General features: G+C 32.6%; 6 protein-coding genes and 1 non-coding gene across 8 annotated transcripts; 3 read left to right on the top strand and 4 right to left on the bottom strand.

The window, feature by feature from the left end:
• Positions 1 to 4,107: 4,107 nt before the first annotated feature.
• On the top strand, positions 4,108 to 6,096 carry LOC115961281. Its single transcript, XM_031080286.1, has 3 exons — positions 4,108 to 4,199; positions 4,284 to 5,598; positions 6,043 to 6,096. Exons 1-3 carry the CDS (start codon positions 4,108 to 4,110, stop codon positions 6,094 to 6,096), a joined length of 1,461 nt encoding a protein of 486 aa, XP_030936146.1.
• Positions 6,097 to 12,969: 6,873 nt separating this feature from the next.
• On the top strand, positions 12,970 to 22,919 carry LOC115958985 (probable transcriptional regulator SLK2). Of its 2 annotated transcripts, none has more exons than XM_031077268.1 (10): positions 12,970 to 13,096; positions 14,167 to 15,072; positions 16,876 to 17,007; positions 17,320 to 17,368; positions 18,690 to 18,904; positions 18,998 to 19,066; positions 20,023 to 20,123; positions 21,011 to 21,104; positions 21,182 to 21,251; positions 21,726 to 22,919. In XM_031077268.1, the coding sequence occupies exons 2-10, from the start codon at positions 14,281 to 14,283 to the stop codon at positions 22,640 to 22,642; spliced, it is 2,439 nt and encodes an 812-aa protein (XP_030933128.1). In that variant the 5' UTR covers positions 12,970 to 13,096; positions 14,167 to 14,280; the 3' UTR covers positions 22,643 to 22,919. The 2 variants fall into 2 exon arrangements, with proteins under 2 accessions (XP_030933128.1, XP_030933127.1); XM_031077267.1 differs by having other exon boundaries at positions 13,753 to 15,072.
• Positions 15,455 to 15,573, top strand: LOC115962338. The gene has a single exon (XR_004085386.1). It is a non-coding gene; the product is annotated as a 5S ribosomal RNA (ribosomal RNA).
• Positions 22,920 to 24,859: 1,940 nt separating the features above from the next.
• LOC115960540 (F-box protein At4g00755-like) lies at positions 24,860 to 29,017 on the bottom strand. The gene is made up of 6 exons (XM_031079474.1): positions 28,907 to 29,017; positions 28,222 to 28,394; positions 26,466 to 26,879; positions 26,159 to 26,337; positions 25,616 to 25,734; positions 24,860 to 25,501 (listed from the first exon to the last, which is right to left on the bottom strand). Exons 2-6 carry the CDS (start codon positions 28,355 to 28,357, stop codon positions 25,252 to 25,254), a joined length of 1,098 nt encoding a protein of 365 aa, XP_030935334.1. The 5' UTR covers positions 28,358 to 28,394; positions 28,907 to 29,017; the 3' UTR covers positions 24,860 to 25,251.
• A 3,965-nt stretch (positions 29,018 to 32,982) lies between these two features.
• Positions 32,983 to 37,007, bottom strand: LOC115959476 (F-box protein PP2-A13). Its single transcript, XM_031077892.1, has 3 exons — positions 36,277 to 37,007; positions 35,683 to 35,801; positions 32,983 to 33,649 (listed from the first exon to the last, which is right to left on the bottom strand). The coding sequence occupies exons 1-3, from the start codon at positions 36,595 to 36,597 to the stop codon at positions 33,229 to 33,231; spliced, it is 861 nt and encodes a 286-aa protein (XP_030933752.1). The 5' UTR covers positions 36,598 to 37,007; the 3' UTR covers positions 32,983 to 33,228.
• Positions 37,008 to 45,152: 8,145 nt separating this feature from the next.
• On the bottom strand, positions 45,153 to 48,014 carry LOC115961280. The gene is made up of 5 exons (XM_031080285.1): positions 47,973 to 48,014; positions 47,138 to 47,258; positions 45,839 to 45,885; positions 45,550 to 45,717; positions 45,153 to 45,311 (listed from the first exon to the last, which is right to left on the bottom strand). The coding sequence occupies exons 1-5, from the start codon at positions 48,006 to 48,008 to the stop codon at positions 45,153 to 45,155; spliced, it is 531 nt and encodes a 176-aa protein (XP_030936145.1). The 5' UTR covers positions 48,009 to 48,014.
• Positions 48,015 to 48,604: 590 nt separating this feature from the next.
• On the bottom strand, positions 48,605 to 53,157 carry LOC115960027 (DNA-directed RNA polymerases II, IV and V subunit 6A-like). The gene is made up of 6 exons (XM_031078725.1): positions 52,983 to 53,157; positions 50,224 to 50,257; positions 49,947 to 50,119; positions 49,803 to 49,854; positions 49,210 to 49,277; positions 48,605 to 48,956 (listed from the first exon to the last, which is right to left on the bottom strand). The coding sequence occupies exons 1-6, from the start codon at positions 53,015 to 53,017 to the stop codon at positions 48,887 to 48,889; spliced, it is 432 nt and encodes a 143-aa protein (XP_030934585.1). The 5' UTR covers positions 53,018 to 53,157; the 3' UTR covers positions 48,605 to 48,886.
• Between the last annotated feature and the right edge of the window lie 1,766 nt (positions 53,158 to 54,923).

Raw genomic sequence — 54,923 nt, 5'->3', positions numbered from 1 at the left:
CCCATCAAAATAAACCGTCGAATTAAAGTAGTCTCGTAAATAGTGATTATTCAAAGCGCGTTTTGAATACCCCAAGCGATAAGAATGCATCAAGCGCGAAATTAAAAACTGTCTCGTAGACCGGTGCACCTCTTGGGCATATGAAGCGCCGCCAGCATGTTCAATAGGCCGAATGGATTGGGCCGTAGGAAGAAGTTTGGCATCACCAAAACCCCCCTGTCCAGCCCAGAGGTTGGACAGCCGGGTTTTGAGGGGCTAATGTGGGGCGCAAATGATTTATGGGCCAGGCCCCTCTACCCAGGGAGAGTCCAAAGGCCCAGGCCGAGGAGGATTATGGCCCAAGTTCAACGAAATAGCCTTTGGGTACCGCCGAGGGTAGTTCAGTCCTCGGCAGACCCACAGTACCTCCAAAGGGAAGGGTAAAAACGGTATAGGACTGGAACATGGAAGAAAGATCTAAAATATCCAGGGAAAGCTGCTGTTATTGCCATTTAATGTTCTGAACCCGACAGAGCCGCATTCTTTGGCTTTTACAACCATCCCCAACGACTTTGAGTATGGACTGATGGGACAAGTATCAATCTTGGAAAGTTTAACCCTACGCGTGGACGAAGGACAGTGGACGCGAGCTAGTATAAAAGGAAGAGTAAGTAATCTATAGAGGGGATTGGGAAAAATGGCCAGAAACCAGAGCCTCCCAGCCCACCTCCAGGAGAAAGACTCCAGGGGTGTAGGAAAGCTTAAGTTCATACGAACACCGCGAAAAACCCACCGCCTATCGAACAAGGCCTAGCCTTTCAAACCCACGCTCTACAAATGATATTGTTAGGGGCCTTTTCACGTGCGAACCCGACACTGTTACGGTCCGTCACGAATCGCGTCCTTACAGGTTCTTTATTTAACAACCATGCCATTGAAAAAATTATTTATGGGGCTTAATCCGAAGGTTCGGGGATGAGTTCAATAAGTCTTTTTGTGTGTGTAGGTTATTACCAATGGTATTACCTCTTAAAAATCCATGCGGTGCGTATATTAAAAGCTCTCAAGTAGTAAGGGGAGGGATTTGTGTTTGATTGGCATCATCCTATAAATCTAGCTTTTAGCTTTTATGTACAGTTTTTTAAAATCTCAAAATTTTCGGTATTTTTTTAAATTTTTTTCAAAATTTTTCAAGGTATAAGTATATTTTAGCACACTTTTAGCAAAAAACTAAAAAACTGTTCCCAAACACTTGACTGCATTGACCAATAAATATTATAATTTCTATTAATAATTAAGTTCAAAATTACGAAGTATTTAATAGTAAGTATAAAACATAACAAACAGAATAAATTATCATCAACAAGATTAAAGTAGTAAAGTTATGTACAATTTCTTAGATGCATTACGTTAAATTCTTTAATTAAATTCAAACAAATATTCAGGGACAAAGGTAGGACTTGATGTTTTTGGGAATGGCTTTGGTACTAGCTATGTGTGGCGGTTCTGACCTCCGGCTCTGCTACTACTTAATTGCTAAGTTTGTGTGTGTGTGTGTGTGTGTGTGTGATGCGTGCGTTTGTTGCTGGGTAAGGAAAAATTGGTACATTGAGCTTAATTTGGGTGAAATTAGTTGATTGGGCTTTTTTTCTTTTTTTTCTTTTTTAATTTTGCTATTGGGCTAATTTTTTGGAGCTTGTGTATTTTGTTTTAAATTTTAGATCTATAGATTTTTTTATGGTCTTCAAAATGAGAAAAATGCTAGAATTAAAAACTTTTTTACAAATTGCTAATGTGGTGACTGGTTATTGGTAAGTAAAAAACTGGTATAAGTGGCGGGTCTAAATGCAAACTAATAAGAATTTGCTAGCTACTTCAACAGTTTGTAAAAATGTTATAAAAAAATTTGTGGTTATAGCATTACTCTTAAAATAATCCATAATATTGTTAAGGGGAGTGGCAAAGTGTAATTTTTTAGAGAAAAATTGTTAAAATTAGTACCTATGTATATAATAATTAAAAAAAAAAATTAGGGGTGGCGTTGCCCCCCCGACTCAGGATTGGTTTTGTCCTTGCATATAGTTATATTGAATTTAATTGTTCTTAACAAAAATAATACTTATGTGTTTTATTGATCATTACAACCATTTGTTTGAATTTAAATAGAGAACTTCATCGACTGCGCATAAAAAATTGTATCAAAATCTTACCTTAAATTATAATTATTTATGATAATCTATAATATATCTCTCTATATATATATATTTTTTAAAGGATTGGGGTCGGGGGGAAGGGGTGGAGGAAGAAGTATGGACTGTAGTTTTTTCTCACCCCCGAGGGACATGTTTTACTTGTCTTATTTATGTCTCATCCCTTCCTGAGAGTGTGGGTATATATAAATTAAATTAATTATGTTATATAATTTAATTTATTTATATTGATCTTATTTATAATTTATTTTTATACGTATTTTATATTTATTATAAACATACTCTGTTTGAAATTTAATTACTTAAATCCTATCAATTAATGCGTAATATTTTGATACTCCTTAGACTTTGAACTTAAAACGCTAAAGTGGAAAAGGCAAGAGTTTTTAAATTATAATTTTTTAGTGTTTGGTTACTTTAGCCCAATAAAATTCATCATGATATCTTTCTCAAAAAAAAAAAAAAAATCATCATGATGTATGAATTCTAGTTGACTTAAACCAAGAAGTAATAATTTAGTGCTCTTAGCATTTCTAAAATTTAAAGAGAGCAGGGAGGTAGATAAGTCAAATATTTCATTAACTATCATGCTATTTGATGGAGATCAAGGCACCGCTTCGAAAGATCTCGTTCAAGTACCAATTGGGCCGGTTACAAGAGCACGAGCAAAGAAGTTCAAAGATGTACTCAACGGACTCATCCAAGAGTTATGGGCTCAAGCAAACTCGTGGAGGCCCATTGAGCATGATCCACGTGGGCAACAAAAAATCGTCACCTTGATTCAAGTTCTAGAAGGATCCGATCAAGGCTAAGAATTGGCATGAAATATTTTGGGTCTATGTAAAAAATGTTATTCTAGGTTTAGGTGATTTATTTCCTTGTTTTTAGGTGCATTTAATACTTTTTAGGTCAAACTTTATTCCTAATATGGTTAGGTATCAATTAGGAGTTATTTTAAAATATATTTTCTTGTTTGTCAAGTTTTAAGAAGCCCTTAAATAGTCATCTAAGTCTGTAACGTTTTTCAGATATTATTGATAAAACTTGTGAGGTTTATTCTCTTTGATTCTTTGAAGAACTACTCGAACTTATCGGGAATTCCCGTGGCGTTCATCTCGACTTATCAAACGGAGTTTCCACCACCGTTTGTGGCGTCTTCCTTATACCGAGGTTCTTGTTTGTCATAAACAACAGGTCGAGGTCTCCCATTTGAATCTGTCCATAGAACGATTTTGGGTTCCCTTTCGTTGTTGGGTCTCGTTATTCTTGACGGGGTTCACATCATTTGGTATCAGAGCAAGGTTTCTAGTTCAGGTTTGCCTATCATTTACCATATTTATCTCTTCTTAGCCGAATTTCCTTTACCCTATCTGTTTAATCTTTGTTTGTCTTGTTGATGTCTAAACTATTGGTCTGGTCTCACATCTCTTAGTTATTTCGAAATCTTATTTCATTATTCTCAAAAGCTAGTTGCTGATCATAAAAAATTTAAAAAAAAAAAAAAAAAAAAAAGAGAGAGAGACTCGAAGAAGAAGACAGAAAGGAATCCAAAAAAAAAAAAAAAAAAAATTCACTATTCTGTGCTTCCAAAATTCCAAACTGTCATATTCCTTCTAATTCTAATCTGAAAATTTTCATATTCCTTACGTTCAAATCTGAGATTCCTTGATTAGTTCTTGGTGAATTGTTGCTGGAAATTTTGAGTTGTTTGTTTAGTTTCAAAAGAACTGAAAGTGAATTATCGAGTGAAAAAAGGCAAGAGTGGTGAGAACATTAGAGGGTAAAAGCCATACTATTTTGAGTGAAATACGATTGGAGAGTGATCCACATTCTTGAGTGTAAACACGTAAGGGAGTGATTCATGAGATTCCTTTTTTTTTTTTTTTTTTTTTCTTCTAACCTTTGTTTTGCAGCAATCATGTCTCACAATAGTGGTAAGAGCATTGCCAAAGATGATACAAAATTGGCTGACCCAAAAGCGTTTTTGGAGGCCATGATGAGTGAGATGAGGCGTGTGATGAAGATGGAGATGACACAAGTTCACGAACAGATAGATCAAATGGAGAATGGACGTGAGGAGTAACCACAAAACAGTCGTAATTTGCATAGAAGGGAAAGAGTTCCACCGAGGGAGGAGGATGAAGAGCGTTATGGGTCTGGTTTTGATGAAGAAGAAGATCGGGATTCCATTGTTAGCAATAGGAGACCTCGAGGAAGATTTAGAGAAGCTAGGAATCGCAAAGATAACAACTTGGGTGATATTAAGATGAAGATTCCGTCCTTTCAAGGTAGGTCTGATCCTGAGGCATATCTTGAGTGGGAGAAGAAGATGGAGTTCGTGTTTGATTGCCATAATTACTCCGAGACAAAGAAGGTAAAATTAACCGTGATTGAATTTTCTGAATATGCTATTACTTGGTGGGATCAGTTTGTGATAAACAGGAGGCGGAATAGAGAACACCCAATAGACATATGGGAGGAGATGAAAGTAGTGATGAGAAAGCGATTCGTTCCAAGTTACTACTACCGAGAGTTGTACAAAAAGTTACAAGGTCTTAGACAAGGGAGTCGAAGCGTAGAGGATTACTACAACGAGATGGAGATTGCTATGATCCGCGCTAATGTAGAGGAGGATCGGGAGGCTACAATGGCTAGATTTTTGCTTGACTTAGACCGGGAGATCCATGATAAGGTAGAGATGCAGCATTATGTGGAATTGGAAGATATGGTGCATATGGCTATCAAAGTGGAACAACAACTCAAGAGAGGGAATGGGACACGTGCAGGCCATAACTATAGTTCTACCTCTTGGAAATCGAGTCATGCTAAGCCGCTGGACAAGTCACAAATGCCCAAACCCGAGCCCAAGTTCGCGACCACCAGCCACGTTCCTCAAGGTAAAACCGAAGCCTCTACCTCTAGGAATCGTGATATTAAATGTTTTAGATGTCAAGGCAGGGGCCACATAGCAAGTCAATGTCCAAACAAGCAAGTCATGGTGTTGCAAGCCAATGGTGAAATTGTGACCGATGATGAAGATTCCGACACCGACGACATGCCGCCATTAGAGGATGTTTCCGAGGAGGAGTATTTAGTCTTTGGCGCATTGACATTGGTGGCGAGGAGAGCATTGAGCTTGCAAGCAAAAGGAGTTGATAAAATACAGCGGGAGAATATCTTTCACACTAGGTGCTACGTTAAAGACAAGGTATGTAGTGTGATTATTGATGGTGGTAGTTGTACTAATGTTGCAAGCACAATTATGGTGGAGAAATTGGGATTGCCCATGGTAAAGCACCCTAGACCGTACAAGTTGCAATGGCTAAATGATAATGGTGAGATCAGGGTGAACAAGAAAGTGTTAGTTGCATTTCGAATCGGTAAATACAAAGATGAAGTGTTGTGTGATGTAGTACCGATGCAAGCGGGACACTTATTGCTAGGGCGTCCATGACAGTTCGATAGGCAAGTGAAGCATGATGGCTTTACGAACAAGTACTCTTTTGTACTTAATCAACGATCAATCACTCTTGTACCATTGACACCGCAGTAAGTATACGAGGATCAAGTAAGATTACAAAAGGAGAGTGATCAAAAGAAAGAGAGTGAGCAAAAGAAAAAGAGTGAAAATCAGAGAGAGGCCGAGAAAAATGAGGGAGAAAAAGAAAATCAAAGTTTGGCCCTTAAGAGAAAATTAGAGAGAAAACAAAAGAATTTCTATGCAAAAGTGAGCGAGATCAAGCGAGCAATGTTTGCAAATAAGCCGATGATTGTACTTTTGTACAAAGAGGCACTTTTAAACACTAACGAACTTGACCTTGCTTTGCCTAGTTCTATTGTTTCTCTTTTGCAGGAGTACGAGGGTGTCTTCCCCGAGGAAACACCACATGAGTTACCTCCAAACTGAGGGATTGAATATCAAATTAATTTTGTTCCCGGTGCAACCATTCCAAACCGACCAGCTTATAGGAGCAATACCAAGGAGACAAAGGAGCTTCAACGACAGGTAAGTGAATTGTTGGAGAAAGGGCACGTGAGGGAGAGCATGAGCCCATGTGCAGTTCCGGTCTTACTTGTACCTAAGAAGGATGGGACGTGGAGAATGTGCGTTGATTGCCGAGCCATCAACAACATAACGATAAAGTATTGTCATCCTATCCCACGCTTAGATGATATGTTAGATGAGTTGCATGGTTCTCGCATATTTTCTAAGATTGATTTAAAAAGTGGTTATCATCAAATTAGGATAAAAGAAGGAGATAAATGGAAAACCACCTTTAAAACAAAATATGGTTTGTATGAATGGTTAGTTATGCCTTTTGGTTTGACTAATGCTCCGAGCACCTTTATGAGACTTATAAATCATGTTTTGCGTGCATTTATAGGCAGATTTGTTGTTGTCTATTTTGATGATATACTCATTTATAGCAAAAACATAGACGACCATGTAGTACATTTGAAATCCGTTTTAGATGCGCTAAGGAAAGAAAGGTTGTTTACTAATTTAAAGAAATGCACTTTTTTCACCGATAAGCTTGTATTTTTGGGATTTGTTGTTAGTGCACAAGGTATACAGGTTGATGAAGAGAAGGTACGTGCAATCCAAGATTGGCCGAGTCCCACAAGTATAGGTAATGTTCGTAGTTTTCATGGACTTGCTAGTTTCTACCGGCGGTTTGTGAAGGACTTCAATAGCTTAGCCGCACCGCTTAAGTGATCAAGAAGAATGTTGGATTTCGGTGGGGAGAAGAACAAGAGAAGACATTTCAATTAATCAAAAAGAAAGCTGACTTTGTGAAGCAGATTCATGAGAAAGCAAGACTCAACATTGAGCGAAGAACAGAGCAATATGCCACACAAGCCAACAAGGGATGTCGCAAACTGGTTTTTGAACCTGGAGATTGGGTTTGGTTGCATATGAGAAAAGAAAGATTCCCGGCGAAAAGATATTCCAAATTGCTCCCAAGAGGAGATGGTCCCTTCCAAGTCCTCGAGCGTATCAATGACAACGCTTACAAGTTAGATTTACCTGGTAAGTATGATGTAAATACCACTTTTAATGTTACTGATTTGAGTCCTTTTGATGTAGGTGATGATTTAAGGGCAAATCCTTTTCAAGAGGAGGGGAATGATGGAAATCAAGACACCGCTTCAAAGGATTTCGTTCAAGTACCAATTGGGCCGGTTACAAGAGCACGAGCAAAGAAGTTCAAGGATGTACTCAACGGACTCATCCAAGAGTTATGGGCTCAAGCAAACTTGTGGAGGCCCATTGAGCATGATCCATGTGGGCAACAAAAAATTGTCACCTTGATTCGAGTTCTAGAAGGATCCGATCAAGGCTAAGAATTGGCATGAAATATTTTAGGTCTATGTAAAAAATGTTATTCTAGGTTTAGGTGATTTATTTCCTTGTTTTTAGGTGCATTTAATACTTTTTAGGTCAAACTTTATTCCTAATATGATTAGGTATCAATTAGGAGTTATTTTAGAATATATTTTCTTGTCTGTCAACTTTAAGGAGCCCTTAAATAGTCATCTAAGTCTGTAAACGTTTTTCAGATATTATTAATAAAACTTGTGAGGTTTATTCTCTTTGGTTCTTTGAAGAACTACTCGAATTTATCGGGAATTCCCGTGGCGTTCATCTCGACTTATCAAACGGAGTTTCCACCACCGTTTGTGGCGTCTTTCTTATACCGAGGTTCTTGTTTGTCATAAACAACGGGTCTAGGTCTCCCATTTGAATCTGTCCATAAAACGATCTTGGGTTCCCTTTTGTTGTTGGGTCTCATTATTCTTGATGGGGTTTACATCACTATTAGTTAATTATGATTTGAGGAACCAATATCATTTAATGTTGTTTCTCCCAAAAAAAAATATATATATATATATATATATCGTTTGACGTAAGTTGTCAATGACTCTAATCTCTAATATATCATAATTAATAGTGTTTAAATATATATATATATATATATATATCTTTAAGACTATAAATTATACTTGTTTTTCAATGGAAAACTTGTTAAACAAAAAGATTCGTTTTCTTTATAAAAAAATTAAAAAAAAAAAAGATTCATTTTCTCGTTGCAATTCTCTGCCTATGGAGACAGTTTTTTTGTTATCAATGATAATTTTTATAATTCCAAATACTATTATATAAAAAACTTTAATTCATGAAATCATACTCAAATGGAAAATTATTTTATATTTTGAGTATTTGGGGTCAAAAGGAAAATAGGTCCTAAATTCGGATGATGCATAAAAATTGAGTAAAGGAATAGAATATTATTTTAGAAAAGAGTCAAATAGTTGATGAGAATTTTATTTAAGATGGTTTGTTGAGTATATGTGACAATCGTTTTTTTTTTTTTTTTTTTTTTTTTTTTTTTTTTTTTTTTCAAAAAAAAAAAACGTTTTTTGTTCATTTTATTGGGATTATTTTTCCTTGATCACATAAAACATATAAAACATTTTTCACTAACTTGCATTTTACAATTTACATGGTATCAAATTATTAAAAAAAAAATGAATTTTTTTTTTTGGATGAGAAAAAATTGAAAAGTTAGGCAGTCATGTCAAGTAATTATATTCGAACTCTTATTAATTATTTAGTCATTTTAAGTAACCAATAATAGCGGAGATCCATCCTAACAATTACTATTATCATGTCTTCGTAAAAATAAATCTTTATAAAACTCATCCGTATATTTAAATTGATAAATTTGACTTCTTCTTTTGATATAAAATTTGACTTCTTCTTTATTTTAGATTTACATTACTCAAAGGAAAAAATCGAATGACCTATTCCATTTTATACCTAGAGCTGGTATTTATTTAGGTTAGGTAGATATAATGATAAACAAACTAGGCAACATATGATTCACATATATTCAATTCCATTTCCAAAAAAAAAAAAATTATCATCAACAAGATTAAAGTAGAAAAGTTATGTATAGTTCTTAGATTTCATCAAAAAAGAAAAAGAAAAAAAGAAAGTATAGTTCTTAGATGCATTAGGTTAGAGGGTGTTTGGTAGGGGTATTTAAACAACAATTTTTAATGTTTAAACATCCTTACACATATTTTCACAACACTTTTTAATCAACATGTATTTTCATAATACTTAAAACAATGTTATTAGAAATCTCTAACTAAATGGGCTCTAAGGTTCTTTAATTAAATTCAAATTCATAGTCCATTCTCCAAAAAAAATAAAAAAAAATAAAAATTCATAGTTTTATTGAATTTAATTGTTCTACCAAAAAAAAGAAAAAACATTTTTTGTATTTGATTGGTTAATATAACCATATGTTAAAATTTAGATGGAAAACTTTGTCAACTACACGTAAGAAATTGTATTTAAATCTTAGATTAAATTATAAAGAAATGTGATGTCCATAACATTTTCATAACAAATAATTGTTATAGGGTAAACAAGTAATATAAGTGGTGAATCCAAATTAGAACCAATAACAATTTACTACCTATAATTTGTTGTAAAAATATTATGGACGTAACATTTCACTAAATCATAATTATTTGTGATAATCAATAAGATATATATATATGAGAGATACTACGTCTACAACATTTTTACAACAAATCACAGGTGGTCAGTTGCTATTGGTTCAAATTTCAAACTAATGCTAAAACTACTTTTTTACCCCAACAATAACAACTTGTTACTTAAAATTTGTTGTAAAAATTGTTGTAAAAATGTTATAAACATATTATTTCTATAAATATATATATATATATATATATATATATATATTTATTTATTTATTAGGATTGGGGGAGGGAAAGAGGAGGAAGTATGGACCACAGATTTATTTCACCGTTGAGAGACGTGTTTGACTTGTCCTTTCAAGTCTCATCCCTTCTTGAGTGTGTGTATGTATATATGTACACTCAAATTATTTATAATATATAATTTATTTTATTTATATTGGTCTTATTTATAATTTTTTTTAAATTATATTTTATATTTACTAGCATGTAATTCATGTAAATGCATAGATGCATTTTAAATTTAGCAAAATTTTTATTATAAAAATATAAATAATTAGTCAAATTATTTTTTAAAAAGTAAACGTAATTAGTCACAAATTAAAATTTTTACCTAAATTTAATACTATTTATGATCATTTTTTTAATAATTTTTAGTAAGATAGCACATGTGGTGATTTTCATTGATTATATGTGATTGTGTTTTTTTTTTTTTTTAAATTATAATTCATTAGTATTAGATTCTTAGTAGTTTGCACTCATTAACTCACTTGGCACAAAAATTAAAAAATTTAAGTGGATAATTATGGTATGATTCCCACATAAATTTAGACACATGACACAAAATTGGATTGTAATTTCAAATTTTAATTGAACTTTCTTTGAATTTTACCTATTAATATATATAAATATATATATATATATATATATATAGTAATATTTTAATACTCCTTAGACTTTGAACTTAAAATGCTGAATTGGAAAAGGCGAGAGTTTTTAAATTAGAATTTGTTCAGTGTTTGGTTACTTTAGCCTAATAAAATTCATTGATGAATTTTTATCAACTTAAATCAAGAAGTAATAATTTAGTCCTCTTTGCATCTCTAAAATCCATAATGGGAGGTAGATAAATCAAATCATAAACTACCATGCTATTAGTTAATTATGTTTTGAGGAACCAACATCGTTTACATAGTCCATGACCCTTTTTTTTAAGCGAGTTTCAACTTATGGTGTTTGCTCTTAATGAGTGCTCTTTATCATCAAATTAAGACAACAATTGGCTTTTGGTGTAGGCGGGGATTTAATCCCAAATTTCTTATTCAACTATCGGAGATTTTACTAGTTGAGCTAATTGAAACCCACGTCAATTACTCTAATATATCATAGTTAATTGTGTTTTAAAAAAAAATATCTTTAAGACTATAAATTATACTTGTTTTTCAATGTAAAATTTATTTTACAAAAATATTATATTTCTTTAAAAAAAAGAAAAAAGAAAAAGAAAGAAAAACTAAGCCATTTTCTCATGTTTGGTTGCACTTCTCTTGAGACAGTTTTTTGTTATTTAACTCATATGGGAAATCAATAATAGTTTTTATAATTCCAAATAATATTAGTAAAAAAGCTTTAATTCATGAAATCATACCCAAATGGAAAATTATTTTATATTTTGAGTATTTGCAATATTAAACGAAAAATAAGTCCCAAATTCAGAACATGCATAAAAAATGGAGTTGAGGAATAACATATTATTTTATAAAAGAGTAAAATAGTCGATGATAAATTTATTTAAGATGATTTGTTGAGTATATGTGGCATTAAAATAAAAAAAGAAATTTCCTTCATTTTATTTGGATTATTTTTAGTTGATCACATAAAACATTTTTCACTTACTTGCATTTTAAATGGTGTCAAATAATAATAAAAAATGGAAAGAGTCTGAATTTGGTAAGGATGTGGTGTAAAACTCATATTTTATACATTTCAATAAGAGATTGCCGCATCGGTATTCTACTTAAAATTCAATACTTCTTACTACACCTAATAACATCTTAATAAACTCTCAAACTGATCGGATTTATATATAGATATTATAATTGATTAGATGTGGTTGTACTTATTCTTAAATATGTGATAAGATAATGTGACATGTTAGAATTGGATGGGTAAAACATAAGTTTTACACCACATCCTTACAAAATTTAATCACAAATTGAAATGTTAGGTACTCATTTTTGCCCCCAAGTAATTAACTAATTATATTCTCACCAAATGGGTAAACTCTTATTAATTATTTAGTAATTTTAAGTAACCTATAATAGCAGAAAGCCATCATAGCAATTAAACTATTACCATATCTTCATAATAAAAAAACAAAAAAAAAAACCTTAACATCCTTATTTTTAAATTGATAAATTTGACTTCTTCCTCTTCTTTATTTATAAAAAAATTTGACTTCTTCTTTATATTAGATTTACATAACTCAAAGGAAAGAACATGTGCCCCCATCCAATTTTGTACAGTACCGGTAATTATTTAGGTTAGGTAGATAAAGTGATAGAAAAATCAAGGCAACATATGATTCCTATATAGTATATATTTAATTCCATTGCCAAAAAAACAAATATATATATTTAAATACAAAATCCAAATTGAAGAATAGGTTAGGTGTAAATGCAAAAGTGTTTGACTGTTATACATTGGCAGAAACCCACACGAGGACTTGTTTCTATTGTACGTTGATTTCACACGTGGCAATCAGACGGTCTGTCTCTATCCATTAAAACCCAGAGCTCCGAAACCCTACACACAAATATTTTTAACAAACAGTACACTTTCCTAGCTGGCTAATAAAATGTTGCCACGTCACACGATGTTGTACTTTATTTCTTACCTACCCCTAAAATTAAACGTAAAATACCAAAATTACCCTTGTAAGGTGACGTGGCGATTTTGCTTTAGCGGTGTAGCTTATAATATCTCAAAAGGACCACAGGCTCAGGCTCAATTTGTAGAGCCATTTTGATCTAACGATAATAAAACAAAAGGCGACAAATGAGATGGCGCCACGTAACATGCGAACTCGCTCGCGACCGCGCGATCAAACACCGACTACGTTTTATTATCGAACTAACGACACGTGTCCCAGGTAAACCGGGAATAGCCGGTGACATAGGTCTAGGTACCAGTGCAGCCGGTAACCTCCAGCTCCTGCGATTCCCGCTAGGTATATAAACAGCCTCATGGAGCTCTTATTTTTTCTCTCTCTTTCTCTCTTTGTCTTAGCGATTTCACCGTTTCTTAATTTTAAGCTTTGAAAAAACCCCAAAAAGAAAAAAAAGAAAAGCGAAACGTTTCGCCTTTTCAGCTCTCAGCTCGCGTTTCTGAAGGTCAGTACTAGCTCCTCTTCATTTTAATTATCTGAATTCGTAGTAATAATTTGATTTAATTTAAATTTTTTTTTTTTGAAGTTCATTTTGTTCTGATCGATCTCTGAAGCTATAAAAAGCATATTTATATATTTTCAGACTTTTTTTTCCCCTTTTGTAAATGATTTTATCATTTTTGGTCTTGATCTTCTAGTTTAACTTGCTAATGGGTGTTTGATTAAGTTCAGTATTTGTGTTTTTTTTAGTGAGTTTTTAGTGTTAAAATTTTGTGCAATTTCTTATTCGATTTGAGAGGTTTAGGTGTGTTGGATCGCAGTTTATGGGAGTTCAAAATGAGAAAATTTGGGCTAAATTTGATCAATAGTTTAATTTTGAGTTTAATTTTAAGGTTGTGCAATTTGATTGTGTTAAATGTGTAAAAGATTTTTGGATGGTATAGGTTAAAGACACTGTTTTCGGTGGCTAAGTTAAAGATTAGGGTATTTTTTTGGTTGGCAAGGGCTAGTTTGAGAGTGATTTGATGTTTTTTAGGACTGTAATTAAACTGGGTAAAGCAGTTTATAAGCTTTTGTGTTGGGTTTCTATTTAAAGCTAGGGTTTTTTACTTCTTCTTCTTCTTCTAAAGCTAATGTTGCTGTTTGGTTTGTTTATTTTAGATCCCCATGACAAATTGTTGAAAGCTCAAACAGAGTAAAACTTTGCGTGCAGTTTGGGACGCACTAGAGCTTGTAGGTTTTGTCAAAAAAGAAAAAAAAAAAAATAGTGATTAGAGACACAAGTGATCAAAATTGTGTTTATCTTTGGTTGGTGAAGTGGGAATATACTGTTATTTAACTTCCCATGCTGTATTTGTGGAGATATTTTGGGGATTTTTTTGATATGGGTTTTGTTTCTGGATCATATTAAGTGGGTTGAGTATATTTGTTTTTGTACATATAAAACCCTAGTTAGGTCTGGCTCTGGAGAGCTACTTAGACTCCAGCCACCAAGGGGCGGTGCCCCCCATGGCACCTTCTCGGGTGGCTGGAGGGTTAACCCAATCTTCCTCAAGTTCCGGAATATTCTTCCAGGGAGACGGGCAGTCCCAGGCTGTAGTTAACTCTCACCTGAGCTCATCTTTTGGGAACTCTTCTAATTCAATTCCGGGAACTGGGCGTTCAAATTTGGGTCCGGTTTCGGGTGATATGAACAATGCTGCATTGAACAGTGTGGGAAACTCGGGACCAAGTGTTGGGGCAAGTTCCTTGGTCACAGATGCAAACTCTGCACTTTCGGGAGGTCCCCATTTACAAAGAAGTGCAAGCATCAATACGGAGTCTTACTTACGTTTGCCAGCATCACCTATGTCATTCTCTTCCAATAATATCAGTATTTCAGGCTCATCAGTTATGGATGGGTCTTCTGTAGTGCAGCAAAATTCTCATCAAGACCAGAATGCGCAACATGTGCAGCAGCCGCAGGGGGCTTCAAGTGCTACATCATTACCTACATCACAAACTGGCCCAGCCTCACTTCCCATGGGTGCACGAGTTGGAACTTTCATTCAGGATCCAAATAACTTAGCCCATGTGCAGAAGAAACCCCGGTTGGATATCAAGCAGGAAGATATCTTTCAGCAGCAGGTGTTTCAACATCTTCTGCACCAGCGACAAGACCCCATGCAATTCCAAGGTCGTAGCCCGCAGATACAAGTGTTGCTTCAGCAGCAGCAGCAGCAGAGACTACGTCAACAGCAACAGCAACAGATTTTGCAGTCTATGCCACAGTTGCAGAGAGCCCACCTGCAGCAGCAGCAACAACAGCAACAGCAACAGCAACAGCAACAGCAACAACAACAGCAACAGCAGCAGATGCAGCTGAGGCAGCAAATGCAACAGCAGGCAATGATGCCAGTCTCAACCATGAAGCGTCCCGAGAGTGGTGTATGTGCTCGACGGTTGATGCAATACCTATATCATCAGAGGCAACGGCCACCTGTGAGTAGTTGCTTTTATTTACTTTATCTGGTAAACCTAGGAAGCAAGGATACTTCAACTTAGTTGCTGGAATTGTATTTAGAATGTTTCTGATACGATGGTATGTGTTTCATATATGCATCTATAAGGCAGTTGATTGTTTGCATATGTCTGGTAGGACTTTGTTGACAAGGCATGAGCTTAAATGTAAAACGCAAGATCTTGTGTTATAGAAAGTTAGAAACTTTAAAGATTCCAAAATTCTATGATTATCAAATATAGATCACGTGTTCTTCTTGTTATTTATAACTTCTAAATTTATTTCATCATTTATACATATTTTATACCTTTCGCTTATCAAAAACATTCTATGCATCTTGATATTTGTTATTTATTATATATTGGGTGCGATCATACCAACACTAATGCACTGGATCCCATCAAAATTCCGCAATTAAGCATGTTTGGGCGAGAGTAGTACTAGGATGGGTGACCTCCTGGGAAGTCCTTGTGTTGCACCCCTTTCTTTTTCTTCACATTTTTTTTTTTACTTATCAAAAAAAATTATATATTAATAAAATTTTTGGCTTGTTATTTATTGGTTAAACTAACAACTAGCATAATATATGTTTAAAAGTTTTTGTTGTATATTAATTATTTTATATCTCTGCCATACAAACAATAATAACCAAGTCTTCGTCCCATAACTTTGAGGCAGGCAATGGATCCTCGATAGACTAATCAAGTTCGGCCACATGTATTCTTTTCATTCATTTTATCCTATCCAAAATTATATACTCTTATCACCTCCTTAATTGATATGTCATTTTTTACTACTACTACTACTACTAATAATAATAATGTGACTTTAGGTCTTCCTCTACTTATTTTGTTCACTTAACTCAAATCAATTCACTTTTCGTCATTGGTGCATCAATCACTCTCCTCTCATCTTTTTCATCAATAGGGGGCCATCCCTATCTTTAAGCAAATTTCTTTATTTTGAATCCAATCTTTTCTTGCATTTCCACTTTTCCATCCTAGCATTCTAATTTTAACTGCACTCATTTAATTTATATGTTGCTTCTTAATAGCCCAACTTTTAGCACCATAGAGCATGGTTAGTATTATAGCAGTCTTAAAAGTTTTCCCCCTTTTAACTTATATGCATTTTAGAATCACACAATACTCTTAATGCTTTTTCCACTTAATCCACCTGGCTTTTATTGTACAATTCACATCATCTTCAATCTTGCCCCATCCTTATGAATTATCGATTCAAGATGTCAAAAGCTTTCACTCTTTTTCATCTCTTGATCATTTAGTCTTACAACTCTTTCATGTTTGTTTCTACTTTTACTGAACTTGCATTCTATGTACTCAATTTTAGTCCAAATTTGAAATCCTTTAGATTCTAAGTCAGCTCTCCAATTTCTAATTTTACATTCATGCTTTCATTCGCTCAAATTATATAATCTGCAAAAAGCATACCCAAAGAGACTTCATCTAGAATCAATCTAGTGAGCCCATCCATAATACTAACTTTTCAAGAGTTGATTTATTGCCAGGTCCGTATCATGTCATATTCAAAAAGTATCCATATCTGTGATTCATGGTGTAAATTTTTTTTCCTGCTGCGTATCTTCTGCAATATTCATCTCTTATATAAGGAATTTCTATTTTTTCATGACTGAATTTTTTAAAAACATGTTAGACTTCTTTTGTTAGTGTATGTTGTAATGAAGTTCAAATGAGTTTTTGTTGTCACCTTTTTTCATTTAATATTTTTGCTCTTTTCACTTAATATTTTTGCTCTTTTCACAGGACAATACTATTGTGTACTGGAGGAAGTTTGTGGCAGAGTATTACTCTCCTCGTGCAAAGAAAAGATGGTGCTTATCATTGTATGATAATGTTGGGCATCATGCACTTGGTGTTTTCCCCCAGGCAGCTATGGTAATTTTTTTTTTTTGTCCTGGTGATCTTTTCTTTCTATTTTAAAAAATTAATAAAAAAGCTTATACCATAGAATTTAAACTGGCCTAATGTAAAGTTTATCCTATAGTGGATACTAACTATTTTCCTTCCATTGCATGACTTAATTCTTATATAATCATCAATGACCTCGTATCATGTATAGAAATTACAGATTCATTATCTTCATCAATTTCATGTACTATCTAACTTATTTAGTGGTTGTATTCTCTTCAATTCCTGAATTACATGATCATGATTGTCACTTCTAATTTAATTTTTTTGCCTTTCCAGGATGCATGGCAGTGTGATATTTGTGGTTCCAAATCTGGAAGGGGATTTGGTAAGAACATTAGGATCACGGCGTAAAATACTTCTATTGGAAGACTTTCTGTTATATTGTGATTATGCTATGTTGATTTTTTCTGAATTATTTTAATTTTTTATATAATTGGGTAATCCTTTTCTGGAGTTAATTTTGGTAGGTATTATAATGAGGGCTTGAAATGTTCTTAATGAAAATTGGAGTTGGAATTTGTTTATCTTGATGAAAGTTCAAATAAGCCTCAGTATTATATTGCAAAAGTTTGTGGAAGTCCAAGGAAATTACACATGTATAATGGAAGTTTAGAAAAATTCAAGATACATTATTACAGTTTTAGGATTATCTTGCAAGGAGTATGCATGGCAGAGGACAGTTGAATACTCTTAAATTGATTTAGATTTGCAATATGAAAGATCAAAGAAAGCCTTGGTTGGAAGTATAAAGAAAGTTCAAATATAAAGGGGAAGTTATTGATACATTTTACAATTTTAGGAATTATTTCCTGGGAGAAATCATGATAAAGAACACTTGTTGAAGAGCAAGGATTATCCATATATTAACTAACAAATTGTCCATAAAAAATGATGAGTAGCATGATCATATTATCCACCAACAGGACAATGAAGCATTAGATATCACAAAGAAAATTTGCATAGTGAGCCCACACTGCTAATATGTATAGCCTGTGATATGTTGGATTTATGTTTGTTACAAAGAAGGCCTTGAACAATATTTTCCCTTCCGCATGTGGTTATATACTTAGTGTCTGGTTTATCCTCTTTCTCATTTTCTTTTTCAATTAGCCCCTCATTGTTCTTCTAAAATTCATGTTCATATGTTGCTTAGTGGTTGGGCCTTGGTGTGATGGTGAAGTGCCTTCCACCAAAAGCAATAGATTGTAGGTTTGAGTTTGGGAATCAACCTCTCCAAAAGAAAAAAATGTTTTTTTTTTTTGAGGGGGGGGGGGGGGGTGGGTAAGGCTACTTATCATGACCTCTCTCAGACTCCGCAGAAGTGGGAGCTTTGTGCACTAGGAACTTCCTTTATGCTGCTTAGGTGTAGCCTAATTTTGCATATTAGAGCTTAAAGTTAATAGGGTGTTCTAATGTAAAAATAACTTAAAGTTAACCTTTAGTAACTAAGAAGGGACATAAGTGGATTCCATGTTTAAAATTCTATCCAGTAATTAATTCAACTGATCTTATTAGTCTCACACAGATGCCTAGGGCTTCAATATAACTTCACCTTTAAGGGTAAAGTTGCTTGAAATGTTTGCACAATAGTGTATTATCCTTTGAGGATTTCTGATCAGATCTAAGCAATAATTCTCTTTTTGCAGAGGCAACTTTTGAAGTACTTCCTCGACTTAATGAGATCAAATTTGGCAGTGGAGTCATTGATGAACTTCTGTTTTTGGACTTGCCACGGGAATGTAGATTTCCTTCTGGAGTAATGATGTTAGAATATGGCAAAGCAGTCCAAGAGAGTGTCTATGAGCAACTTCGTGTTGTTCGTGAGGGTCAGCTTCGTATTATATTCAGCCAAGACCTGAAGGTTAGTGAAGATGTTAATCTCATGTTTAGTTGTTTGGCAGTCTCCATAGTCTGTATTTGAAAATTACCTGCTCACATTGTTTTGCTTTTGCAGATATTGTCTTGGGAATTTTGTGCAAGGCGACATGAAGAGCTTCTTCCTCGTAGGTTGGTTGCACCACAGGTATTATATTGCCTACCCTATTAACTCTTGCTTTATTTTGGTTTGATGTAATGATTTTGTCAGCTACTGCATGTACGAATTGGAAATATAATCTTGATATTGCTACTACTATGCGTTGATTGTGACCTAATTGGGAGCTGTTTTTTATTAAAAAGATTTTTTAAGAACATATACAAGAGATGATTTGGGATATTTGTTTCTAGAAACCACTGCAAATGTGCTACAGGAAAAATTTGAAAGAACATCAGAGAAAATTTTCAAAGCTCAATTATATGACTTTAGGACTAAATACTAAGATTATCAATTGCTAAGGAATTGCCTAACAAAAACATTCATATAAGAAATTAATGTTTCCAAACAAGTATCATTAACTGAAAGAATATGTGAGAAATAGATATGGGATTCTTTTTTGTTCATTGTTGTTAAGAAAAGGTTTTAGTTTTTCCCAATGATGGGGGTTTGCTGGAAAGCTGGCTCTGAAAAGAGATTTACCAATGTCTAATGTAGTTAGTGAAAATATTAGCTCTAGTCATGTTGTACTTCTCTGTTCGTTATAATCCCAAACTTCATTCCTACAAAATGTTGGTTGCTATGTCAAACTGAAATCTGGAAAATCATATACCCTTGTCTCCTCAAAGGCCTTTGTTAAAATTTAGTTTTATTAAAGGAGGCTCAGCCCTGAAATTTATATATATATATATATTTATATTTTAAGTGCTCAGTCTTGAAGTATACTTATTTTGATTAATAATTTCGTAATATATAGGTGTATAAGTCTAGTTTTGATTCTTTTTCTAATACACTGATTTTTAGATTGTCATTCAGTTCCCAGCATTAAGTATTCCTAGTGTGTATAATTATATATACTCTTGGTTCTTGATTTAAATTTATTTAGATTACTCAGATTCAACGAGGATGCTAAATATGAACATTCTAAACATACACTTATGTTGCAGGTGAACCAGTTTGTTCAGGTTGCACAGAAATGCCAGAGCACTATTGCTGAAAGTGGATCTGATGGGGTTTCTCAGCAGGATCTTCAAACAAACAGCAATATGTGAGTAAATGAAGCTATAAGATCACCTTAGGGGTTTGATATTGTTTCTTCAATCCATTTTAGCTGAACCTTCTTTCTTCAAATGTATAGTTTGCTTCAATTTTTGACATTAGTAAGCCTGTGCTGGGGTTACTCATTTGGTTTTGCCTCATGGGAACACCCTCCATGAAGTCTCCAATTTGAGTCCTGGGATTACCTGATACACGGTCCTTGCGGGTGGGGTCATGTATTTGGGGTTTACTCAACCGTGGGGGGGTTAGGTACATGAACCAGCCCTACCTTGAAGAGGTTCCTCATCATCAAAAATAAAAATTGTGGCATTAGTAATGTAGGAGTCCTAGCTGATCTTAGGCTTGCTAGTGGTTATATAAAGAAGGAAAAGCAAGTGCATGTGGAACACTTGGAAATGTTTGTCCTTGCCCTCATCCTCTGACTAGGATGGATGTTAAGAAAGTGCATGTTATGATTTGGCTTTCTTCTAACTTGTAGTGATGAGTGACATTATCTCATATCTCTAATGCTCTGGGGGCATAAGATTTGTGTATGGCTCACAAGATTCGATAATGCTTGTTAAGGATGGGGGCACCAGCCTGGAAAGTGAAGCCTCAGAGGGCCTTTTGAAAAGCTTTTTGGCCTTCAACATTTCATTGAGCTATGGGTGTTAAGGGCATGCTGACTTGATTGCTTGCTATGAAGTGCAATTTTATTACCATCATCAATTTAATCCTGCATGTTACAGCTGTGAGTTGAGTTTAGTCAGGACTTATGAAAAGAAAAAAATAAAAATGAATAAAAAAGTTTCTGCTACTTCTCTATTGGTTTGAAAGGGATTAATTCTACCCCGAATGCAGTGAGGTTGCACTGATATGTCAATTGCTTTTCCTCAGGGTACTGACAGCTGGGCGCCAGCTTGCAAAGAGTTTGGAGTTACAGTCATTGAATGACTTGGGTTTTTCCAAAAGATATGTGAGGTGTTTGCAGGTATATATTTATTTTATTTCTGAGATGAAATCTAGTGTGAAAGTTGATATGTCAATTGCTTTTCCAACTCTTTACAGATTTCTGAAGTCGTTAATAGTATGAAAGATCTAATTACTTTCTGCCGGGATCAAGACATTGGGCCAATTGGTAATTCCTTTTTGAGGCTTTTGCTATTACTTCTCACTTTTGTAATTTGATTTTCTTGCATTGCTAATTGTCTTTTTGTGAGAGTTTTATCTTTGACTTGCTCAGACTTTGTAGACTTGCACTGTCTTAGAGAGCTCCTCAAACAAATGTTGATATTTATATACAAACTTTTCTGTGTGCTGACTGCTGAGCTGCAAGTTTGATCTGAGTCCTATTCATTTTCATACACTGGATAAAATTATGATCTTGAACTCTTATATTTGCCACTTTGATGATCTTGAACTTTATTAGACCTAAGCCAGTGCAATTCTTGAATTTGATTTGTATATTTGAACAAAATGTGTCGAGTCTGTATCCTCTTCTACTTATATAGTCTTGTACCAAACCTCAGTTCTTGATCACCACCCCCCCCCCCCCAAAAAAAAGTTTTTTTTTTACTATAACTCCTTTCTGTCTTGTAAAACTTATTTACAGAGGGCTTGAAAAACTATCCTCGACATTCCTCCACGGCCAAGCTCCAGATGCAAAAGATGCAGGAGATGGAGCAACTAGCTAATGTTCCAGGTCTTCCAACTGATCGGAACTCTATCAATAAGCTAATGGCAATGCATCCTGGACTAAATAACCAAATAAGCAACAATCATAACATGGCTGGTCGAGGAGCTTTAAATGGTCCAGCACAAGCTGCTCTGGCACTGACCAGTTACCAAAATATGCTTATGAGGCAGAACTCTATGAATTCAAATCCTCACTCACTCCAACAGGAGGCTTCGTCTTCCTTCAATAATTCTAATCAGAGTCCATCTTCCAATTTCCAAGGGGCAGCTGCTTTAATACCAGGATCCATGCAGAATTTACCAACTAGTGGCTATTCAAGTCCTCATTTACCTCCCCAACAGCCACAGCAACTGCTGCAGCGCTCACTGAGTGCCAATAACTCGCTCCAACAAAACCATCCACAGAGCTCCCAAGGCAATCAGGCCTTACAACAACATCAAATGATCCAACACCTGCTGCAGATGTCTAATAACAGTGGGGGAGGGATGCAACAGCAATCTCTTTCTGGTCAAAATGCAAATGGGAGTGTGGCAAGGAATGGAGCGGGGTTTGGAGGCAACAATACAGCAGCAGCAGCTGCATCCCCAGCTAATGCATCGGGAAGTAATGGGCCCGGGCCTGCTCCAAGCCGGAGTAACAGTTTCAAAGCTGCTTCAAATAGTGACTCTGCAGCTGGTGGCAATAATGGATTCAACCAGAGATCTCCAGATCTGCCACAGAATCTTCAATTGCAGGATGATATAGTAGTTCCAGATATAGCCCATGACTTCACGGAAAACGGATTTTTAAATAGTGACTTCGATGATAATATGGGTTATGGCTGGAAGGCATGACTAACATAATTTGGTCCAATCAATTGTTCAGTTCTGTTGGGTATGTGTCCACCATATATCTTTGTACAGGATATTCGCAATAGCTCGGTTTCTTGTTACTTTTTTTTTCTTTTTTTCCCTATCAATTATGGAATTTGTTGTGACATCACGCACTTGTACTCAGTAGGTATTTAGACATCTTTTTCAATGGATTTCTGTCTCCAAGACTTGCAAGTGTAATCTAATAGACAAAAACTAAGGACAGTTTCGTATTAATATGATGTTTACTTGTTTCTTACCTGAGTTTACTCATCGATTAATTAGGTCTGCCCCTTCCTGAACGCAAATTATTGATTGTCATGTCAAATTACTGAGCTGAATTATTTTGAATTTGACTACATGTTAGCCAAATGATTCTGAAAAAACATTGGTTTGCTTGTCAAATTGCCCTGTGGATGCTTAAAAATATCGGCCAGGGTCGAATTGGAGTCGGCATGAAATGATATGATGTTTGTTGGTAATGGCTGAACTCTCATGTCCTGGTGCCTCTGGATGCTTTGACAACCATGTTCATTGTTCAGGTAGCTTAGCAAAGATTACAAGGTTGCCTATTACTGCGCTGACTTTATGAGTGTGCTTTTGCTGCAGTTCTATGCAAAGTAAAGGCTAGAGTAGTTGATGGTGAGCCACCATCGTCTGATTAGAGTTGTTTTGTTGTTGAAAATGGCTGTGTCTCAACTGATTGCCTAGGGAAGGGAACATGCATACACAACATATTAGTAGCAGCGTAAAAAAATATCTTGTGTTTCAGCTCACGGGTAGCCTCCTACAGCAAGTGGCCCCACACAATGATTGGACTCACATACTTTTGAGTGTCTCCCTATATACACCCGATACCACCTCATGTCTCTGTAATATACATATCAATTCATAAAATGTGTAATATACATATCAATTCATAAAAGGAAATATTCTGTTTACAATATTTTCATAATAAATTTTATATAATAAAATATTACAGGTTATTATTAGTGGGTAAAAAAGTAATTTTAATGGTAGAATCAAATTAGTACCAATAATAATTAATTACTTATAATTTGTTGTGAAAATGTTATAGTCATAGCACTTTGCAGGCAGTATTAAAAAAAGAAGAAGCAAATAATATCTTATTATGTCAATAAATGTTAATAAATATTTTCACATATAAATTTATATTGGTCTAGATATCACTTTATCTTTTTCGTAGTGAAGGAAATATTATTGCAAGGAAAGAACAGTAGCATTGCTAACGCAATAGCGTCCATGTTTAGATATATTTATATATATATATATATATATCAAAAGGAAGATAATTAAAAAGAATCGAAATCTTTAACGTCCAGGTTTAGAAGTATTTATACCTCAAAAGGAGCAAAATAGAAAAGAACTTATGGTTAGATTGGAATCAGGGGGAGTAGAGTTTGTTGGAAATTAGCCTAGTTTTCAGCTAACTTTACTCCACTCCCCATTGCTCCTCCCTTTATCTAAACAAATCATTAATTTTGGTAGTAATTTCACTCATCTTCTTGTCAAAGTATCAGCACATTTGTTAGCCTCTCGTAAGCAATGCTTGAAACTCGTTTGAGGAATTCTGTCGAGAAGTACCCTGCAATTATCAATCAAATGGGAAAGAACAAGATGAGCTAGAACATGATCACATTCTTTGTCTTCTAAGAGTTCAAACAAACAAAAATATTAAATTCATATTAATTGAAATTTCTTTAATCGTGGGATCTAGGTGGCCCGTACAAGCCATAGGCCCTTGGTGTATTATTAGAGACTTGGAATATCACTGCTTGCCCCCGGGTCCCAAACAAGCTGTCATTCAAAACGATAGGTCCTTAAAAGGAGCTGGAATGTTAAGTATATCATGTGTTCTTTTTCTCAGGGAAAATTGTATATACCAAAAATCTTGCAAAAACCGATTTCAGAACTTTAAAAAGCAAAATTATTAAAATTAACTTCTGCTTTGGAAACCAACTAAAAAAGAATAGGTTACAATCCTAAAATCTAAGATCGACCCAGGTATTAAAATTTTACTCGTACCAAAATAGACAAAAATGTGTGTAACTGTGTGTGTATATATATAAAGCATTCAGAAATATTAAACTTTTTGCTCCTACATGGGTTAAATAAGAACTAATATTGATCAACATGGCTTTTGTCACATTTTCTTAAAATCAATTGAGGAAAAAAAAGTTAAAAATGCCTGAGGCAAACAATTTCTCAAGATCCTGTTTACGAATTGGGGCACATTCAACCATGATCAAACGGGTCAAAGACCACCCAGTATACTTGAGCCAATCCCTTGTTTGATTTTGAAGACACTAATTTGCATAAACACAATTGTTATCACCGATCAACACTGTTGCAGTGCGATGAATCCATGATAGATCCAGTTCACCTGGATTAACATAAGTGATACAAATAAATGGAAAATAGAAAAATAAGTTTTTATTATACATTGTGGCCAACTGTGAATAGCTTGTTAAGGATCTATAGCCAACCCCAAAATTTAGGGTCCATGGCTTGGTTGTTGTAGTATTAGGCGGATGGCTCCTCCTCCAATGCATGGCATTCCCAAGCAGCTGCTACAAGACAGGTGGCTCCTCGTCTAATTCATTGTTACCAACTGGTCCATTCCCGAGCAGCTGCAACAATCTTGTAGTGAATGTACGCAGGCGAGAAGGTGTATCTGCTTCTCCCTCCAGCAATTGTGCTACCGACTGGCAACACGGTGTTTTGGGGTTGTATTTTAAGGTGCACTTTCCCGAGGAATCAAGCATATCAATATCAAATGGGGATGAGAGTGGTCGTCCAACAACTTGAACATGGGAGACACTGCATCCCAACATGATAAGAAAACAAGCAATACAACCTGATTATGCAAAAGAAAGGCAAAACATGTCCCTTGGACCAAGTTTTGAAGGAGCCTCGAAACAGTGAGAAACTGACCATATATAATACAATCCATCCATTTCTTGTCTCTGAACCCGACCCAATAGCTCGACCTGCAAAATCCCTCCAATGCAAAGAACAGCTTCTGGTAACTTGAACTTTTGCAATTCGTTCTCCTGTTTCATCATGAAGTCAAGCAGGCCTGTTAAGCCAACTTGGAGCCCTATGGAACTCAAAATATATACGCTTGCTTATGAAACTTACCAGTATAAATATTCATTTCATATTGCATATAGCCAGTTCACTAGAATACAAAATACCATAGAAAAGCCATGAATGTAGGCGCAGGTCAAAGGTTCAATAGCAATATTTGCATTAAAACAGATAGGTCTGAGATTTCTGGAATTGAAAAGAAATAATAATAATAAATGCAAGCAAGAAACAGTGCTTACAAAAAGTGAATTCTATCTAGGCTTAGTAATTCTTGTTTAGGTGAGTTAAGTAAACCAAAAGAAAATGCCTCTGAATCCAACACCTCCACCTTTCAGACTGAACAATGTAAGCAACAGTGCGAACAATGTAAGCAACAGTGCAACTCACCTGAGCCACTGGAAACTCTGGTGAAGTATACGTCCAGATAAAATCGTTGTCGCTCCATCGGTGATGAATTAACATATCCTCTCTGATGTGATCGTCCAATTCCAATGGATGTCTGGAATAGCCCAGTCTAAATCGAACTGCCTTAGATGAATATATAGGGAAGCCATACTGAAAATATGCTGATACATAAACATATTATCTCTGTCAGTTATTTTTATAAAAATAAATTAAAAAAATCTGTCAGTTAGAAAAATGTTCAGAGTCCAGATCATAGAGAACAACAAATCCACAGGCCATTGGAATTAACCTTGGAATGGTTGAACTTGGATTTCAGTAACAACACACAATTGGGCAACCAACTTATACGTTAATATCTCAGGAACGTTGGGATCACTTTTTCCTTTACTCGACCAGTATGAAGCTCTGAACTCAATTCCATCCTCCGGTTCCAAGGTATTCCGTATGCTTTCATCAGGATAATTATCAGTGCTTGATGCACTAATGGGCTCTATTATGCAATCTTTTTTTATCAAAGGTGTAAGACCTCGGGCAAAGAAGGCATATACTCTATTATCCCTCTTAAGGCGTTCCCACTCTGGAGAACCACCAGCACTGACTTTCACAGGTTCTATCAAGTTCTCCACTTCAATAACATGTGTAACACTAGATAGTTCAGGAAACAATTTCAAGCAAAGCTGCTTACAAAGACTGTTTTCAATCACTGCACAAAGATTAAGAAACCACATCAGTATCACACAAGAAAACAGCACATTACATAGTTCAATGGCATACTGATTTTAATCAATTTTTGAAATTAAATGCCATTCCTATTTGATTGATAGGTCATACGAATGAAATTCTGAGTTAACATGCAAAATGTTATTCCTATTGATTGATATGCTCTGTAATGAAATCAAGGTTGTGAAGAGGTAATTAACTTGCATTTGAATTTTTTTTTTCCACTTTATTAATTATAGCAAGAAGAAGAAAAAAACAAATGTTTATATTCAAATTAATTTCCTTTACCTATTTATTTATTTTTTCAAAGTAAAGTAACTAGGCCAACTGCCATGAGATAAATACCCATGTAGGTACCATGCCCCTTGCTGCTTTTAATAAGAGACTTTTAAGTTAATTAGATGGAAAGTGATGAGCCAGTTCTGCAATATGGCCTTTGAGCCACAGAGGAGAATCTTAGTGATAATATCTCTGAAATGCATCAGTTAGTCATTTACAGCAAATCTTTGCTTCTCTCTTTACTTATCAAAAAAAATTTACAGCAAACATTGATTATTTTATTTTATTTATTCATTTTTTTAATTTTATAAATACAGCAAACCTGAAATTATGACCAATTTGCATTGGTCACATACTAAAGTCAAAACTTTCCCTGTATAATCTAAATTATGAACTTCCCTATTTAGGTAACTAAATTTGATAGATGTGTTGGAAAAGAAAATTCACATTGGGGATACATAATCAAATATATATATATATATATATATAGTTCACTACTCTCAAATTGGTAAACTTAATATTTGCAATGATGTTCACCCCCACCCCCCCCCCCCCCACCAAAAAAAAGCAACTATATACAAACCATGTACCTAGAAGCAGGCATCCAACCATGTCGGTCAAAAAGCATCGGGAACTGAAATTTATGGTCGATAATTCCAATGAAAGCAAGCCAATGAACTAATATTAGCTCAAGTAAACCCTCCTCTTCTTGTAAGAGAGACGTGTAGGGTGAGGTTACTAGGTGTGTGTGTGTGTAACTTACCCAATCAAAAAGAATGAAACCAAAGACATAAGAAGCAGATAAGAAACCAAAAATCTACTAAATCAAGATGAAAAACATCCTACAACCAAGCCTTAGGCCCAAAATTCTGGGGTCGATTATAGATCCTCAAAAGACTAATCAAGGTCAGCTACATGCATTCCTTTCCACCATCCTATTCTATCCGAAGTTATAGTCTATGTTTCCTCCTTAATTAAACATAAACACCCTAGCAACAGACAACTAAACCCAACTCAACTTGATTCTTTTAACACAATAAGCTTACCAAATCGACTCCAAGAACGCGAAACAGCACAAGCGCGGACAAGGTCAGATGGGTCATCCAGCAGGTTGAGAATGTTTATGGAAATGTCAAGCCCAAGCCTTTGTATGAAGTCACCTCTATTATCCATTCTACGCATATTAAAATATATTGAAACCCACCTAACAAATTGAAACCTGAATAACATTGAAAAAAAAAAAAAAAAAACCACAATTACAATCATAGTAACATTAATCACCAATTCTATCATCTTGTCATGAAATAATTAGCGTATTACAGAGAATTGAAGTACATATCATTTTCCTTAAAATTCAACCAGATTACCAGCGAAAAACAAAATTCTGCATCTTTTTATAGAAGAAAGCAATAAAAGTTGCAATCTTTTTTTCACTATTTTCAACAAAGACATGTTTTTTCGTGTGATTAACCAAAGAGTATAAAGTGGGCATGAAGCAAAATTATTGATAATCGAATGGTAAAACCGTAAAAGTAAACAGATTTAAAAAAAAAAAAATCTCTAATATTTATATCATAGGATGGATTATTGAATGCAACAATTCTTTAGAATATTGATAGAGAAAAATAATCAACAACGTAAAATTTATCAAGAAGACAAATCATTAATAATAACGAAATTAAAACAAAAGAATTTGCATACGTACAATAGAAGAGAAAGAAAAGAATTTACCTTTTTGAGCAGAGAAGAGACGGATCTAAACTCTAAAGCTAGGCTTAAAAAAAAAATCCCTTTAGAGCTAGAGAGAGAGAGAGAGAGAGAGAGAGAGAGATGTTCGAAGCCACCGACTGGACTCACGGTTCTGTGAAAGGTATGGAAAGCATATATATGTTCGAGTTACACTTACCACAAGTGTTAATGTTTTTTTTTGGTTGCTAATATATAGTTATATTTATATACAAGTGTAATTTTTTTTTTTTTGATAAAATATACAAGTGTAATTTTATTAAGAATAATAATAATTGTTTATTTATAAAAGGTTAGAAACTTTTAATTAGTAGTAATTCTTTTATTAGAATAATCTTTTAAAAATTTCATTATTATTAAAATTTGATGATGTTTACGTTTTTAATAGGCCTTTCCAATTTATAAATGAATGAAAAGAAATGAATATATGATATATTTTGATTTTTTTCTATGGTGTGTTTGGAAGTTTATAGATGAATGGAAAGGGAAATGAAATAAATATATAATTTTATTATGATATCATTCATCTTTTATTTGTTTTTCTTAAAGTAAGGATAAAATTAGTATTTCACATCCATTTCATTAATAATTTGTGGAGGGAAAGGAATAGAAATGAATGGAGTAAAATGATGTTTATGGAATATTCTATCTTTTCCTTGGTTAGAACTTGTGTGTGTGTGTGTGTGTTTTTTTTTAATTTTTATTTATTTACTAAAGTACATTTTTAGCCTTTAAAGTTTGGGGTTGTTTTCCTTTTATCCTTTTATGTTTTAAATTTACATTTTAGTCATTCAAATTTAATTCTATTTTTTTTTAAACGTTTAATTCCATTTTTATATTGATTATGTCATTTATCTCTGTCAAACCTATTATGCGGCAACTCATAAAACCATTTACATGTATTTATATTTTTTAATGTCATGTGATACATTGAATGATGTTTAAGGAATATTCTATCTTTTCCTTGCTTGGAAGGTTTTTTTTTTTTTTTTTTTAATTTTTATAAAATTTTATTTATATACTAGAGTACATATTTAGCCTTTAAAAGTTTAGGGTCGCTTTACTTTTATGTTTTATCCCTTTACATTTCAAATTTCCATTTCAGTCATTCAAATTTAATTCCATTTTTGTTTCCAAAAGAAAAAAAGAGTTAGATTCTATCTTTACATTGACCATATCATCCATTTCCATCAAACCTATAATTACGCGGCAATTTATAAAACTATTTACATGTATATATATTTTCTTAAAGTCACGTGATACATTAAATAGACTAGTGTATAACTTGTGTATATACATGGTACAATTAAAAATAATCACAATTTCATACATATATGGGTTCAAATTATAACTAGTGTAAGAGTTACATATTTTTTAAGTTAGAGATATATACATGAGTTTTACTTTTTTTTTTTTTTTTTGTGTGGATATACACATGAGTTTACTATTTTTTTTTTCTTTATTGGGTTTTTAATGGTTTATCTATATTAATTAGACTCTTGGTCTTTTGCGCAACTTTAACTCACTTAGAACCAAAAAAGAAAACAGAAAAAAAGATAGGATATGTGGTGCAAAATTAGATAACAATTAGAATAAAGATAGGATACGTGGTGCAAAATTAGATAATAATTAGAATTTAATTTAGAATCTAATTGGGTATGCAATCCTTGGGTTTTAAATCCAATAATACACTTATCACAAAAATTACAAAATTAGATGGACACGTAGTTCAAAATTGGATTTCAATTTAGAATCTAATTGGATTTAGAATTTTTGATTTTTACACTTAATAATTTACTTGACAAAAAAATTAAAAATTAAATGGGACATAAGGCACATAATTGGACTCTAATTGAAATTCAATTTATATTCTAATTTGATTTTTTCTAAGTTTTGGCTTTACACACACACACACTTACTTTTTTATTTGTTTAATAAATTTGATAGTTACAATAGAGGAGGGAGAATTTATAACCTAGATGTATCAATTGGAAATACCATGATGTACTAGTTAAGTTACAAAAATCTTGATCATCCTGAATAAGTAAAATTTAATATTTAAAATAAAGTCCTTACTCTTTGAAATGATTATAGACATAATGTTAATACAAATTTAAACTCATTTTTTACTTTATTTGAAAAGTGGATGTCCATTTTTTCTTTTACTTGTTTTGATACATTTTAAGTGTTGGGGGATTCGAACCTTAGACATTTTTATTGAAAACTCCAAGAAATGCTATTTGAGGATAATTTAAACTTTAAAACTTGTAAATCATAGCCCATAAGGAAAAAAAAAAAAAAAACTCTTTGGCATTTGCATTAATTTTTTAAGTAACTTATAGCTTCATACTAAAAGCCATATCATTCTTATAGAATTGTATTTTTTTATTTAAAAAAAAAAAAAAACCTTATACAAAGTATGTTGTTTTTAAATGTGTTTTATCAACAAAGACTGAAATCTTAAACTATTGCCTTAAGCAGCACAATTCAATGGATTTGGTCATAAGATTTATTTATTTTTTTTGTGTGAGGGGAGGAGAGAGGAGGGAGGGTTGAAATGAAAATTTGATTTGATTATTTAGCCGGACTATTGTGGATGAACTAATAAATTGCTTGAATCATTAATCATCATTTGACTCTCTTTTTTTGGCTAAGTTATTTTGAGTTTATCCTCACACAAATTGATACGTGTTATAAATAGTGTATATAATAATACCCATACACATATAGTGTGACGGCACTAGGATTGTAGTTCAAGGGATGAGATTAAGAGGCAACACTAAACATTCTATTTCTCTATATATTCTTCAATTTCTTTTTGATAATTTATTTATTTTTTGGGAATTTTTTTGGTAAATTATAAAATGCGCAATCTTATCTCTTTCTACAGTTATTTGAAATATTAGAAATAGAATTGTGCTATTTTAAAAGAATAAAATAAAAATAGTGTTGTGGTATAAAGAAAAAAAAAAGATTCCTCTTTTTCTTGACCATAAGCAATTTACCTAGTCATGCACTACGGACCATGTTTTTACTTTTTAGTTTTTAGAGCCCAAAAAAAAAAAGAAAAAAAGAAAAAGAAAAATAAGGAAAGATTGAAAAAAAGGAACAAAACTTTTTTTTTTTTGGGTATGTACTATGTAGTCTAAATCTCAAAATATATATACAAATAGAACAAAACTTTGAGCTTTGTTTTTCGATGGATAATAGGATTAGACAAGGTGACTTGCAACCTAAGTAATAGTCACCTCTGCATTAATTAAGTGTTCTCACCTAACACAAGTCGCAATTAATATTAAATGACCAGCATGAACAATACTATACACACCCAAAAGTCCATTTTCATCGTCAAAATGAGAGAGGAGATGCCTAATGAGACAAACATCTTCTAACATCTAGCATCACTACCTACTATCAAGGGTATGGACTGTGTGTATAAATAGGACTTTCTCTCACACTTAGAGGAGGTTGGAAAACTTTAGGAATGAGAGTGTAAGAACTTGTAGAGAGTGATTGCATATGCCCGAGGGTGCTAGTAACCTCAACAAGAAAGTATTTTGTATCAATTAATCAGGAAAGTGTTCATTCAGACTCGGATTAATTTACTTGTTTAGTTCTCCCACTATAAATTACCCTTTTGTTTTAAATTAATTGTGATGACTAGAGCCTTAAAATATGTATTCGGGCTTTATTTAAGGAGTTTTTGACCCCACAAATAGTAATAGTAACAACAAAATGAAATATATAATTAACCTGAACATATTAATTATTTCTTTATTTTCCGTTAACAGGGATGGGACAAACGAAATATTTTGTGGGTCCAAGGATCTCTATAATTCTCTATTCTTTTTTCTTTTCTTTTTCATTTTTTTTTTAAAATTTCTGAATATAAAACTCTATCCATTTAAAAATGTATAAGGAGAGATTATTTGACCTCAACAACCAGAAAGTTTTTCAAACCGGTAATTGTCAATTTCTCCAACCCACAGAATTAGAAAGGAAAGAAAGATAAAAGGTACAAGTTTTCCAACCAAACCAGACAACCACCAAACTAAAGATCACACTAGAGCTTTTTGTGCAATCAAATATATCAATTAATTCTGTGTCCCAATTTTCCTTTACAACGCCAGTACTCTTTAACATTAACAACGCTGTTAAAAGAGTACCACCCAAATCAACATTTGAAACAAAATAAAAACTAATGCATACACTACTTTGCTTCAAATGCAAATAATTCTAAACTAAAAAAAAAAATTAAAAAAAAAATGAAGTACGAACTGAACTACTATACTTCCTGTTAGTGCTTCCTAAACTTTTTTGTACCTTTCTCTAAATTCACTTGGGCATATTAACACAGAGTCCACACATAAACCTCCTTTGATGTGTGTGCAATCAATTTGGATCATTGAAAACTTGATCTTTGTGGGAATGCTATGATTCTCAATCACAAAATCACCCACATGGTAATGAACCCAACTGCCTGGATCACATAAATAACATTCAGAAATTGCAGGCTGACCATTTGATACTGATAACTGGAACCGAACAGGTTTAATGTCCCAACCATGAACTTGGTCAAGGTTACAGACCCTTCGACCAAATCTTTTAGAGGCTTTGCCTAGCTGAAGCCGAAAGAATAGGCTATAGGTCCCAGGTGGAAATTCCAGCTCTAATTCTCCAAGTATCTCAACCCACCAAATTTGATGAAGATATGCAACTGTTTGAAACCTACACACAAAGAAAATAATGAAGTGGTCCAATCAATAATTGGAAGTATTTTAATTTTTCTAGTGTTCAATATAATAAATTATCATTTGTGTTATATTCTTCTTTAAATTATGATGTTGATAGGTTTATCACAAGAAAAGTTAGTGGAAACTTTGTTTTTATTAATAAAAGTCATTAGGAATCTATGAGAAATTATTAGATCTATTGAAAAGATTGTTGAAGTGGTTATTTTAACTAATAAAACGTTGTTATTTATGCAAATATGACACCATCTAGTGGTTTTTTTAAAAAATTTGTTTAAAATTTTTAATTCTTATGTTGATTAGGAATCCAACTTACACATTTGCATAAGTAACATTATTTTATTATTTGGGAGGACCACTTCAGCCGTCCTACCGGTGAATCTAATAATTGGGAAATATGATATACAAGATTGCAAGAGAAAGTGACAACAAACAAGATCCAATATTATATACCATGTTTCCCATTTAGCATTAAAAATTTAAAATGCAGTTTGAGACGGCATTGAAATTGAAACAATCCTAATTTATAAAATAGGGGAAAATATGGTTCATGGATTAAGCTTGGAATGCTTCAAGCTGTTGGAAGATATGCTCTATAAAATGTTTGTTAAAATCAAACATTTCACTGAAGGAAGAAACTTCTTAAGGAAAGCAAAACTAGGAAGCAATTAATTAACATGTTATGTTCAGTCAACTTCATTGGCATTTATAAAACTGAAAGGAAAATAATTTAATCTATTCCACATGGATCACACCAAGATAAAAGGAAAAAAAAAAGGAATATAATAATAGATTAATATTTTTGTTTTGGTTCATCTTTATGGTCGATCAATATGTTGTCATACTCAAGACTAGAAGATTAATACGGGAAAAGAATACTTTGGTCACAAGGCAAGCTATCGTTTAACCAAATAAAATAAAATCTATTTTTATATATAGTTTGATTGTAAAATGTTGTGATAAGAAACCCACATTGATCAAGTCTTTGTGAGTCATTATTCTAGAGTGCAAATTAAACGCTAGCTTGCACTCTTTTTCTTATAGAATACTTTTGTTTATATTTAAGTCATGACAATGGATTCTCAAAAAAAAAAAAAAAAAAGTCATGACAATGGTAAGGGCTAGGGAAATTATATTAAAAAATGTTACTAGACTTTGAAAAAGTAGTGCTTTCTATTTTCCCACCCTGGTCTAACGAGAGGATAGTGTGATATATATAATAAGGGGATAAATTTCATTATTGTACTGTCAAATAGGAAAACAATCCAATTGATTACAATGGAATTTGAAAAAGTAATATATCATCATGAGAAAATATCAAATAAAGCAAGAACTTTTTTTGACTTTTTAATGTTTGAATTTACTTTTCTCCTGGACACGCAGTATCTTTTGGTTTCTTTTGCACAGGCATCAATTATATTTTAGGGGATGTTTGATTGTGTTATTTAAACAACAATTTCCGTTATTTAAATAATACAACACTTATTTTTACAGTACTTAAATAATATTACTAGAATAACATTACCAAACGAACCTTTAAATTTCAATGACTTTCAGGATATATATATATTTATATAAATGATATTCTCTTTTCTTTTGCGTGTGAGTTTTTATTTTTTAATAAAAAATCATATCCATCTTGAAACCAACGGTACCAAAAAAAAAAACCGGTCTATCTCGGCGCTTCAAACATCAGAATTGCAATTCTGACATTTGCTTTATGATCGCCTTGGGCTCTTTCGAGATAAATTTGCGAAAGCTTTTAATTGTAATAATAATTTTAAATCGAAGTTCTGAACATGATTACTAGATCATCTTGTAAAACAATCGTATTTGGAAACAGAACAAAAAGTAAAAAAAAAAAAAAACATATATACGTAATTAAAAAAACTTGAATTTCTATGAAATTGATATTCCAATATATATATATAAGCAAGAAGGGATCAATAATTTCCACAGAAACCCAAGTCGTATCCAACGAAAACAATCTCATAGAATTGAATATTTCACCTGGATTCTTCAGTTGGAATATAATTCCAGTATCTTCGATCATCTATCCCCGTTATCCTCAAGGCCTTTGAAGAAATTGAGATAGAAACCTTACCACTCCTCTTGTCCAGCCAAACTTCCTACAGTTAAAAAAAGAAAAAAGAAGAAGATTATTTTGAACTCATTGTTAATATATATATATATATATATATAAAGTAGAAGGAGAAGCTATTGCTAATCTTTCCCACATAAGGAAAGTTGTTACAATCTTCTCGGCAAAATAAATTTGTTGGTCCTAGAATGGATCACTTAGCTGGTACAAAATTTGCTCTTAAACTAAAGTCGAGGGACCAACAATATATTTTTTTGACCTAATTTTTTCATCTTATAGAGAGAATAAGTTGCTAGAATTTGTGACATTATAATGAAGAAACTAGGAAGCTCTCAAGGTTTAGGGAATGAATGTTTGTAAGTAGATCGATGACTGAAAATGAAAACACACTATGTCTATCTACTGAAATCGATCTATGTCATCGACTCATTGTTAAGCACTTTGTTACTCATCTACCAGTCTACCACCAATCATCAACAAAGGAGAGAGAGAGAGAGATGTACCTTAGTGTCATTATCAAATCGATTGGGTCGACACAGTCTTGCATAAATTTCTTTCTCGGCCAAGTTCTCAGGGCTTTCATGAAGAATTTTTCTAACAAGAAACTTATAATTTGAAGGCAACTTTGATTCCCACACAAAATCAGCCCAAGAAGCGCCATGAAAAGCACGGTTCAATCTTGCCAATTTACAGATCTCCGGTGGATCCAAGTACATAAGAATGGATGAGATACAATTCTCTGGCAAGTCACCAAGACTAGGTTTCGATGGAAGAGAGCCTCCATCATTACTCTCTGCTCCAAGACCAGAGAAAGCAGCCCCCATAAACAATAACAAAGACTTTCAAGAAAAGAAAAGAAAAAACCCAAAGTTTATTGAAAAAAGAGGTTCAAAGGTAGAGAAGGAGGTGATAGATTAGTAGATGAGAAAAAGGGTTTGAGAGAGATGATGATCGATGCTGCCATTTTCTTGTGTATAGAGGCAGAGTTCTTGGGCATGTGGCATAACTCATAAGAAAAGAAAGAGAGAGAGAGAGAGAGAGAGAGAGAGAGAGAGAGAAAGAGAGAGAGACAAAGCCCAATTGCCCAAAGGGTCAAAGAATAGAAAAAAAAAAAAAAAAAAAGGACAATTAAAAGTAAAGCTTTCTAAAAGGAACGTGTATATGAGTGTGCATGGAATATGTTTCTGTGGGAATAATGATATGTTATTCTCACACGTTTAAGGGGAGTGTGGAAAAATAGTGGCCAAGCAATAATTCATGGAAGAATGGAACAAGTTCGTAGCTTTATGGAGCCTTAAATAGTAGTATGGATCTGTGGATTTGGTATGGCTTGTATTGGTTTTAAATGTGGATAAAAAATTGAGGGGTAAGAGAGTGAGGTTGTATTGTTATTATTTTTTAATAATTTAAAAGTTGAGAGAGAGGAGAAACTTAAACTATGGGAATTTTTGTTAAAAATTCCAAGAAGTGAAAATTGAGATATACAAACAAATAAGTTAATTAATAAACTATCAAAACAGGCCAACAAAGACGAACATAGTTTTAGTGAGCAATGAACTTGCATTGAATTTCAACTCTTTTATGTGTAACTTAAGAGATTATTTGTATATACTTTTAATCACATGACATAACTTATTATTATGTGACTTGTTTAAATAATTTAATGAATCGTGTTATTTAATTCATATGTATGATCTTATGAACTGCCACTTAATGAATTTAAGGAAATATTTCCAAATTAATTTGAAGGAAAACTTTATCTTTTGTGTTTTGTTATTATGAAATCTTCTATCAATATAATGAAAAAATTAATATATATATATATATATATAATATTATACAAAACACAAATATTATACGAGGAATAAACTTCATCATGGTAACTATAGATGAACTCGCCAATAGCTCTATGAACATTCAACAAATGTAATTAGGACAATAAACCAAGTTTAGTTAAGTATTAAAAGTTTAAAATTGGTTCATATTTAATTTTATTTCAAACACATGTTGAGCTTGACTCATTGCCAAGTGAGAGTACATGCATGTTCAAGTTTGGTTCAATTTCTTATTAAGCAAGCTCAAGTTTGTCTACAATTACTTTGTTAACTTATACATACTTTATCCATATATGGTAAACCATCACAACTACAATCTTTTATTTATTCCCAAACCTATGCTACTAATTAATAACTAAATTGTAGTTGAAGTTTTATAATTTTAGTTAATTAGATATAATAGTTTTCGTTATGAAATTATTAAAAATGGATTCATTTACCAACCTTATATTGTTAAAAAATATATAGCATTTTTCCTAGGATATAGGTGATCTATATTATCCATAAATTACAATAATGATGTGATATCTTAAAAACTTATTTACAAACACACACTATTCAATCTCAAATTCATATAAATATTTTTGATATATGTATAAATATAAATATTATATATATTTAAGTCAAGTCTCATGCTTACTAGTTTGTTTGAGCACACAGTTATATTTGAGCTTAAATCTAGATTTGAGCTTGACTCTTGTTTGCGAAATAGACTAGTCTAAACAATTTGCTTTTTTATTACGTACTTCATTGATTCCCGCTTCTTTTCACATTATTTTTCTCTTCTTTTGTTTTTGTTTTTTGGTTAAAGTATAGATCCTTTTATGCTTATTGCTCCTTCTCATAGTTTTGTCTTTAGACAATATACAATGTGCTATGGAAAGATACGCTTGTCGGCAAGAAGATCAAATAGCACTGAAAGGTAAAAATAAAAAAAATGAACAAACCGTTAATTGCGATGCATGAAATTTGATGATGTTCTCTAATAGGGGGATCGACGGCATTGAGATAATGATGACCTACACTTTCCATGTTCAGTTTCCCACGTGATGCACTAATGGAAAATTTTCTCAAATCCCTTTGGGAAAAAAAAATCTCAAATCTATTTTTCTAATCTTTAGTGATTTACTTCTCAAAAATAATTTTAGAAATTTTATAATGGTGATATCTTGGATTCAATTCCCACTTTCAATTTAATGTAATAAAAAAAAACTTGAGATATTTTGCAACTTTTTATGTTTGAATCCAAATTTGATAAAGATGAGGTGTAAAATTCATGTTTTATAATACTATCCAATGATAGATTGTCACATTAACTTTTTACTTAAAAATTAATATATTCTACCACACGTAATAACATCTTAATAAACTTACAGTTAAGTTGGATTTTTAAATGAATATTAAAATTAATTGAGTGTGGTTGAACTTATTTTTTAATATGTGATATAATTATGTGGTATGTTGGAATTGAAGGGGTAAAACTTGTGTTTTACACTACATTCTTATTGAATTTAATATTTTTTTTGTTTACACATCATAAAATGCATAAAATATTGTCTAATTTATGTACTAATGTATATTACATATAATACTTATATAAAAAATTGTGTGTGTATTGTTGAATATACATGTGTAAATGAAGTCTCACATTAAATAAAAATTAAAAGAGAGAGTAACTAATCCTTTTTTTTAGCTTTAGCTTGATGAGTTAATAAATTTTACTAAAATTACAACTCTAATTTTTCTTAAATTCAATACCTCAAAGTTCATATTAGAAATCTTTTCATCGGACTAGTGTGAGTTTGGATTTTTTTTTTTTTTGGGGTCTTTTTTAGTTAGTTAGTTTATTTGTTTTTATATATTCTTTTAAATTAATTAACTTTTTTAGAATTGAATTTTATAAAACAACTTGGATTCCTTTGACGATAGTTAATCTTGACTGCACATGTTTCATTATGACTGTATTGTATTAATTACATATATGCACAAGAGAGTATCTAACTAACAAATATATATATAGAGTAGATAAACAGCTAACGAAATAGAAAAAGAAGCAAAGAATTTAGAGGATTATTGAAACTTTCAAACGGGTGTCGTTTGCGTTAAAAGTGTCAGCAATGCTTAACATTAAACCAAATCTTGGAAATAATTTTTTCTTTTTCTTTTACCCAAAGAAGAATTATCCGCCCGGAGAGTTGGTTGCACAAAAACATAATTCTTTTTGCCCACTTGATTTATTATTGTACCACAATAAATAATTTGCTTACCTAAAGTTAGGGACATGTTGGTCCCTACTCCCTCGTGTTTTGTGCCACACACTTTCAAGATCTAGATTTGTCTCCTAGCTATGCACAAGCATAAAGCAACATTCTAAAAAAAAAAAAAAACCATTGATTAATGTAAATGTGTATGTTTTTTTATTTTGAAGAGAATGTAAATGTGTGTGACTTACCCAAAAAAGATGTATATATATACATATATAAATGTGTGTGTGTTTTTGTTTTGTTTGAGAAATGTAAGTGTGTGTTTGAGAAGGTTTAAAATCCAAATTATTTGGTTGATTAATTATAAATTTCTAAAGTCTCACTTTTGTTTTTTTTAAGTACAGTATATTCAAACATCACTTATCGCAAAAGAGTTTTTTTTTTTAATTTTTTTTTTTAAATTTTTTTAATTTTTAGTGATAAAACGTCAGAATTTTATTCAACCATAAAAAGTATACAATTGGAGCAACCAGCACAAGCTAGAGGAAACATTCCAACCGAAACCAACAATAGAGACAGCATACAAATGAATCTTAATTAAGCACGTCCCATATATTTTTTAAAAGAATCATAAAATATAAGCCATTCCAAACATTAATATATTAAAATGAAAAAAAGATTTTTCTTCAAAATATACAAATAAATGAGAATCTCTGAAACCACTAGTTCACGTGAATCATGTCTAGTTTAGAACAATCTAGTTGATGTGCAGTTGAGTCAGCAGCACGCGCGCCTACATACAGACCACAAGTTTGTGACACAGACAGAGACAGAAATTGATCAAATTCATTATTGAACATGGTTGATTAGATTTAGACCCAAAATCCCTTTCTTTAAATAAATTAAAAAAAAAAAAAACCCTAAAATTCCACTTGTTTAATTTAGAAAGTGTTTGGATATCGTTTATTTTGCTGAAAACTGAAAATATTGTAGCAAAATAATTTTAAATGTGTGAATAGTGCCGTGAGACTCATTTTTAATGAAAGTTTTGTTGAAAAAAGAGATTTATGGATCTGTGAACAGTGCATGAGACCTATTGGAAAAGCTGAAAAGCTGAAACTGCTTCTCAAAAAAAAAAAAAAAAGGTGAAACGCTGGATGCAGACGCTATCCAAACATTAACTTAGTATGCGTTTGGATACACGTCTGCGGCAGACATCTGCGTTTCATGTTTTTTTTTTTTGTGTGGGGAAAAGCACTTTTCTGGGGTTGTTTTCAGTTTTCAATGAGTCCCGTGTACTGTTTACGAAACCCACAAACTTTTTTATTTTGCAATTTTTTCATTAAAAATGGGTTTCACGATACTATTCACATATTTAAAAATTATTTTGTTACAGTGTTTTCAGTTTTCAACAAAATAAAATGTATCCAAATGGACCCTTAATATTATTATTGTTATTGATTAGACCAAAGATGCTCAATATAAGCATTACCTCACGGTGACTTTCCAAGTGTAAAAGGTTCTGCATGCAATTGTTGATGTGATAAGTAGCAATTATACCCTAAATGAATATGTCCGTTTGGTACATGTGTTTAAATAACAATTTTTAATATTTAAACACTGAAAACTGTTATTCAAAAAAAAAAAAAAAAAAGCTTTGCCATATAAAAAAATAGTTAGTTTTTCCTTCCACATTTCTAGATCATCCAAGATTTCCAAAAACCCATTGTCTTCAAGGTAGAAATGCCCACAAACAATTGTTACTGCTATTAACTCTAGTTCCTATTTCCCCACTTTTCTTTTAGTTTTTCTAATATTATAAACATTTTTCCACTTTTCTAATTTATTTTTTGAGAAAAAATTATTATTTTTCTTTATTGTGTGTACATTGTTTAATTCGGCTGTGTGCCTTCTTGCCAGCCAACCCCACCCAAAGTCCAATCATTATTCATTTGTTCTGAAAAATTTGAATATATCAGGTATATTTTGGTGAGCGAAAGATATGAGCAAAGATTTGCTGTAAACTAAGTTGCAGTAACTCCTGTAAAATGCACACATGTCAAGTGGTCATTTGGTAAAAAATTTAATCTTGACAAGAAATTTTTTATTTAAAATATAAACTTTGACAGGTGTCTATTTAAGGCATTGATATGTGTGAATTTTTGTAGGAGTTGCTTCAACTTAATTTGATAGGTAATTATCACTATGCACCCTTGGTGCGATGGTTACTCCACAAGTATAACTACTTGTGGGGTGTGGGGGCAAGGATCGGGGTACAAGTCTCTAAGAAGGAGTTTCATACACATATATACTCAGATTAGGCTAAAGTAGAAATTTTATCATGTATCGAGAAATAATTTTTTGATAGGTAATTAATTACAATACAATTAGCGATAGGTAATTAATTTTGAAACCAACTTTCCAAATTTTCTTTCTTAAAGTTTCATTGGTGGCCTAAGAATCCACTAGTTTCTGAAACATAAGTTGTGAAACTTAATTTGTTGGGTTCGATTCTTTCTAGAATTCTATGTGAAGCCTAGCATATGATTCTCATACACTTGTCCCTACCTTTTGTGGAATATTTTCGAAATTGATGATCACATTAATTAATTTTAATTGATAGATCAAATATGGGGAAAAAAAACTGTAATAAAAAAGGCTATTTGAGTGGAAAATGAAATTCAACAAATCAAATTGTGTATACTTAGTTAAGGCCTGCAGATCACATGGATATTAAATAAATGGTAAAGGTCACAACCTTCCCAGCATTTGGATTATGTACTATTTAGTAATCTAAGAGGCAAGTTTCATCCCAAATACTAGAAAAAAAAAATTCTTATAAGTTGTTCTTAGTTAATTTTATTAATTTATTATGAAAAATGCTATATTTACAATATTTTCACAATAAATTTTAAGTGGCAAGTTACCATTAATTGTTACTGGAAGGCAAAAAAATAATTTTAGTAATAAATTAAAATTAAAATTAATAATAATTTACCACTTATAATTTATTGAAAAAATATTATAAACGTAATATTTTTTATTTATTAAAGGATGTGACAGTTTGGGAATAAGCATCAAATGGTTTATCCCAAGTCAATGAGCACTAGGAAAATGGAGGAGGAAGAAAAAACAAAGTATCAGTAGGGCCTACAATCAGCCAAAGCCAGTAGAATTCTCATAGCATAGAGGAACTATAAATGTCGAGCAACCCAATAAAACAAGCATTAGAAATTTAGAATAGTGTATTACATACTCGTCAAGTGGGTTGGAGTAGAGTTGCTGTGAAGTAAGTACTTGGGTTCATCCACCTTAATATGTTACTCGCTCTGAGAAATCTTACAAATGTATGTTATTTACATTTTGGCTGCAGCAAAGCTTAAATTCATCTTCATGGAAAGGTAGTTGGAAAGAAAGAAAAGCTGTTGAATATGCATGGCCGGTTATTTTTGGTACTCAATAAAGTTATCCCCTCGAATGAACTATTTCTTCCAATATATTTTTGGGTTTTTTTTTCACAAGAAGTTGAAGCCCATCTTAGAATAGAGTTCAAGTTTTAATATACATAAATGTTAGTAAAAAGAAAAAAAAATTATATATATATATATATATATTTTTTTTTTTTTTCTTCTCCAAGGATGGATACAATTTTTTTTTATGCTTCTACTTTTTGAATGTAATGCGATAGCCATAAAATTATGGAGCAGCACAAATTTCACTATCCATACTATGCCAATTGCCAAGTACAACAAATTTGGTCATCTTCATAAATCTAATTATTATAACTTTTATTTATTTTTTTAAATTGGTGAATTAAGCAAGCACTTAATAAGTTTTGAATAGTTAACCTCACCCTCTATTCTTGCAATAGAAGGAAGTTAAAACACAATATTGCCCATGACTTTTCATTCTATAAGTTAAGATGTTGATTGTTGAGTAGGATAGTTAACTCGTACTACATAGTCTATATTTTTGCTTATTGTATTGCCCTAATTGCAATCTACAGCCACTATATATATAATGGAGCCAATAATATAGGTTCAAATCTTATTGCTTACACAAACACATAATTTATAATAGCTGCTCGAATTCATAATAAGGAGCCAAAAAGTCTTCTCCCCTCACCTCTACCCAAGAAAAGAACAAATAAAAAAGGGGGAATGGATTATGATTTGAAGGATGGCCCTTCAGCTAGAATGAGCTTCTGCATTGTCCTATGGCCAACTCATTTATTTCTATCAACAAAATGAACAAACTTTTACAATATATAATTCTTTATAGATAATATTTTTTGGAAAAGATTTTGTGCTCTCTTTGAAGAAATCACTAACCTGTATGTAACTTCTTTGTTCAACTTAAATTTGATTAGCTAAAATAAAAAGACCCTGTCTACACAAACTTATTGGGACCAGTAATTGTAACTCCTCCCATGCCAACCTTCCCAGGTCAAGACAAATCCAACTCCCGCTTGCAGAGGCAGCAATTCTGTGAGAGAGAGATAGAGGAAGTACACCATTTGAAAGTAACATAGATACTTCTAAGATAGCGAATGATATTCGATAAGAATTATTACTAAAAATTATATGAGGGTCATTGTAAACTCAGTGATAATAATGTAAGCAAGGACTGGTCTAAGTATAAATAGACATCAAAACAAAATGAAAAATGACTTACCTTATTATTTCTTAACCATTTTTTAATGCAAAGGTCATGTTATTGGTGTCTGCAGGGCAAAGTGATCAGCATATCCCCATTATTGTACTCCATTTTACATATTGGGCACCAAAACATGGACACGTCAGAAGCTTTGTTACAAAATATCATCAATTTTGAAGGAAAAAAAGAAGAAGAAAAAAAAAGGAAGAGTGTGGAATAATTTGAAACTATTAGCACTTAGCAGTTAATTCAGTTTTCAGGAAAACCATTACTAATCTGCTAGCCATCATAAGAATGACTTGCACATCACCATAAAAGTATTAATTTTGTTCCTATTAACTGTAGTGACTCATGCTGAATGATGTGAATACTTGAATAACTAAATTCAAAAAAGAAAAATTAAAGTATTATCACTTCATAGAGTTATGTGAATTTCCAAATTAAAACCTGAAGTCATTAAGTGATTGCTGTTTTACTATTTTTTCTAGCAAGCCAAGTTTGTAATCATGCCAAAGAATTCTGCTTTTCATAGTATGACTAATGGTAACAGGTTCAAGGTTATGCACGCAAAGTGAGCATGCAATAAGCAAGCATGTTCACTTGAAACAAGCTTGCAACTTAAGGTGTATACTGGTGGAGAGTGCACATTTTCTAGTTATATGCACAACACTATGTGACAGAAAACTAAAGCTTATATAACTCTGACTCTTCATCCTTGTATATAGATTTTCCTTTTCCCTTTAATGACACTGGTTTGTATTTGTGAGATGGCAACCTGGAAAGGAGCTTTTCAGACAGCTCTTTGCTTACACTCCCATTAGTCTCTTGAAATCTTATCAATTGCTGAAACAAGATGACAAGCACAAAGTTACATCAATAACATGAGAAAAATTGGAATAGCATTAATTTGAATTGGAATGAAGTCCCTTGGAATCCTTTATAGTATTTCAACACATGCATCTTAGATGCATATCCAGATAGTTTAGTACTTCTAGGGCCCAAAAATGTTTTATCAGGCTGAGCAGGAAATTTGAGACATATTTCTTCAACAGTTTCACTGATGAAATTAAGTGCATCATACAACAAAGTTTGCATTGAGGAGGCCAAAATTTCTTGGTTTGTCATGAACAGGTTCTACAGAAGAAATATTAATAAACTCAGACCACACCATACAAAAGGCTGTAGTCTCCATTGGTGAACCTACCTCATAACTCATTCGATCTGGATTGATACTACCTTGATATTCAGCCTGCATTAGTGCACAGAAACTAAGTTTTGTTGTTTTAGATAAAACCAAGTATCTTATGAATCAGAAAATCATAAGCTCAATACACAATAATTTTTTTGGTAAGGTGTAAAAGGTAGCATACATAATTTGATCCAAAAGGATTGTTTCTGTAACTAACGTTCTTGTTCCCTGCAGATTAATAGGATTACTTTCAGTATAAGCAATCTAGACACAAGCTATATGAAATGTATAAATATAAGGACTTCACAATCCCGAAAAATTTACATAAATCTCATGTTACAAACTTCAACATAGAAAGGCATACTAAGCTTTAGAAGTACAGTAAAAAAGACTGAAGAAGGGCTAGGGAAAACTTGAATCAGATTGTCATTATAAAGAAAACCAACGCAATTGCCATGGAAAAAAAAACTTCAAAAATCAAATTCCACATCCAACTAAAATTCATCACATAGGAAATTTGTGCTAGGGTAGATGTTGAAAAAGTTTTAAGAAACTCAAACCGATCAAAGGTCACAAGCTTATAATCACTGCCGATCAAGAATTCACTATAAAACCAGATAATTGAGTCTATACATAGCATTCTCAATATTATCAAAATTCTGACTCGGAAGTGTCAGCAAGTAAGTCTCCCAAGTCTGGGAACTATGTTGCCTTAATATGACTGAAATCCTTTGATGATACTTTTTTTTTGAAAAAAAGGAAAAGAAAAAGAAACTGTTCAGTCTCCGTTAGGTAGATAGGATTTCATTTACAGAGCTACACATTAAATTTAATTGATGAAAGTAATTCAAGGAAGGTTGTAATTGACAATGTTCTGAATAAAACATTCAGGGCAAATGCATATTTAGAAGCCAATATTTGATGAGATCATTGGTCATCAGTTAAGATGGACATGTGATACCTGATGGCATGAAAGGCATCAACCTCCAACAACATAAAAGATGTCAAAAAACTAAATAAAAACTGATGTTCCACAAGTAAAGATAAATTCATTTAATCTAGACCTGATGTATATTCGAAACGATATCAATGCCAAATGCAGCATGGCTTACAAGCTAGTGAATGACACGAAGTCGTTTAGACATGGAACCAGTAGAAAAATTGACATAGCAATACATGGTTCAGTAACTGATCCACAAAATGATAGGATAGGATGAGGTTTAGGAGATAACATAACAGATATTTATCCAAAAAGAAAAGACAAGGATCAGAGATGAAGAGAACACAACAGATATGGTCTTCTTGTCAAATCAAGCATGGTAAATAATACCAGTGTGATATTCATATAAGTGCCAAGGAATAGTAGAATGATATGAATGCCAACACATAAATTGATGCAACCTCCCTTTGTGCATGAAAATTACAAAATTAATCTGAAAGTTCTGAAGAAAAATTCCAAGAGAATTACATGAATTCTTACCAGCTGCAGTTCCAAAGTTCATATTCTCCAAGGATCTGGATAGAGCTTCATCCTCAGCTAATTGTGAGGGGTGACTTTGATAACTGTGATTATAAGTTGAATCCGATTGACCAACATTTCCCTTAAACATAATCAAACAAGCATTAGCAGAATTTATTTTAACAGTAAACTTTATGAACAAGATTGTCTATTGTTTATTTTATTACGTAAAGAAACTAAATTAAATTCTTAGTTACCCACTTTTCATCAAGCTCTCCACCAAAAATTCCATAATACAATTCCCAGACAATGGGTGGGTATTCATCCATCCGACTGGAATTTGGTTGACTGTTTGCCATTTTATCTAAGTGTTTCATACAGGGCAGTAGAAGTCAGTTTCTTTTCCAAATTGAAGGGCCCTTTACTTGCTTTCCTTTCATCCATCCGACTGGAATTTGGTTGACTGTTTGCCATCTTATCTAAGTGTTTCATACAGGGCAGTAGAAATCATTTTGGTTCTTACATTTTGATAGCAGTCAATTTGGTTCATGTTATTTTCAACTTGCAGTCAATTTGGTCCCTACTGTTAACTCGCTAACGGAAAATGCTTACGTGAAAATTGATTATAAGTTGAAAATAATATGGACCAAATTGATTGTTACCAAAATATAAGAATTATTCCAGCAATCTATTTGCTGGTGTTTTTCCCCCAAATGAGTTGTCAAGCTCATTCTTTACTTGTACAAGTATTAATATATTAAATTATTAATACAATTTCTATATTTTTATCTTAAAAAAGTGTATGTACTAAATTAATTGTGAACCCAAAATGTAACAATCATAAATAAGAGAGTACCTGTGAGGATGCTCTTAGTTTCCAGGTAAGAGCCATACCGGAGTGAAGATTTTGGTTGGACATGTAGCTTTCTTGACCTTTTGATAATTGTGTTCGAGTTTCAGTTGATTGTAATTTGTAAAGGACAAAAAGCATTCTTCCATCCCAATCATGTTTTGGGTTTTTTCTTATGTCTTTTTTTTTTTTTTTTTTTGGGCCAGAGCAGTTTTTTCTTTATCAATGAATCAATTATGAAATTATGCATACTCGAAACGGAACTCACCTTGAAATTGTATGAAAATGCGATGATGGTGTCTGATTCAACTCATACCTATTTGGGGAAGAGTATCAACATCACGTGACCAAATAAAAAAGAATGCACTTCATCACCATGATTAGCCATTGAAGTTTGAGAACTGAGCACTGTTTTTTTTTTTTTTTGGGTGAAATACTTGAGTAATGTTTAGAGGTCATAGTTTGAAACCTGAGCTACGTTTAGGTTACAGGAGTAGTCTGAATACAACATGCTACTCCCTTTTCTTATATATAAATATATAATAATAGTAAATCCAATGAATTAATTGATAATTCATTTGTTTTTGGAAAATAGCAAGAGACGACTGCGTGTGTGTTTTGGGGTGTAAGTGAATGGATTGTGGAACACTTCATTCCCCTCATTAACCGAGAGGAATTTACACTTTTATTCTACATGTACATTTTTCTTTTTTTGGGAGAAAGGTTCCATTCCTTCATGTATCGTGTTCTTTGTGCGCGCGGGCACATACACACAAAAGAGTTGTAACAGTCAATACATATTAAATGTCAGTCACATTCATGATTACACACAGAAATCAGTAGCGAGAAAGGAGCTTCAAACTTTCAATTCACATCATACAGAACTCCCATAGTCCATCAATGACTGATCCAAAAGCAGATCAATCGCCCCCCACTTGCCTCTTCCATGAGTCTTCCACAATCAATTCATCAACTCCCCAGTCTTCATAACTGTTAAAATCATACAACCAGATAAAACAAAGAAGAATATATCAGACACACAACAACAAAAAACCATATTCCCAAATTTTAAAGGACATGTACACACGTAAAAAAGGAAAAAAAATAAGAGAAGGCAACTCTCACATAGAAGCACTAATGCCAAACATTTTTTCTTAGGTTATAATGTGAAGATGAAGTGTTAGAAAACAATTTTCTATGAAAACAGGGGAAAATATAAGAAACTTTGAATTAAGAACCTTACCTTCCATCTGGCAGGTAGCGGCGGATGGTGAAGGGTACTTTCCGCTGACGAAGCTCCTTCATTGCAATCTGAAATATATAAATAAGGTATCACTATTGCTTCTAATACAAACACACTGACATACCCCAAATAAGATCAAAAAAATTTAGCTATAAAAGATTTTACCATTCTTATCTTGAAACATATTAGATTACGACACACAAGGGGAACTCCACTTTATCATCCTATAAAAGTGAACCTATCACCTATTCTAGACAGACCTTTGAGGAATAAGAATGGTTGAATATTAGTAGATAATTTGAGTAACTGCAAACTCTAATGCTCTAATATAGATGCCCCGTTTTATTTGGAGATAGAAAAGAGAACTTCTCGTACACATTCTCTGACCAAAATATATTGATTTATAAAAGAACCCAAAAGTCGGCCCATAAATACAACAATGTCAACTTTGTGCATGAAAATAAAGTGAGGAGGTTGGAGATTTGATAGCATCATTCCTTGGGTTTGGCAAAGGGTATGCTGACTAATCAATGAGAAGAATAAATGGATCTGCCTTTAAAATGTCATCCAACATGGTTGTTAGAGAATCTAACCTCAAGTGGATCAGTTTCACCCTCCAACTCGACCATCACAGGTGCATTCATACTGCTCAAAAAGAAGGAGATACATTATGGAATCCACCAAACTTGATTAGTGTAAAATTTAGACAGTCAGGCCAAACAAAAAAGGAAGAAAACCTGATCTGCAGAGCACGGGTACCCAATATTCTAGCGCGCTCATATTTTGTCATATATTTAGAGGTCTTACGAGGACGTTCAACTGGTTCCGGCTCTTCTTTATCCTCACCTTCAACGAGGTCTCCAGGAACGTCTTCATTGGCATTATTCTCTAGATCCTCCTCTGCACCTTCCTGTCCATCATTCAGCCAATATATTAATCAAACTGATTTAAAAAGGTAAATATTTTCTTCAATCATATTCTTTCAGGAAGGAAATCAAATAAATGATCCTTTACCTCGATCTCAGGCTCTGGTGGCTCATCCTCATATCTGCAGCAAAAACATTTGCAAGGAACTTTTTAACAGGATTATTAAAAAAAATACAGTTCTAGAAAGATTTGAGCCACCAATGCCAAGCATAGACATATGCAAAGTTATTCAAGTTAGAATTATTGCAATGAATCAATAAGGTTTCAAGGGACAGACATTTGAGTGGTCATCTGTATCAAAACTGCTGTCATTTAAAAAAATCACAATTAATCATAAGAATCATGTTTCAACATTTCATGACCTATGTGAGAACTAAAAGTGAAACAGGGACAACTTAGGCAACTAATTAGTGAACATAAACTCATGCCATGCAGCATGTATCATTGTCATTGCTTGCAATTACATACTTTGTCAAAAAATAGCTGTGATTCTAGTGTCATTTTAAAGTTTTAGTATTAAAAAGAGAGATTGTGACAAAGAGAGCTATGTGAAAAGTTATTGCATTTTCCTTTTGAAAGCAATCAGAATGAGACTACAATTACTAAGCAATATTTGCACCCTATGAGAGAAATGGATGGCGAAAATTTGTGTGTCTTGCAATGTAGAGCCAGGATTTCACCTTCCAAAGTCCAAAGTGGGGAGGTAATGCATATATACATATAATTTTTTTTTTTTTTGGGGGGGGGGGGGGGGGGTGCATCTTCAACAAGCATAAGATTTATCAAGAATTGGAACTCGTGGACATGATAGTAATAATAAAATGTAAGACAGTATCTGGAATAAAAAAAATGAAAAAGAAGTAAGATAGTAACAGACTAAGAAGATGTGATTATAACCCCAACGGGTAGCACAAACGGCTATGGACCACGCCTTGTGAGGCAGACATCAGTAGTTCAAATATCCCCTCTACTCCCCACTTGGGGCCAAAACTCACTTATAAAAAACAATTATGATTAGATTGAAAAGATTGCCTCTTAAAAACTGCCAATGCTAGCACTGCACTCATTAGGAAGTGTCCATTCAACAGAAATATGAAGTAGCTAAAAAAGCATTGTTTTAACATAGTGAAGTCCCATGCAGGCTAAACAAAATATGTTACTGCAAGGTTTTTCCTAATTTTAGTTAGATTTCAGACAAGCATTAATTCCAGAAAAAATGATAATCACAGTCACAGACTCCAGGCTAGCAATTCAATTGGACCTATAGAATAGACACCTCCAAAAGAAGAAATCAGGCAAGTAACTTTCTAGGGCAGTACATATGGCCTCAAAAGCCCATTTAGAGCATTTGAATTGGACCTTTTATGGGTTGGTGGCAACTGAATAACTTTCATCCAACCCCTTTCTTTCAAAACTCATCGTGCCATTCCATTTTTTGACTAGCAATGGATCCTCTTGGTGTAACATTCTTAACATAATATCACATGGAAATAAACATCATTCCAAGAATACCCACACTATCTTAAACTCACCAAAAGGCACCCAAATTCCCATAACGATCAAGTTGAGGTTCTTTTGCACAAACCATACCACAATTTTTGGGTATCACAAATACCCTCAATTAAGAGGATGAGCACATTAGTTTTATCTCTAGCTCTGCAAACTTTAAGCTCCCCACAAAATTCAATAAATCAATATTGTGTCTACTCTATCCGTACCAGTGACAGTGTTTATCATTAATAATGCACATCAAACAACAACAATCAAGCCTTTTTCCAAATATTTAGGGTTAGCCGTAAATTCTCAACAGACTAACAAAATTGGGATCAGAAACATGTATTCTTTTCTGCCATTCTATATCTAGGACATCACAAGCTCAAAAACAAAGAGAGTTATTTTGGTGCTAACTTATCACATTCATCCAATCTCATGTCATATAGATGACATAATCTATTCTATAATTTCAAGGTTTAAAACTTTTAATCCAATCCTTTGACCTACAAATCACGGAAAAATTATTCAAAATACAGTTACTAATAGTTTTTATTTTTTATTTTTATTTTATATATATATATATATTTTATGAATTTATCTTTTGCTAAACCATTTATTACACACACAATCGTCTATAATACAAGACTAACAAGTGAAAATGAACAAGATCAGTCTAATTTTCACATCCAAATAAGCCCTAAGTTTGGCCGCCATTACATATGTAACTTGTAGCTTTCACAGAGCAACAGAAAGTTAAAGAGCTGCAACTGCAACACCTTCTTACCTTAATTATTAAAAACCCCTAAAAGAATGTAAATAAATAATACCAATCTGTCTAGAACCCCAAAAATAAGTAGGGAAAAAAAAGTCTACTACAGAAAATTCAATCACTAATAAATATAACGAGCACCAACCACATTCCCATCATCCAATCAATAACTCTGAAATCAGATATATCCCATACCCATCTCTCACAACACAAAGTACCCAAAAAAAAAAAAAAACCCAATCCAGAAACTTTAATATCCCCAAAAAACTATATACCATCAAAACTAAATCTGACCCAACAAACAAAACAAAAAACCCAGAAACTTACTCAATCCAAACATGTTCTATACATCATAAACGTACTAAAAGATTGTCTTAGGTTCAGTTTTCATGATACAAGGCCATGGAAAATTTTTAAGAAAGGAAAAGAAAAAAAGCATTTTGGTTTCTTTTTTCTAATTCATTGACCTAACGTAAACGTAGCTCATATAAATAGGAATCAAATGCAAAAGATGAAACGCAATATATATATATATGTGTGTGTGTGTGTGTGTGTGGTTGTGGGAAAGAGATAGAGAGAGAACCCCATGTCCAAATCATTGTAATCTTCATCGGCCATTGTTGACTGCTGAAGAAAGAGAAAGAAGAAGAAGAAGAAGCTTTTACTTTTCTATCTCTCCTCTGCTTCCTCACCAAAACCCTCAGTCAGTCGAAGAACTAGCTAGAAAGTAGAAACCCTTCTCGCCCACATATATATATATATATATATATATATATATTTAAGGATTTTACTCACGTGTCACTAATAAACCAATTTTAGAAAAAATTTATCCAGAATTAAAAAAGTTTTGACTACCTACTAATACTTTTTCAAAATTGGTTTTGTTAATATGAGCCTTAGGCACACATTAACTGAAACTTTTTTTTTTTTTTTAAGGAAAATGTTAATAAATCCCCTGCCTGTATTAATTTAGAAAATATTTTTAGAAATTTTTAATGAAAAAATAATAAAATAATTAATTTTTTTGACAATTTTTTTATTTTTATTTTTTATAAAAATGGTGTTAAAAACTTTTTTAATATAGTTTATGAACAATTATCTTAAAGCACCTGTTAACATGATTATTTTTTTAATGGAGAATGTTAAAGAATATCCTAAGAACATTTGTTAGTGGATTGTTTTAAGAAAATTTTTATGGGAAAAGAAAAATACAATTACTATTTTTACAACTTTTTCTATTTCTCATAAAAGTGGAGTTCAAAATTTCCTAAAATGATTTATTAACAATTGCCCTAAGAGCATCCGTTAACATGACAATTTTTTTATTTAAATTTTTATCAAGAAAAATATAATATTCAATAAATGTCCCCAAGTTTTTAATTCATTGTCAGTTTTAGTATATTAAGTTTAAAGGTTTTTAATTTGTTCATTAAAACTTTGATAACATAAACATTTTAGATGGGTTGGCCCGACCCGACCCATTTTTATTTGGCCTATGAGCATAATAGACTTAGCATAGTAGGCTATTAATTAGTTAACGGGCTGGGTCGGATTGAGCTGAAAAAGAAAACCTTAGCCCATGACTTGCCCATGGGTAATGACCATTTTGTCTTTAGTGGGTTGGCCTATCGAGTTGAGTCTAATGGGTTAGACACGGGTTTGTGTTAGCATCTTATTACATTATTTTTTATATTGGAATAATCAATTTTTTTTATAAAGGAATAATCAATCTATTTTTTTTAAATGAAAGAATTTAATCCTTAATTAATTTTTTTTTTACGGTCAAATCTATTTAATTTTTTGTTTTGTTGATAGAAACCTATTTAATTTTTTTTATTAATGCTTTAAATAGTTTTTTATTTTTATCTTTAATTAAAGAAAAAGTCAAATGGTTAATTCAAAATGATTAGATTACTAGAAAAATATGTATCTAGTAAACTAAGTTTAATATAATCACTTTAATTATCTTAGTGTTTGGGGGAGTTCTAATAAGAAAAATCTCTATAATGTCTCAAGATCAATCCATCATACTACTCTTATATTGAGCTAGCCTAGCAGGCGCCCATAGACATAAAAACTAGCCCACAACTTGACTCACTGGGTTAGTGGCTATCCATGGGCCTTAATAATAACGGGTTGAGCTGATCATTGGCCGGTGGGCCGTCGGACTGTGGATAATAGGCTATTTGGTGACCCTTTTAGTCTTTTTGTCTATTGTTGACTTATCGTTAAAAAATTTTGTTAACTCCTCAATTTTGTTCTATATTTCAAAATTTAATAAACTAAAATGACAATTTTTAAATTTAGTGGACTAAAATAATAATTACTCAAAGTTAATAAATTAAAATTAATTTTTTTAAATTTAGCAGACTAAAATAATAATAATTAATGAGATGTAAAGTATATTTTTTATTAAAATTTTAATAAATTTGGGAGGTTTTTAAATAATTGGTGACAAGTGCTGGAAATAGAACAAAACTAAATCAAATGGAAGAAAAAGAAAAAGAAAATTGAATCCGTAACG

The sequence above is a fragment of the Quercus lobata genome, chromosome 9, assembly GCF_001633185.2.
Source record: "Quercus lobata isolate SW786 chromosome 9, ValleyOak3.0 Primary Assembly, whole genome shotgun sequence".
Classification (NCBI taxonomy): domain Eukaryota; kingdom Viridiplantae; phylum Streptophyta; class Magnoliopsida; order Fagales; family Fagaceae; genus Quercus; species Quercus lobata.
The sequence above is the reverse complement of the archived record's forward strand: the minus strand, read 5'-3'. Positions and strand labels throughout refer to the sequence as shown.

Coding starts and splice junctions, on each gene's coding strand:
- LOC115961281 (XM_031080286.1), top strand. CDS start 4,108: ATGTCTCACAATAGTGGTAAGAGCATTGCCAAAGATGATACAAAATTG. Junction 4,200..4,283: donor GCCATGATGAGTGAGATGAG/GCGTGTGATGAA, acceptor ACCACAAAACAG/TCGTAATTTGCATAGAAGGG. Junction 5,599..6,042: donor AAGATGAAGTGTTGTGTGAT/GTAGTACCGATG, acceptor TCTCTTTTGCAG/GAGTACGAGGGTGTCTTCCC.
- LOC115961280 (XM_031080285.1), bottom strand. CDS start 48,008: ATGGCTCTTACCTGGAAACTAAGAGCATCCTCACAG. Junction 47,259..47,972: donor AACTAAGAGCATCCTCACAG/GTACTCTCTTAT, acceptor ATTATGTTTAAG/GGAAATGTTGGTCAATCGGA. Junction 45,886..47,137: donor GAACTTTGGAACTGCAGCTG/GTAAGAATTCAT, acceptor ATTAATCTGCAG/GGAACAAGAACGTTAGTTAC.
- LOC115960540 (XM_031079474.1), bottom strand. CDS start 28,357: ATGCGTAGAATGGATAATAGAGGTGACTTCATACAAAGGCTTGGGCTT. Junction 25,735..26,158: donor CAGAGTTTCCAGTGGCTCAG/GTGAGTTGCACT, acceptor ATGATGAAACAG/GAGAACGAATTGCAAAAGTT. Junction 25,502..25,615: donor GATGGATTGTATTATATATG/GTCAGTTTCTCA, acceptor GTTGGGATGCAG/TGTCTCCCATGTTCAAGTTG.
- LOC115958985 (XM_031077267.1), top strand. CDS start 14,101: ATGGCACCTTCTCGGGTGGCTGGAGGGTTAACCCAATCTTCCTCAAGT. Junction 18,905..18,997: donor TATTCAGCCAAGACCTGAAG/GTTAGTGAAGAT, acceptor TTGCTTTTGCAG/ATATTGTCTTGGGAATTTTG. Junction 20,124..21,010: donor CTTCAAACAAACAGCAATAT/GTGAGTAAATGA, acceptor GCTTTTCCTCAG/GGTACTGACAGCTGGGCGCC.
- LOC115959476 (XM_031077892.1), bottom strand. CDS start 36,597: ATGGGGGCTGCTTTCTCTGGTCTTGGAGCAGAGAGTAATGATGGAGGC. Junction 35,802..36,276: donor GATTTGATAATGACACTAAG/GTACATCTCTCT, acceptor TTTTAACTGTAG/GAAGTTTGGCTGGACAAGAG. Junction 33,650..35,682: donor ATTCCAACTGAAGAATCCAG/GTGAAATATTCA, acceptor CTTTGTGTGTAG/GTTTCAAACAGTTGCATATC.
- LOC115960027 (XM_031078725.1), bottom strand. CDS start 53,017: ATGGCCGATGAAGATTACAATGATTTGGACATGGG. Junction 50,258..52,982: donor TACAATGATTTGGACATGGG/GTTCTCTCTCTA, acceptor TTTTTGCTGCAG/ATATGAGGATGAGCCACCAG. Junction 49,855..49,946: donor ACCCGTGCTCTGCAGATCAG/GTTTTCTTCCTT, acceptor CTTTTTGAGCAG/TATGAATGCACCTGTGATGG.